Source organism: Anastrepha obliqua, chromosome 4 (assembly GCF_027943255.1).
Source record: "Anastrepha obliqua isolate idAnaObli1 chromosome 4, idAnaObli1_1.0, whole genome shotgun sequence".
NCBI lineage: Eukaryota > Metazoa > Arthropoda > Insecta > Diptera > Tephritidae > Anastrepha > Anastrepha obliqua.
Genome location: NC_072895.1, coordinates 34,209,981 through 34,281,766, shown reverse-complemented (window position 1 = coordinate 34,281,766; position 71,786 = coordinate 34,209,981). Strand labels below are relative to the sequence as shown.

Genomic DNA, 71,786 nt, shown 5'->3' with positions numbered 1-71,786 from the left:
CAGTTCAAGGGCAATAGGCCTTTCAATTCAGGAATTAAAATCTCAGCTCCAGCGGAAATTCTTATGCAGGCTGACAGTGAGACTAAATATCTCTACTTTGCCTACCGTAGTGTTGATTATGCCAATTAATATGATTTCTTCTCGTATACACCCCATTGCAAAATTATAAACCCGTTACGATTTTTTTCTTAATATATTGCGCATGGGAATAAGTTTCCGTACTTTCTTAGCCAAAGTTACGAATTATTTAAACTATGATATTATGCGAAGTAAGTGCCATTGGAAGCTATAACTTTACTCAATCTTTCAGGCAGCATACGGATTCCTCTCACGAAAAATTCGAGTTCTTTTGACTTGATCCATTCATTGAGCCAGTTTGGGATGCTCTCGTAAGAAGTGAACCGCTATCCAATAAGGGCGGACTGCATTGATCGGAACAGATGGTAATCCGAAGGTGCAATGTCTGGGGAATACGGCGGATGAGGCGAGATTTCTCCAATTCAGTCCCTCTAAATATATCTGGACCGATTTAGCAACGTGTGGTCTGGAGTTGTCATGCAGAAAAATCAGTTTGTCACGTCTACTGTCTAATTCCGGTCGCTTTTCTTTGAGAGCTCGATTCAAATGCATTAGCTGCAGTCGGTAACGATCGCCAGTGATGGTTTCAAATGGTTTAAGGGGACAGATACCTGTAAAATTTCGAAAAAAAAAATTTTTTTTTTTTCATAAAATGTTAATATAATCCTTTAAGAATATGTCAAAAAATTTTTAGAACGTAAATTTAAGTACATGGTGAGCCAAATAAGACCTACTAATGTTAAGCACAAATACCTATTTTATTTTTTGTAGGTTATAACTGAATTGTTGGAAATTTATTATGGAACCGCCAACAACGACCACCAACAACGACTGCAATACGCTATTCGCTTTAAACAATTAGCCACACAAATTGATTTTTTAAATAATGTTTTGATGTCGGATGAAGCGCATTTCCATTTAAATGGTTATGCCAACAAGCAAAACTGTAGATTGTGGGGCTCTGAAAATCCAAGGGCAAAACACCAACATCAGTTACACCCATCCAAATGTACTGTTTGGTGCGGTGTTATGGCCACTAGAGTTATCGGTGCATATTTCTTCGAAAATGAGAATGAAACGCCGGAATCGATTTCAGGATCTTCTTACAGAACATTGATTGAAAACTTTTTGCGGCCAATGGCGGAGCAGTATCCTAATTTGTGGTTTCAACAAGATGGAGCAACTGCGCATACTGCTAGTAGTAGTAGTAGTAGCATTAGTAGGTATTATTTGGCCCACCCTGTATTTCTTATATTATAGATCCTCAACCGTGACGACTCTATTCTTTGTGTTCGAGCGCGGGGAGAGGTATAGTTGCGTTGTATTCAAACTTTAGACGCGTTTTTCTCAGAACTATATTTTTCGAATTGGCGTATGCGATAACTCGAAAAGTTATTGACCGATCTCTCTGAAATTTTGCACACATCTTTTTTATGATATTACTTTCTATGTGAATTTACAAGTTTTCGAAGCAAAAACCTAAAATTAATTTTTTTTAAGCATTTTATTCCGCGAATTTTTTTCCCATTTTTTTTTCAATTCATATAGAAATTATGACATTAATAAGCAAAAACATTTTTGGTTTTCTGTATTCATGTCACTGATGCCGATGCTACAATGCCCTCCGATTGAGAAGCCCCGCTGCAACCTTCCTGGAAGAATTGAGTGTACATCCGCCATTTTAAATGATTAAAATAAAAAAATATATATATATTATTTTAATGTATAAATAAACTGTATGCCAATTTTGAAAAAAAATATATTGACTTCTTCATTTTAAATAATTTGAATGAAAATCAGAAAATATGGTCGTTTACAGATATCTGCCCCTTAAGAAGTTCATAATAGATGACACCCTTCTGATCCCACCAGATGCACAACATATCCTTTGAAACATGAATATTTTTTTCTCTGTCGATGGACCTGATTCACCTGGCAGGCTCCAACATTTTCGACGTTTGCGGTTAGCATAATAGATTCATTTTTCATCGCCAGTGACGATGCGATGCAGAACACCTTTTCTCTTCTGCCATTCAAGACTCATCTCACACGTCAACACACAACGTCTCTCCATATCCCTCTCCTACAATTGATGTGGCACCCAGTTACCTGCTTTATGGACCATTTCCATTGCGTGAAGACGTTTATCGACAGTTGATCTATCCACATCCAACTCTTTAAACATATCATCATGCGTTCGACTTGCGTCTTCATCAAATAATTTTTATAGTTCTCTTCGAATTTTTTTGCGATCTTTACCACTCACGTTCCGTAGTGGTACGGAGGGTCTGGCCAATTGGGGTGCCATTGAGGGACGGCTGTCAGAAATGATCGTCGAATACCTCATGGCAAACCGAGGATGAGTACCTCTTTTCGACTCTGGAGACATCATCCGTGGCTGTAGGGTGATGAAGTGTACCGATGAGTTCTCCAGGGGTTTTCTGGAGAAGTGCGCTGCTGAGGTAAGCAATGCCTGGGAGGGGCTCTCACTTAGGCTCATCCCAACTTCGGAGATCCCAAAAAGACCCAGAGCCCGCACTTGGCTACCGAAGGTCAATCTAGAGGGGCCGAAGACCCTCCAAAGCCTCAAGCTTCAAAACCCTGAGGTTCCTATGGACAACTGGTCTATGATCAAGTTGGAGGAACCTCAGAAAAACAGCTCCACGGCACTGCTGCTAATTTCTGAAGAGTCCCTGAAGGAACTCGAGGAAATGAAGCATAAACTGCGTTTTGGCCTCAGGACGGTCAAACTTAAGATCTTCTCCGCGTCTGGGGCTCCGGATGGCGAACTGGACGGAATAGCAAATCAGCTCGGCGAGCTTTAGCCGTCTGCGACGGACGAGGTACCCGAAGCCCAGAGCTCCATCAAATCCTCGGACTCGGCCATAAAACAGGCTTAGGTGAGCATCCTTTAACAAAAAAATGTTAAGGGTAGCTCAAATTAACCTTTGCCACTCTAGTTTAGCCACCGATAACGTCTGTGTCATCCTCAGATAGGAAGACATAGATATCTGCCTGATCCAAACCCCTGGGTTCGGCAGTCTAAGATCATGGGCCTCCAGAGCAGACACTATGATATCTTCTATGTCCAGTCAGAAGGTAAGCCTAGGGCTTGTATCCTCGTTAGGAATACTATTAATGCCTTTCTGACTTCTCATTTTAGCTCACCAGACGTGACAGTAGTCCGTGTAGAAGCATCTATTGGCGCTGCTTTTATTTGGTTTCTGCATACATGGCCCACGAATTTGCAGCACCGCCTGAAGAAGTGGGGAATTTGGTGGACTCACCTTCATTTAATAAAGAGACCATCCGGAAAATTATATTACCCCACGTGTCATTGTCGACACGAGTCGATAGGTAGGGCTATTCGATGTTTCCCTGAAATCTATCTCTAAATCTCTTGAGTGTGCAGGTAACATTTCTCGTATCTGGATTCCAGGACATAGGAACATAGAGGAAAATAAAATTTCTGATGAGCTTGCCAGGAAGGGAACTGAATTGGCCTCAGGGACCTCCTACCCGGTCACCGGCACCCCCCTGACAGTAGTTAAAGGGGAACTGCACAAATTATTTCTCAGAAAAGCGCAGAAAAGATGGAGCTCCATTTCTTCATGTGCTATTTCGAAAACCCTTTGGCCCCAGTGCAATATACGAAGGACTCAGAAAGTCCTTTGGACTCCTCGCCATTCAATTTCCACACTCGTAGCTGTGTTTGCCGGTCATTGAATGATCGGCACATACCCGGAAAAGCTAGGTTTATTATTTAATTGCCATTGCAGAAGCTGTGTGAACCTTTCAGAGAAGGAGACTGTTGAGCTCTTTCTCTGTAAATGTCCGGATTTGGCAGCTAAACGACCCATCCTAACCTAAAACCCATCAATCTTCTCTATTATATCAACAGCTCTGGCTGGCTGTAAATATCTGCCTGTTGGAGGTCTCATAATGGTATCAGTGGTTCAGTGCTACTTAGGAGTGCCAGACTGGCACTTAAACCATTTCACCTACCTACCTACCTACATATGCATACATTTATTTTTCCTCAGGCGCGTCAAACCCCAGAATCGTCAAGATCTTTTGATTTGCCCATGCCCATTTGTTCATTTGGTGTTTTTGTTCCCATAGATTTTGCACTTAATTGAGAACTGCCCTTATGTGAAATTTTATGCGTTCCGGCAAAAATTGGGGTCTTCTTTGCTTTTTAATATTTTCCATTTTATCTACAAATTTATTTACACGCATTCCTTCAACGTCTTCATAGATGATTTTTGATAAGAAATGAATAGCTTTTTTAAATAAATAGATAAATGCATGCAACCAGCTTTCATTGACATTCTCCGGTGTCACAATTCACAAAGAAGCTTCGATTCACAATGGCTTTTAGTATAGCGCCATCTCGTGGAAAAGTGAAGCAATATAAAAAAATAGTTGTATACGGCGTTTGGCGACACCTACAAGTCAAGGTTTATGTTGCAGTATTGGGTGTACTAACGAACTTAAGTTAGGGCGACATCTGACACCTCTGCCCTTAAAATTTATTTATTCATTATGCCGCCAGAGCAGAGACAGCGATAATAAATACAGAAAATATGATCGAAAAAATTGTATGCATTCGCTTATCATTCCCAAAATGAGAAAATGGTAGAAAATTTAATGGATGAAATCTGTGGTGAGAAATGTGTGGTGTTTACAATTTTTGTGTGGTACAAAACGCGGTGTGGTGTTATTGTAGCAGTTTATCAAGCCCTGCCAGTGCGGTGTGGTCACCCGTCGTCATCATCTATGGGCCTCTTCTTTTCGCCAAGCGTTAGCAAGTGGTGAATAGGTGAAACAACTGGTATAAATGAACATATGTTGGCAGCGCGGGAATAAAGCTGCCTTAACACGTTGGCTGCCACGTCGCACGTTTTCATGCGACACCTAAATGTTACCCTGAGGCCACGTCACACATTTTTGTACATTTTAATATGGAATTTTACATAGAATTTGGATTCTCTGGCCTGTGGTGAACATTTTGGTGTATTTCCAATGGCCGTTGTGTATTTTTAATGGTATTTTTTTGGATAATAAAAAAGTTGTAAATTAAAATTTGTCTTTTTATTAATTTTTTTTTTAATTAATTCATTTATGAACAAAGCAAATATAAAAATATATATGTATGTAAATTCAAATGGAAGTAGAAAAACAATAAACTTAAATTAAAAATTCAATTTTTTAATGGAGATCAGTGCAAAAATTAATTTTTCTGGCGGGAATATTTAGGAAAACATTCTACACATAGTTGCGGTTTAGTGGGCAGTAGGTGGTAGTCCTTTTCAAGCTCTTTCTGCCTGTTACTCTATCAGCAGATTTTTTTGACATGGCATAACACAGTACACAAGCACGCCTTATTGTTTTTCCGTTGTCGTCCTTTCTTTTTTCTATAAAATGTTTTCCTTTTGTTATGCGTTCTGGAGACATGAAGTCCAACAAAGCATTTGAAGTCTTCTGCTGGAACTTGGTTATTTTATTTTACGACAGACATTCCTAGTAACAGTTCAAAAGCCACTTTGCGGTACCACTTAACACCTCTTCTGAGAGTGGTGGCGTAGGCGGTCTTTTGATCGGATATATCAACACCTAATTTGGCTTTGTTGTACTCAATAACAGCAAGAGGTTTTTCAAAAGCTCGTTGCCTTCGCTTCCTGGTGGAATACTAAGTAAAATAAACCAAAAATATCAAATACAACTCAAAAACTACAAAAAATTACTGTCGCACATTTTCGTGCGACGTGGCCCCACAACATGTTTTATGATCTCCCAGGCCATTATAACTGCAAAATTAGCGACCAAAATAAAGTCGCGAGTAGTCAATACTTATTTTTAGGCACTAAGAAACAAAAAAGAACATAAATAAGTTGTTGGCCTCAGGTGACCAAAATTGTTAAATGACACTGCTACTGAACGATCAAAATTCTAAAAAGGCTTTGGCAGCCAACGTGTTAAATTGCATGTGTTTGTAAGGCAGTGAGTTATACCAGTTTACTAGCGAATCTTACTCGATAAGCTTCTTGTTGCTTTCACATGCAATTTTTCGAGCATAGAGATAGCGAGCAGCGTTCCCACTACGTAACCGGAACGACCCGGATTTATACCCGGCCAAGGACTGTCACTTCAGCAGAATTCCTCGTATATGCACGAGGAATGTTTATACTGCTACAACAACAACAACAACAGAGCGAGCGGCGAAATACGAATAGAAGAGGCCTATAACCATAACTGCTAGTGGCGAATCTTAGGTCACATAGCTGCCCTTGCTTGGGACCCACTTGTACAAAATATTCAAAATTCGTCCGTTGTGATACCATACAGGAAAAAGGCGAAAGGAAGGAAGAAGGAGCCTTGGGATTAGGTGACGAAGACCATGCACTTACTTTCGTAAATAGCCGCATCAAGTTACTAACGAACTTCACCAGATGTATGATATTTCAACCCGCTATATCCGCAGGTGTAGCGAAAAAGTGAGAACCCAGATGTCTCCTGTCCCACTAAGGATTGAGGAGCGGAAGAAACGATGGTTTTACCATAATTCGTATTCAGTATATTCGAACGCTTTTTAAAATGTAAAATGTAAAAAGGTTTTCAATGTTAAGAAGAGTTGAGAAATATTACACCAAAATTATTTCTATGAAGAAAAACCTTTCACAACAGTATTAACAGCTGATTGCCAATTTTGCAGGTAATCCGCCATATGTGAACGGGTAGATTAATTTTATGGATTTATTGGTAATTAATGTACCAACTGAGCAAAAGTACAACATTTTCTACACTTTACAAAAAGTGAGGGTGGACGTTGTTAGTTGATTTCAATTCATTTTAATTTATCTGTGTACACAAATGCGACAGAATAGTTGTGTGAAAACTTTATTTGTTACAAAAAATGGAAGTAAATCGTTCAATTTTATCATATCAATATATAAAAGAAAATAAAAATAAATAATTGGAGCTTAAACTTTTGTTAGGTGTTTGGCCAAGCTCCACCTCCTGTTTATGGTGAGCGTTTTGATGTTGTTCCACAAATGGAGGGACCAACAGTTTTAATCATCTATATTTTATTATGTTAAATACCTATTAATATATAATTTGCGGGTTGAATTTTTCTTATTTTCTTTTAATATGAAATTTCCCAAAAAACAACATTTTCGACACCTGCGCTTCTTTGCTTTTTATCGAGGTCAAAAAGGTGCCGAAGCAGCTCAGAACATTTGCGACGTTTATGGAGTCTACAGCACGGAAATGGTTTGCAAAGTTAAAAAATGACGACTTTGACGTCGCAGCGGAAGACCTTCTAAATTCGATGAAGAATGTCTCAAATCACTTTTGAAGAAGGGGAGGAACGGTCGCCAAGCCAGTCGTGAATTGGGCGGAAAAAATGAACTGCGGTCATATAACGATTCTTAATTAATTTTATTCAATGGGATTTCCCGAAAAATTGGGAGCCTAGGTGCTTCACGAGCTCAACGAAAAGAACAAAGAATATCCTATTCAAATTGCTCCTCAACATCTCGCCCGCTATCGAGCAACACGCGGTAATAAACACTGCTTTTTGTACCGAATCATCACGGGAGATGAGAAGTGGCGCCCATACATCAATATGAAGCAAAGAAAGGAGTGGATGGCTCCAGGAGATACGCCAAAGCCGAGAGTCAAGCCGGATCTTCATCCAAAGAAAATCATGATATGTGTTTGGTGGGACTGGGAGGGCATGGTGCACTGAGAAATGCAAAATAATGGCACCGTCAACAAGAAGCTCTACATTGTCCAGCTACACCGCATGAATGAAGTTATTGGACTGAAAATATCTGATCAACATAGTCAAACCATACTCCTTCACGACAACGCCAAGCCCCATGTTGTACAACTCGTCAAAGCCGCACTACAAGAGCTCGAATGAGAGGTCTTTCCGCATCCGCCGTATTCCCCGGACCTTGCACTGACCGATTACCATCTTTCCCGCTCCCTGTCAAACCATATGAAGGGCGTTATCGATAAAACAGAGGTCCTTAAAAACTGGGTGAACAACTTCTTTGACACCCGACCAGGCGATCTTTGGCGGGTATCAACAAATTGGTCGAAAGGTGGGAAGAGGCGAATATATAATTGATTAATTTAATGATACAATTATTGTTTTTTTTTTTTAAATAAAAGTCTTTGGTAAAAACTGTACGAGCTTATTCCCCAACCTAATATTTTTTTCTACTTTTACTAACTCTGACCGACTGAAAGAATTATAAGTAACCAAAGCATGAATTGCGAGCAAGAAATCCGTTACACCAGTTCAGATCTCCCTGCAGGGCACTTACCTTCATACTAAATGCATTATGTATGTATGTATATGTATGTATATGCACGTGCATATGTAGCCTCAACCAATTTCATTGTCAAGCTCCGCTCATATTTCTTACCCTGCAGCCATTGTCATTGTTTCATATTTTTATCTTCTATTTAAAATCATTGCCCACTTGACCAGGTTGTCATTGCTATTGGACTCAAGTAGCGAAAATAACGATTTTTAGCCATATTTGTGTTGCATTGCGAATAATACACGAAAAGGCAGATGCATGCGTGCTCAATTTCTTTCAGTGCCTTTACAGTTGCTTCTCGCTGTTCGCATTCAGTTTCGTCCCGAACGACTTAGTTAACGTTACAATTTCCTAAAATACATACAAAAATTATTATTTACCGAAAAAGTAAATAAAGCAAAATTAAAATGACTCTACAACTGCAAATCGAGAAACTGAAGGGGCTTGACAACTACAAAGCTTGGTCTATGACAGTTCGAGCCTATCTTGAATCCGAGGATTTATGGACGGTCGTTGAAAATGGACCTGAAAACAATGAGGAGGTATGTTGGGAATAATTCGCTTTCTTGGAAAATATTAATTTTCTTCTTCTACGCAGTCCCTGCTTAAAGACAAACGGGCGAAGTTTATCATTTTGTGCTTAATCGAGACAAAGCTTTGTCAATTTATGGTCAGCATACGCACAGCCCGCGACCTATGGACCTATTTACGATCACAGCATTCCCTGCGCTAAAACTACGAAATTTCCAACTTGAACTCAAATTAATAATCATTAATTTAATTATAGTTACTGAGTGATTTGTTATTAAAGTATTTCCACATGTATTGGAAAATGTGATTGAATGCGTATATAAAAGCAAAGATGCACATTCTTGTGTACAAATGTCCATCACGTGAAGGTTTAGTTACTTCCACTAATATTTTAATTCAATCAAAGCATTAAAATAAAACAACAAAATGATATTAAAATAAAAATAAATAGGTTAGGGCACACTTGGGCTAAGAAATCGAATTCATCCTTTGGCATGAAAGAAGAGAGAGGAGGGGGTGGCGTAATAATAAAAAATGAATAACAAAAAACAAATAACAAATATCAAAAAATATATAAAAAAAATGAATAATTAAATAATAAAAATTAAAAAAATAACAAAAAAAAAAAACAATGGGTTGATATGGGTTCAATTCATCTTTTGTGATGAAAGGAGAGAGAGGAAAGGGGTGGCGAAATAATAAAAAATGAATAACAAAAAATAAATAACAAAAAAATATATAAAAAGAATAAAAAATAATAATTTAAAAAAATTAACAAAAACAAAACAACAATGGGTTTAATTCATCCTTTGTGATGAAAGGAGAGAGAGGACGGGGTGGGGGGAATAATAAAAAAATTAATAAAAAAAAAATATAATAAATAACAAAACAAAAAAATAACGAAACAAAAATACCAAAAAAAAAAAATAATAACAAAAGAAAAATATTTAAAAAAATAACAAAAAAAAACCAATGGATTAAACTCATCCTTTGAGATGAAAGGAGAGAGTGGAGGAGGCTGGCGGAATAATAAAAAAATTAATAACAAAAAAAACAATTATAAAAAAATATAAAAAATAACAAAAAAACAATGGGTTGATATGGGATGAATTCATCCTTTGTGATGAAAGGAGAGAGAGGAGGGGGTGGCGAAATAATAAAAAATTATTAAAAAAAAATATAATAAATAACAAAACAAAAAAATAACGAAACAAAAATACCAAAAAAAAAAAATAATAACAAAAGAAAAATATTTAAAAAAATAACAAAAAAAACCAATGGATTAAACTCATCCTTTGAGATGAAAGGAGAGAGTGGAGGAGGCTAGCGGAATAATAAAAAAATTAATAACAAAAAAAAATATAAAAAATAACAAAAAAACAATGGGTTGATATGGGATGAATTCATCCTTTGTGATGAAAGGAGAGAGAGGAGGGGGTAGCGGAATAATAAAAAATGAGTAACAAAAAATGAATAATAAAAAAATATAAAAATAACAAAAAATAAATAAATAACAAAAATTAAAAAACAAATAACAAAAAAAAAATTAATAAATTAAAAAAAATAAAAATATTTAAAAAAATAACAAAAAAAAATTAACTAAAAAACAATGGGTTGATATGGGTTGAATTCAACCTTTGCGATGAAAGGAGAGAGAGAAGGGGGTGGCGAAATAATAAAAAATTAATAACAAAAAAATATAAAAAGAATAAATAAATAACAGAAAAACTATTAAAAAAAATTACAAAAAATTATAAAAAAATCAATGCGTTCAATTATCTTTTGTGATGAAAGGAGAGAGAGGAGAGGGTGGCGGAATAATAAAAAAAAGAATAACAAAAAATAAATAACAAAAACAAAATATAAAAAAATAAAAGTAAAATATGTAAATAAATAAGTAAATATATTATATGTATACATATATATATTTATATTATATAATTGGCGCGTACACCCTTCTTGGGTGTTTAGCCGAGCTCCTCCTCCTATTTGTGGTGTGCGCCTTGATGTTGTTCCACAAATAAGTAAATAACAAAAATTAAAAACAAATTGCAAAAAAAAAATAATCCGTTAATATGGGTTGCACTAAGGCGCATTGGATAAGTATTAGCAGTAGAGCAAAAACAACAAAAACAATATATGTACAATATTTTGTTTTTGTATATTGGTCTCTTTAATATAAAAATCTCTATAAACAAACAGTGACAGTTTAAAGTTATTTAAAAAAATGCCAATTTAGAGAGGAGAAAAACAGAAAAACGTCAGATCAGCTCTACTGATATTGCCTGTTCAATGGACTTTGGATTGCACCATTGAGTAGGTTTAGGTTTAGGTTTAGGTTTACCAGGTTGCTTGTTTAAGACAAGACACTTGCGCCTGAGTACATATAATTTATAATGCCTTGTATTTTCACAAATTAGCTCTTAAAAGTTCTAAAGAGGGATCAGATTGGAGGTACTTTTTCCAATATGGTTTTTTTTGACAGATCACGCGAAATAATTTTTTCAGTATTCATTGACATTTCATCATTATCTATTTATGATTTCATCATGAAAAGTCTTACGCCTCAACAACGTTTACAAATCGTACAATTATTGTATTACGAAAATCGACGCTCTGTGAGAACTGTTCATCGCGCGCTCGGATCCGATACCTCTAAATAAATCACCCTTTACAAACTTAAAAAATATTTTTGCAAACAATTGTGCATATATTTAAATAACTTTGTCTTTTTACAATATTCGCTCGAAATTTTGATTGATAAAATTAATTTTCTATAAAAATATAGTTCATTCTATAATAAAATAGCGTGTACAGCAAACTTCTAAACTTTGTACAAAATTTCAAAAAATTTAATATAAAAATGTTTAAACTTTTTAACAGAATTTTTGGAAAATATCTGGATATGAAGTCTTAAAACCCATTCAATTCTAGTATAACAAGCGTAAGTTTGAAGTCACTCAAAACGGACAACATCGAAAAAAGGCTTCCGAACATTGGCTTTATATGGAAGAAAATTCTCAACATCTCAGGCAAAAAAATTGTCAAAATCAATACGATTATTGAGCGACTTTTTTATATTTGGAACGGTTACATCGAATGTTTTTCTTTGCATGATGCAAGCCAAGTGCATGAAGAAGAGAACATTCAGAGCTTTGTGCAGGTTTATGTATGTGGCTGTATGTGCATACATACATATGTGCCATACTCTTATTGGTTGTGTATATTTATGAATACACGTTTGTGCTTTTTCCTGAATGGTAAGAACGAATTTTCCTCCTCAGATAGTGTTTTAATTTAATTGAAGGGACTGTGAATAACATTGTAATAAATGTCTAACAAATTACATATACCGTTTGCATATTCTGTAGGAATTTTTCATTTACAATTACAATAATTTTTTTATTGAATAAATAATTTTATAAAAAAATAAACATTTACATACTAAGAATTCGCCACGTTTTACATGCTTGGTGTGCAGAATCCAATAAATGTGGAAAAACGAAAACTATCAAGAAGCTTGCGAGAATGTCAAAGAATTTGCCTTGGCCTTTGTTTCCAATACGCAGAGGATTAAACAGGACAATGGCGCAGACAAATTTTAAAAATCAACACTCTAAATGAACAAAAAAAAAACGACAGAAGCCCCAAAAAAATAATAACGGATGAGGGCAAAGTTCTCTTTTAGTTTTTTTGGCAAAACTTTCCTTTACTACCACGATATATTTGAATGGGGGGCGGAGAGGGGTGGGGCGTGGCACCACCCACCACGCCCATTAGAAAGAGCAAGGTCACACCATTATAACTGTGAAAGTCCCAACCTCCTAGTGTCCCTATGGAACCCCCAGGAGAAGTTTAAAAATTAGGTTTTTTCCGACCGCATTTGCAGTTTGTACTGAAATACAGTTGAAGAGAAGAGTATACAGCAGTCGTCAACCCAGCAAGCATTTAAATTAGGTTTTATATTTCATAGCACTTATTAAAACGTGGTTTTATCATAAAAGTTATGAGGGCCGATGGCGAAAATTTAGGTCAAAAATTGTCCGATTTTACATTATTTCACTATTTATAAAAATTTTTTTTTTTTGTAAAAATATTTGTTTTTGTGATATACCTACATGTATATTTGAAATCAAAAAAGCGCCGCAGGCGAAAATTTGGATTAAAAATCGCGCGATTTTTATTCCAAATTTTCAGTATTTGTAAAAATATTTGTTTTTGTAATATATATGTATATTTGAAATGAAAAAAGCGCCGCAGCCCTTTTGATTGACTGGGTTTTTTGTATTTCGCTTTGTTCTTCTCTCTCTCATCGTTCGTTTGACAGTTCGCTCCTCAAATTTATTCTGCACGGTATTACAAACGGTTAGAAGAACATTTGTAATAATAGAATTTTAATAGAATTTGGACTATTATTTAGTAAAAATAGCTTTAAATCGAATCTTAATGTAATAAAGGATGTTTATAAGTGATTTTGTTACTTTTCTGTGTTTGTATTTAAGCGAAATAAGCGTCTGTAATAGGGCATTTTTTCAAGCTTATGCAAAAAAGACGTATTTTTAACGTTAAATATTGCTATTAATTCTTAATGTCCACGGCAAATGGAAAAAAGCAAATCAGCTGGATTACTGATACAAGCTTTAGTATATTCGCCTTGGTCATAATGCAATAACTAAAGGTGTTGTACATTGTGACACCGCCATTTGTTATGCCCTTAACTCAATATTCCATTTTGGAACTGCACGGCAATTGAAAAGCTTGAACGACTTATTAGGTGGCTTGATAAAAAAACACTCGATTTTTGAAAACAAGTTTTCTATGTTATTGGTGAAATTGCTTGCTTCGCTCATTTTTAATAAAATTGTAAGAAACCTCGGACTCGTTTTAAGCAACGTACCCTTAAAGGAATAAAAACCAAAGAATAACTCTTGGCTAGCGTAGTCTGAAAGGCTTTGGTATGTTTTTATCAGCACATCGTAAAGCTCAACGCAAACAAGTTGGATCTACTAGTATGGCCCACTATTACACAAGTATACTTATATATAATTCATTGAATTGATATATGCAGGTCCTAATAAAATTTTCACCCATGGAAATTTTGTGTAAACGCACTTTAAAATTCCACTATTTAACATTAAATAAATATTTATTGTGAAAATCTAATGCAAATGATTATTTATAAAGAAACTGTTTTATATACAAAAGACAAAAACGGCTTCTTAAGTTTTTCCTTTTAAAATATTTTCTTAAATATTTTACTTTGACGATGGAGAAATTTGTGGAAATGTTTTTTCAGAAATAAAAAGAATTTAACATAAACGCACTACTCGTATATACATATGCAACAATTATTTTTAGTTCCTTTTATTTATTTTCATTATTAATTTCTGTAGAACTTTTCTTTGTCCATATGCGCTGAATTTTTAATACTTTTTTTAATCGCTGTGAAATAAAAGTAGTTTTTCAGAGCGGAAATTTGCCTTTCGGAAAGTGGTCAAGATGGCCGATTTGGAGTGAGAAATTGCCAACATACAATACCTTTAATATTTGCTTCAACAAACCGCCAAAGTGACGAAATTGGTGTGAACACCTCTATTTGGTTTTTGCAATTTGGTATTTTGAATCAGTGCAGGGGAGTGCACTGCGAGCCAGATTTGTCAATTTTTCGTAGTTTAGTTTAGTTTTGCACCATTCGAGAGAGTTTTCATCGAGAGATGCTCGTTTTTCTCTAAGATAGATCTTCAGTTTAGATTAAATTAAACATATTTCAATATCTCCGTATTCTATTTCTGAGGAATTCCTGCTTGGAATATACCCATTAGTTTACACAAAACAATCACAGCAGTTGATGTTAAAGTGATCATATAATTTGATGCTAATCATTCATATGAGCGAGTGCGAATGCGTATATTCGTAACAACCCTAATTTGAACTCTAAGACAAGGTGAGTTCACTGTTGCCGCTGATTTGTTTCTTTTTTGAGAAGTTTTGGTTGGAATGTCGAAGTGTCCTGCTTCATTTTTGTTGTCTTATTTATTTGTTTGCATTCTCATTGAAATTTTGAGAACCCAGCAACAAAATAACAAATACAAAATACATGCAATTTTGTTATCCCAGCGAACTCACTTCCTATGAATTCGCCTTGCGTCGGGGTAATTCGATCTTTGTGAAAACTTTAGAAAAGAATTCACAAAAATCGTTTGTGAATACACGAACATTCTAATTCAGCCAATGCATATCGCACGGGTAGTAGCCGTAGAGCAAATGCTTTGAATTTTTAATCGGTTTACTTGGTTTCTAAATTGTTAAGTTTTATTTAAATTACTTTTACTTCTGTTATTGCCCTACATATTCTGAAATTAAGAAAGTTTCAGCAACCCTGGCCACTTCAGCCTATTGTGATTGAGAGAGAAAAACCAAAGAAGCAAGAATTCACAGTAATGTGAGAAGAAGAAGAAATGTTTGGCGCTCGACGTTTTGTTAGCTTTGATTGTTGTTTTAAAAAATAAGTAAACTAGATTTTAATTAAAAAAGTATAGGAAAGAGACACACAATTTTCAATGTTCTCGCCTAGTAAGCGGTTAGAGGTGCCCAAAGACTATGAGTTTCCTTTCAATCCCTACGATATACAGCAACAGCTGATGGACGCAGTATACGATACCTTGACGCAAAAAAGGATTGGTATCTTTGAAAGTCCAACGGGAACTGGGAAGTCCTTAACGTTAACCTGTTCTGTACTTCGATGGATTGAAGATCGTGAGGTACTTTTGTAAGTTATCACTTTTTATGAAGTCTCAAAGATTTTTGTGTTCTATAGCGTTTGGAACGCAATGAATTGGCAGAACGCATTTCGAGTATGGAACTAGAAGTTAAAAGTATAAGTAAAAGTGTTGAAGTGGCACAGGACTGGATTACTGTTAGTTATGCAGCGGCAGAGAAAAAGAAAGAGCTTGATGAATTGCACCGGGTACAAGATTTGATAAAGCTCCATGACGAGCAGTTGAAAGAAATGCACGAGCGGCAAGTGGAAATACACAAAGTGCGTCGAAAAAATATCACTAAGAAACTGGATGTGAAAGTGGACACAATCCTCGATGATAAGGTGCTGGGCACTTTAGATTGGACGGAGAAGGCTGGAGAAGCCTTAGTACAAGAACCGGAAATGGAAAAAGAAGAGGAGAAATTTCGTCCAATACAGGTAAGTGAAGTAATTAATTGAGGCAAAGTTAATTTAAATACACCTAATCAAGTAAAGGGTGATTTTTTAAGAACTATAGGAAAGTTTTTTAAAAAAACACACGTAAAATTCAGAAAAATGCCTGCATTTTTATTCAAATCGATAGTACAGTTCATATAATTTAATGTTTGAAAATTATTTCATGCAAATATTGACCGCGACTGCGCATCAAATGGTCCATCCGCTTAGTCAAATTTTGGCACACTCTTTCCAATGTTTCGGCCGGTATCTCACACATAAAAGCTTTAATGTTGTCGTCCAATGCGTTAATTGAAGCAGCCTTGTCTGAATAGATTTGATCTTTAACATAGCCCCACAAAAAATAATCTAAAGGCATTATATCGCACGATCTTGGTGGCCAATTGACGGGTCCCGAACGTGAAATAAAATGTTCAACGAACTCGCTTCTCAACAACTCCATTGTTACGCGTGCTGTGTGGCATGTGGTACTCTCTTCCTGAAACCACATGTCATGCAAGCCAAGCTCTTGCATTTGGGCAAAAAAACGTTGGATATCATTTCACGGTACCGCTGTTGTTGTTGTAGCAGCATAAACATTCCCCATACTTATGTACATACTGGGAATGCTGCTGGAGTGACAGTCCTTGGCCGGATATAAATCCGGGTCGTTTCGGTAACGTAGAACCGACTGTCGTGGTACCGCTCACCATTGACAGTTACATACGTTACGATTCGCAGCATCTTTGAAGAAGTACGGTCCAATGATACCTCCAGCCCATAAACCGCACCAAACTGTGACCTTTTCTTGATACATTGGTAGCTCTTGCAATTCTTCTGGCTGATCTTCACTCCAAAATCGACAATTCTGCTTATTTACGTACCCATTGATCCAAAAATGAGCTTCGTCGCTGAACACAATTTTTCGATAAAAAAGTGGGTCTTAAACTTTCTTAACAGAACACGCATTTTTATAATAAAATTCAATGATTTGCAAGCATTGTTCGTTTGTAAGACGATTCATGGTTAAATTATAGACCAAACTGAAGTTGTTTGACAGTGAAACAAAACACGAAACGTGCGTCAGCTGTTTAAACCAACTACTAAAAAAGATAATAGCTAAAAAATCACCCGTTACATTAAGGTGCAAAAAAAGCAGCATCTTAGCCTATGCGGAAGCTAAGCTCAGAAAAGGGTATGGTTTGGCTAAATTTGGCCTTTAGAACGGTTTTATGCACATTTGGTGCCACCTCAGAAAATCAATTAAACTATTGAAAAGTTGCCGAAATCAATAGTAAGCAAAACTACGTATGTGTTGCTCTGATTACTGACAAGTACAGGGTGGCTGATGAAAGCCGCTACCAAAAAAAATTGAATAACTTTTTTTCTTTTTAAGTTATCTGTTCCATTTTTGTTTTAATTTGCAGATTGATCTTTAAAATTTATTAAAATGGATAACTGGGACACGCAAACAAGAATTTGGATAGTCCGCCGCTATCACGCACTGGAGTCCGTAGTTTTGGTACAGAGAGAGTACAGGCGGATGTTTGGCGGCGATCCCCCGAGCAGATGGGTCATAATGAGACTGGTGAATAATTTTGCTGAGCAAGAAACAGTCGCAAGAAGGCCTTATCATCGAAACCCACCAGTTCGGACGGAGGAAATGATCGCTGCTGTAGCTGCAGCTATACAAAGCAATCCAAGGGTTTCAACAAGAAGCTTATCTGCTCAACTTGGTGTCAGCCGACAGTCTTTGCAAACAATAATGCACAAAGATTTAGACTTATTTCCCTACAAAATTCAAATGGTTAACAAACTGAATGCATCAGACTTTCCGATTCGCTTGGAATTTTGCCAGAAGATCCTGCAAATGGTGGAAGAAGACCAAAACATGTTAAACTGCCTTTTCATGTCTGATGAGGCCCATTTCGATTTAAACGGCAATGTGAACAAACAAAATTGTCGAATATGGAGTACTTCTAACCCACAGATACTCCACGAGACGGAATTGCATCCTCTTCGCGTGACAGTGTGGTGTGCGGTTTCTTCACGCTGTATTGTCGGGCCTTATTTTTTTGAAGAAAATGGTCACACCGTTACGGTTACTGGAGACCGTTATTTGAAAATGCTGAAAGAATTTTTCTATCCAGAGCTACGCCGAAAGAGAATTCCTTTCATCTCTGTGTGGTTTCAACAAGATGGGGCAACGTCTCACATAGACCAGACTGTTATGACAGAGTTGCGACGAAAATTTCCCAATAAACTGATTTCAAAAAACTCCGAATTTCGTTGGCCCCCCAGGTCGCCTGACCTTACTGCACCTGACTTTTTCTTGTGGGGTTTATGTAAACAAGAAGTTTATAAAACAAAGCCAACAAATTTGGATGAACTAAAACAATCCATTCGGGCAACAATTGCGGCTATTCCTGTCGCAACTCTCAAAGCAGCAATGAACAACTTTTTACTAAGATGCCGCACTTGTGTCAACGAGCATGGGGGGGCATTTAAATTCAATTATTTTTAAAACTAGTTAAGCTACATTTAATAAAATTTAATAACCTTCAACTTGAAAAAAAAAAAAATGAATTCCATACACTAAAAAAAAAGTTATTTGAGTTTCTTAATGTAGCAAAATTCATCAGCCACCCTGTACAAGAAAAAATATAGCCTCGAAGTTAGAGATTTTAATCAAGAGTTTCAAACCTGCTTTTTTGTTGTATGAATTATAAATATTTAATCGCAATAATATTTGTAACATTGAAATTCGTATATTTAGTTGTAAGTTAATTTCATTAAATTATTTGATGTTAGCGAAATTAAAATTTTAATCCATCTTATTAAGGTATTTTTCTGCAGTCGCACACATTCCCAGCTGGCACAGGTTGTCAGAGAAGTGAAACGCACTCCTTATGGAAAACGAATACGTTGCGTCTCATTAGCATCGAGACAGCAGTTATGCATAAATCCACAAGTACGGAAACTGACCAGTGTGAGCCTCATGAATGAACGCTGCCTAGATATGGCGCCTAAAAATAAAGACGCTGAAGGAAAGTCAGACTCCAAATGTTGTGTATTTCGCAATGCAAATTTGATGCAACATCTTAGTGAAGCTGCCCTGTTCAATGTAATGGACATCGAAGAATTGGTTGGCGAGGGTGAAACTTTGAATGCTTGTCCCTATTATGCTGCCAGAGAAGCTGCCAAATCAGCACAACTTGTGATGCTTACATATCAAATGCTTCTGCACAGACGCACGCGTCTCCAGACGGGCATTGATTTACGGGGTGCTATTGTTATAGTAGACGAGGCCCACAATCTGTTGGATACTATTGCTCATCTACATAGTTGTGAGCTAACTTTGCAACAACTATTATTGGTACAAGAACAAATCAGTGCATATAAAATGCGTTATTCAAAACGATTCAGTAGCAGCAGCTTACTCAATATCAACCAATTGATATTCGTAGTGAAACGGCTTGTGAAACTACTACAAAAAAATGACCGCGAAACCGCCAAGCAACCCACATCCACATCTAAAGTTCTTAGAACTTATGAACTTACTGCAGAGGGAGAGTTTTACAATATTGATTTATATGTTTTGCTGCAATTTTGCGAACAATCCCGTTTAGCACAAAAATTGCAAGGCTTCGCCGAAAATGCTGAACAGCGTTCGAATACAAAAGTTGATGGTAATTCAGATGGTTCTGCTACGAAGCGGCTTCTTAAGCAAATCCAGACTTCGCAAATAAATAATTTAAAAACTCGGGTTGCTCCTGAGAGCACGGATGGTGTAAATGCGTTAAAAATGCAGAAGAATGCCGATAGTATACCGTCCATCAGCGCTCCCTTCCGTTCGCTATTGGCTTTTATCGAGTCGCTAACTGATAATGCTGAGGATGGGCGTGTCATTTTACGCATCGATGCAACAGGTGACACCGCGAGTAGCCTGTATAAGTATATTTTGCTGAATCCTGGTGCCCACTTTGTGGATGTTATTCGGGATGCGCGAGCCGTAAGTATTTCGCATGGAAATAAGTTGGGGTTCCTATATTTATTATAGACTTCCTTATATAGATAATTGTGGCGGGCGGTACAATGCAGCCAACCAGAGAATTGACCGAGCAATTATTTCGTGCCTGCCCAAATCGTGTACGGGAGCACTTCTACAGCCATGTCGTTCCACCGGACGCAGTATTGCCACTCGTAGTTGCACAAGGGCCAACAGGCCGACGTCTTTGTTTTAATTATTCAGAGCGAGGCACTGCAGATATGGTAAGAGACAAGGAAACAAAATTGTAAACCAATAACGCTTTTAGGCTGTTGAAAGGTTGTTTCCATATTTTATTAATTATTTCATTAACTTTTACATACGCCTGCCTATTACAGCTGCTTGAACGTCATATATAAAAATATTAGTTTGAGGAAAAAGAAATCCATTATTTTTGCGCAAATGGTTTAAAACTGTTTTATGGTCGATCTTTAGCTTCTAGGCGATGCTACTACTACTAACAGCAAAATAATTTGTTTAATGTCAAATGTCACCTTGACAACGAACATAAACTTTAAATTGTTGTATTTTGCGAGATATCGATCAATACGACCATTTACCGGGTCGTTCCCACGACAGTCGGTTCTACGTAACCGGAACGACCCGGATTTATATCCGGCCAAGGACTGACACTTCACTAGCATACCCCATATATGCATGGGGAATGTTTATGCTGCTACAACAACAACAACAGCAACCATTTACCGGGAAAATATGGGATTTCTCTTTCCCTAAATTAGTATATCCATAGTAAATATAATTTTGTAACAGTTTCGAGCTTGAATTTCTAGACGTCGCAAGGCAGATTATTGTCTTGCTCGGAAATGCATGGGTGCTTAACAGTGGCTCCTTCTATAGGGTTTTTCAGTAAGAGCGCTTCAACTTGTGAACGTTTTTGAATAAAACACAAACGGTTTGACTTTTTTAACTAATTTTTTTTTTATTATCGAGTTTGAACATATACATTTAAGTATGAAGTTCGATTTCTTTTGCATGACCACCGCGTGCACGTTTTACGAAGTCCAATCGTTGAACCCAATTTTCGACCACTCTTTTGCATAAATCGGCCGAAATTCAAGCAATTTCGCGTTCAATATTGGCTCTGAGCTCACAAATCGTCGCCGGCTTGTTACTGTAGACCAATGACTTCACATAACCCCAAAACGGGACGGCTTGTTAAATGGACCGTAAAATGGCCGTAATGCTCTTAAAGTAGCAGCAACAGAACGATTATTTTCATAAAAAATTTGCACGATTTACAATCTTTGCTCAAGTGTGTAGCGTTCCATGATGAAATGTATACTAATGAAGTTTACAAATGACAAGCGAAAAATAAAAAATATTGCGTCGTTCGCCCTCCCTATCGGAAAAAAGTTGAAGCGCACCTATTGAATAACCCTATATTTCTTAAATATTGCAGAGGAAAATTAACAATTTGCAAAACTTAGTTGTAAGTCAGCATACCATTGTTGTTGCGCTTATAGGCTAAGAGAGTTATAGGTCAAAAGTGTCCCATAATTTGTGTGTATTAACTTCGGAATATGCCATTTTGACAGGCTTAGGTTATAGCAATACTTATGAAAGCTTAAACTGGTTGTTAGCTTTTACAGCGTACCGGTGCCCAAGGTGCTTCGGTTTTCAATGGGTGGACGCTAGGTGAGACAGGCAAGGCCACTTTGTAAGAATAATTCAGATTTATATTTTAGTCCACGGACGATAACTGCTGTAGCACTCTTCCAAATTGTGTTCTTGTTGTTATTTTGTTGTTGTTATTGTAGCAGTAACTTTGCCCTGTCAGTGTGGTGTAATCACCAGTCGTCTTCGTCTAGCTCATCTAATGGTAGGCCTAAGAAACTAGCAGTTTCGACAGGTTGGGTCCCGAGGGAGAGGGATGTTAGGTGAGTGGGTTTGATGAGGCATGTGAAAAGGTGGTTAGTGTCGTGCGTGGTGCCTTCACATGCCGGACATATATTTAGTATGTCGGGGTTGATTCTGGAAAAGTAGGAGTTTAACCTGCTATAGCAAAGTTACTGCCAAGGTTACATGGGACTCTCGGGGAAGTTGGAGCTCTTCGTCTGCGATGGGTGGTGGTTGGACTCCGATGACGGTATTCGGCGGTGGGAGCTGAAGAAGGTGGTAAGGGTCTCCCGATGAATGTCGTTGATTGTCTGTCTGTACACTGTCCGATCCAGTAGCTGTCGGTCTATTTTGTCCGACCTTATTGTTGTTATAACCGCCGGTTGTTGTGTTATCGGTCATTGGCTGTTAGGTAGGCACTCTTCTAGGCTAGGAGTATTTTCTCATGAAGAGGAAGAGACAGTACAACACTTTCTCTGCAATTGCCCAGCCTTAGCTAGGAGTAGAGAAAGGTTGTTAGGAAAATACTTTTTTGACTCTCTTACAGAACTATCCGGTATTTGGGATAAAACCTGTCTTACGCTTTATAAGAGCATCTAAATGGTTTCATGGTGAATAAACACTGAGATTCCCGTGTTACACAGTAGCACAACGGACCTACTTAGTCTTGCCATAAGTTCTGTGACAAATTTTACAATGCATGGTTGGTTGGTTGGTCGGTTAAAATAGTGATTCACCCAAAATCTAATTAGCGCTTTCGCACATTGTCTCCACAATGCATACGGCGAAAACAAATTTGCAGAAAAAAATTCCGTTATTTTTGCTTTTATTCGTATGCATAGTCTACTCATAAATTATACTCAGTTTCATGGCAATTTCACCTGTTAGCAAAGAAGTGGGAAGCTAAGAAAAATCGCATCGCTGTGATTGCATTAGAAAAGTGTGGTGAAAGTGCAAATGAGATTTACGAATTGCTGGAAAAAATTTAATATTTCAAGGTTGTTTGTTTACCGCACGATCAGTCGTTTTTTCCAAATCTCTGAAGTGACAGACAGAAAAAGGAGTAGTCGTCGTCGTGTGGTTCGAACCGATGCAGCCATAAAAGCCGTTCCAAAAAAACTTTGCAGAAATCCCCTTAGAAAGCAGAAAATCATGTCCAGGTAAATGAATGTACCGACGAGATCCATGTCAAGACTAATTAGAGATGATCTCCACATGAAAACCTTTCCTCGGTTAACTGGTCATTTTTTGACAACGCGCTTGAAGAAAATTAGACTCGACAGATGCAAGCAGCTTCTTCGGTGGCACGCGGCATGAAAATATTCTTTACGTAGATGAGAAAATCTTCACTGTTGAAGAAATTTTAAATAAGCAAAACGAGGAAATCTATACTAAAACTTCTAAAGGCGTAAAAAATATTGTTCCAAAGGTTCAGCGTGGCCACCATCCAGCCTCCGTAATAGTTTGGTGGGAAGTGTCTTGTAAAAGCTTATATCTCTTAATTTCTGCGAAAAAGGGGTTAAGACCGGGGCAAGAGTGTACCAGGAGGATGTCTTAGAAGGCGTGTTGAAGCAGTTGAGCAGTACTTCCGTCAATGGAGAGCGTTGGATCTTCCAGCAAGATTCCGCTCCAATCCATAAGGCTAACACCACACAGCAGTGGCTAAAAATCAATATTCCTGGGCTTTTAGCCGCAGAAGATTGGCCGTCTGGAAGTCCATATCTGAATCCATTGGACTACAGTTTGTGGTCGGAATTGGCCCGTCGAAGACTTCACAGAAATTTGAAAAGTCTCAAACAATCTTTTTTTCGAGCAGTGACATCAATATCCATGGAAACCGTGCGTAATGCAATAGCTGAATGGCCGAATCGTTTGAGGGCCTGTGTAAAAGCAAATGGTGACCATTTCGGATGAAAATTAAAATTTTTTTTAATATTTATATTATTAAATAAAGCTATCTATAACGGACAAATAGGAGGAGGAGCTCGGCCAAACACCTAACAGAAGTGTACGCGCCAATTATTTATTTATATAACGGACTTAACTTGTAACAGAACTTATGGCAGGACTAAGTATAATAAAAACCATATAAAACGGTTATTTCAAACTTTGTGCAAAATTATGAAAATTGTGAAAATTCACCAAAAGTTCTAACTTTTTAATCTGAATTTACAATGAATTCGCGAAACAGTACGCACATCTTGTGATGATGCTCATTTTCGTTAAATAGGACTCTGATCTGGTATCGCTACGGACCAAAATGGTCTCTGCGTGGCTTCGGCCAGCCAGTATAATTTAACCTAACCTTAATAAAAATTTTTAGAATAATTTTTGGTATCCAATCTTAGAGCCCATTAACTTTTACTATAACAAAGTGCAAGTGGCTACAAAATACCGTTAATTTTTCATAATTTTCATTTTTTTTTTTGCTAACAGTTTCACGCATTTTCTTCCAAAAGGAGGAAAATTGCTGGACACTAAATAAACAAAGACAAAACAGCCAAAGCTTTTCAAATTGTCGCACACCTATTTTATTTCCCCATGAGTGCCTGTTATAATTCTAAAAATTTTGCCTTTCATGTTACAATGTTTTGCAGCTCGCGGAATTGGCAATGATTGTCCAGAACGTTTGCAGCGTCGTGCCAGCTGGAGTGGTCTGCTTTTTGCCATCTTACGAATATCTGGATCTGGTGTATAACCATTTACAAAGTAGCGGTATATTGGCGCGTATATCTCTGAAGAAGCGGGTATTCTCTGAGTCACGCACAGGAGCCGCAGCAGGCCCCTCAGTAGAGAGACTTTTGAGTGATTACAGCGCTGCCATAGAAGCGAACGGCAGTGGTGGAGCACTACTTTTCAGCGTAGTGGGGGGAAAACTGAGCGAAGGACTCAACTTTGCAGACGATTTAGGAAGGTGCATCATTGTTGTTGGCATGCCTTATCCCAATCGACAATCGGTTGAGTTGCAAGAGCGCATGCGGTACTTGGATGAAACGCTCGGCATGGGTGCTGGCAATGAATATTACGAAAATTTGTGTCTGAAAGCTGTCAATCAATGCATTGGGCGCTCTGTGCGGCACATTAATGATTATGCTTGCGTGCTACTCGTGGATGAGCGCTATTGCAAGGAAGGTATACGAGCCAAGTTGCCAGAGTGGATAACGCGTAGTTTGCAAATTCCCAAAACATTTGGCGCCGTGCAGGTGGCCACTGCTAGATTTTTTAAATGCATTAAAACAAGAAAATGACTTTCGTATGACGTTCAGTATTTTGCAAAGTATTTATAACAACAAATTTGTTTTTGTTTGTCGGTATTTGTTTACAATTTATGTAATGTAATGTATTTTATAAGAGTATTTTAGTGGTAAAGTTTCGAATTTTTGTTGCGTTTATATTTATATTTAGTTGCAGTTTATTTATAACTATGAGAATTTCATTTGATAAGTTTTTTCGAATTTATTTCTATCTATTTTATACGCAATTTTTAGCTAGACCATTGAAATCTCAGCACCGTAGGAAAAATCTGCGAAAATACTCGTGAATATTGTTTTGTAAAATCTTAGTTTTTTGTTTATTTAGTTTCTAATTATTTTATAAAAATTATAAGAAATGTGCATCTTTAATAAGTTATTTTATTCTTAATATTTTATGTTTCTTTGCGAATAAAAAATGTTTTTATACTCATTAAACTCGCAGCATGTTTTCAAAGCGAGTAAACTAATGATAGGGCTTATCATGCAATGCATCGTAGACGGTTTTTCGTAGAAACTAAGAAATTGTAATCATATAATTCGATTAGCTCCGAACGTACATTCGAAATTCGTACAGTAGCATTCACCGAATACACTCGTAACGTCAAATCTTAGAGTTTCGTACAATTTTTCTACGATGACGTTAGACTAACGGACAAAAATTAGAACGAGTAATAAAAAGAGGATTTAAAAGGATTTAAGTTCTATATTAACTAAACTATAAAAAAAGAAATTTTTAAGTATTTGTGCTTTTATGTGACTTCCACAGGTGTAAAGTTGTACTCGTGTTGTTGGCCACTTTGCCACTTTGTTAGAGCTAATAAAGGAGAAATCAATTATGGCATTGATAGTGTAGTCGCCCTTCCGGTTGTAGTAGAGGAATTTTTCTTTAGTGGGGAAATAATTTATATGTGCGTCTCATACACACACAGAATGATGCCAGGAAATCTATATTTTTGATAGAATTCCATCTTGCTTTGCCGTTTTTCATCGGCACTCATGTCGAGATTTACCTACTGAGGACACAATCGTGTTTGTAGTGACGCCAATACGCCTTTTGGCACACAGCTAAATGTCAACTGCCATTGTCAACCATTGGCGCGTCGAAATCTTTGCCAACTGCGTGCTGATAGCCTCCCTCCGCAAGAAAACCGTAAAACAGAGGATAGTCGGAGAACTGGGAGTTTTGGACGACGATCTCGCTGAGATTGCGCCATCTTCAATAAAACTCAAAACGTATGTAAATGCAGCTTTATTTAACCGGTAATTTTTGATAAACCTGTTTTAAACCGTATTTAAGTTAACTTTTTCTTGAACAAAAAGGCAGGCACTTACGTTGACTCGTCCACATCGAGAAGGTTGCTTGCATCTCTCAATATTTTTCGCTCAATTCTGAGACGCCGTTTGTTTCTCTCACTTTCCTTCTCCATTAACACAAACGCATGTGTCAACGAATACATTTTAATTTGAAAATCAGCTAACTTGACAAAAAACTTAAAGATAATTTGCTAAATTGTCCTGTTTACATCGTAGTGAGCTGTTGTTGAAATATCAAAATTTGACATTTGAGTTTGGCAGCACTTTTTTCGTGTTCACATGGAACCCACGACTACAATTTTTTCGTATTCGTAGTAGACATTCGTATTCGATGGTTTTCTACGAAGGATTCTATGATAGGGCTGAATTTAAAGTTGTTAAAACGGGTCACTGCACCATTGACACCCTGGCCATTAGATTGGGTGTACCTTGCAATGACTTCTGTAAGACTTGTGGAGATGAAGAAGAAATTGAGTCGGTCCAACACCACCTCTGTGAATGTCCAGCATTTCAGAGAGGCCGTGCGTTTATTTCTTTGAAGACCTGGGAAATTTGCAAAATGTCTCACAGGAGTACTATTTACCTACATAAAAAGATCTAAGTGGTTAAAGCAACTTAGGGGATGGAAATCAAATGCAGGTATCACAATGGGCCGTAGGGCCACCGAGTTTCTTGTCTTAGCATGGCAACCTGGCTAACCGAACCTAAAGTAATATAGGGTTATTCAATAGGTGCGCTTCAACTTTTTTCCGATAGGGAGGGCGAACGACGCAATATTTTTTTATTTTTCGCTTGTCATTTGTAAACTTCATTAGTATACATTTCATCATGGAACGCTACACACTTGAGCAACGATTGCAAATCGTGCAAATTTTTTATGAAAATAATCGTTCTGTTGCTGCTACTTTAAGAGCATTACGGCCATTTTACGGTCCATTTAACAAGCCGTCCCGTTTTGGGGTTATGTGAAATCATTGGTCTACAGTAACAAGCCGGCGACGATTTGTGAGCTCAGAGCCAATATTGAACGCGAAATTGCTGGAATTTCGGCCGATTTATGCAAAAGAATGGTCGAAAATTGGGTTCAACGATTGGACTTCGTAAAACGTGCACGCGGTGGTCATGCAAAAGAAATCGAATTTCATACTTAAATGTATATGTTCAAACTCGATAAAAAAAAAAATTAGTTAAAAAAGTCAAGCCGTTTGTGTTTTATTCAAAAAAGTTCAAAAGTTGAAGCGCTCTTACTGAAAAACCCTATATAAGAAGTATATTTATTGTGGTTGGAGAGAAAGTTCCGTCGTATTTTAAATAGGCAGGTAATTTTTCTTGTAAATAAAAAAATATCTGGCTAGTGAGTCATTGGGATTTTGTTTTGTTTTTTACCTGCCGTATAATGTAAAAGGAGTGATGATAAACGGTTCACTAGACGGAGCTAGTTCACTGGGGCGGCCGCCTTTGGTCGGCGAAAACCCGAGTCATTCCGATAACGTAGAACCGGCTGCCATGAGAATGTTCATGGGATTGTCCATGGGAGTCGTTTCTTACCGTTCATCATTTACTTGCGATATTTAAAGTGAAAAACATGCCAGTAGATAAAGCGCATTTACGTCACTGTATTTTGTGTGAATTCCTAAAAGGAAGCAACGTATCGGTTGCATGTAAAAATGTATGTGCAGTATTTGGAAAATATATTGTAAATGTTCATGCTTGATAAAAATGGACTTTATACGCGTTTTTTTTTTCAAATGGTGTTTTCAAAGTCGGTGACCAACATTACTCGAAAACGGCTCAACCGATTAGTCTCAAATTTTAACACGAGCTTCTTAAATTATTTTTTAGTAATTAATCGAAGATTTCTTCTTACCGATAAATATGACAATTTAAGACTGAAATTTTGGTCAGAAATCGATTTGTTTTTGAGAAACCGCCCTTTTTCAAAAAACTTATTGTAATTTTGCTTATTCCTTCGATTAAGTACTGGATTTAACATTACTTTAAGGAAATCTGTTTGGTTTTTTAACTTTAGAGGATCAAGTTCAGAGATATAGTGGTGACCGCAAAATGTATTTTTTGAGAGGAGGTCCCGGAGATCAGCTGTAGCTGCTTTCCAAATAAATATTTTTACTAATACTAAGTCTTAAAATACATTTAAAAGATAGAATAATATTTGCAGAAATTTTTAGATCAATAAGTTTAATAGTTTTCTCAGAAAAAATTGTGGAAAATTCGCTTTTTTCGGCCTTCTAACTGTATATAACCTCTAATGCAAGACAGTATACATACTGTAAGGGTGACACAACTGAAAAACTGAATGCGTTAGGATGGGAAGTCTTTAGTCACCCATCGTATTCACCTGATATGTTGTTGTTGTAGCAGCATAAACATTCCCCATGCTTGTTCGAGAAATGCTTCAGTCCTTGGCTGGATATAAATCCGGGTCGTTCCGGTTACGTAGAACCGACTGTCGTGTGACACCTGACATTGCACCAGCTGATTATTACTTGTTCAGATCTCTGCAAAATTAGATAACGGGAAAAAATGCAAGTCTTTTGAAAGTTGCTGACTATTTTAAGGGGACAAATACTTGTAAAATTCCAACAAAAAAAATTTTGGTTTTTTGTATTCAGGTCACTGATGCCGATGCTACAATGCCCGCCGATTGAGAATAAAATAAAAAAAAATTTAATATTATTTTTATGTATAAATAAACTGTACGCCAATTTTGAAAAAAATATATTGACTTCTTCATTTTAAATAATTTTAATGAAAATCAGGGAAAATATGACCGTTTACAGGTATCTGTCACCTCAACTCCAAGGACAAGAACTACAAAACAGGTATTCACAGCTTACTTGAAAGATGGCACCAAGTTGTAAAAAATAACGGATATAGCAATAATAGCAAATAATTGATTAATATTAAACACATAATTTGATAGATGAATTCAAATATTTTCTTTAAAATGTGACAGAACTTTTCCTCCAACCGAATAACAAACAATTCACAATTTTTGTGATTTTGCCTGAGAAAATTGCATTTATTATGTTTTTAATTTAATGAGATTTTATGCAAATTTATTTACTGTCTCATTTGTCGTTATGTCGAGTGGTGAATTACTGAGGCGCTGTCACAACGCATCTTGCCGAACAAGCCCCATTCGATTCGATTCCGAATACGATGTACTCGTAGTAGAAATGGTTTCTCATTTAAATCTTTTCAGTCTCTGATTGGCGGTGTTACAGTGAAAACGCGCGCGGGATTTTCCGTCTGTTCGTTAAGCGTAGAGCGAGCGCAGCAAATCGCAGTGACTTTTATTGGAACGTTGTGGCAGACGTAATGAAAATTAAATTATATAAAAGTTGTGCAGATGAATGCCTTTAAAGGTGTAAAAAGGGCGAAAGAGAAAATTACCAAATTGCACAAATTCTTAGCTAAAAGTCGCCAATAAAATTTAGCAAAAAAGAAAGAAATCAACTTGATAAATGTACAGTTATATATAAATACCGTTTCTGCAATTAATTCAGGATTTTTATAAATGTGAGGCTAACTTGGCAAAAGGCGAATGTCTTTAGAAGCGCCTAAAAGAAGCAACAATTAATTTCACTTTTCACAAATGCATTGCCGTACATACGTATGCGTGTGTGTGTATATAACAGAAGATGGGTTGTAATTCAGTAAGTGGGTGGCTGGCTGCCAGGAACTCGTAATTCTTATTAAGGCAGTGAAGAGTAGCTGTGTGTGTGCGTGTGTGTGTGTGCGGTTCGCCTAGTTTCAGTCTCTGCTGTGTTGTTAGGTTATTGATTTTCTTAAGTCACTGTTATACATACACAAACAAACATTCTGGAGCATGTACATATGCACATACTTCCATATATGTATGTGTGTGCGCATGTATATAAAATGTGTGCCACAAAAAGAGTGCCACAAATGTCAGTAAAAAAAGAATATTGAAAATATGCTAACTGCCATCTTACTAATATTCATAAAATCTTGTTAAACTGATTTAACCCAGCAGGTTTACGCAATTACGTACCACCAATGTTACACGGTTGCCATTGTTTCTTCTTGCTTTGGTTGAAGTGATTTGAAATATTTTCTACTTTTCATTAACTGCGAGTTGGCATGTGCACATATCCGTGTACATATGCTCTAACGTGTGCTTGTGTGTGTGTTGCAGACGGCTAAGTAGTATACATCAATAATTGGAACAAGGAACGCATCCATCTCGCAATAAACAAACCTGCCATTCATGATCCAGAGCTTCGAGTCGTTGTGGACCTTACTCGTATGTATGTATGTAAATGACTCTGTCTTCAATGCAACTGTGCCCACAGGCATGATAAAGTCCGTACTGCTGCAAGGGAGAACGACTCTTAATTTTGGTAAGTGACTTATGAATGCTTAAATATGTAAATATTAATGCTCTTTTAATTTTCTTCGATTGATTAGTATCCTAAAGTATCCCCATTAAGGGGTTATATACCTTGTGGTCCGGTGAAATTAGCGAAAGTTGGGTTTTTTTTAAAGATATGTAGCAATAATTTTATTGTATAAAAGTTTTTATTATTGGATATTACAATGTTTAAAGAAAAAAAAAGGCTTTGTTTGTGTAAAAATATTTAAAAATGGCGGAGTTATGGCGTTTTCCCCCAACGACCCTTTTTTTGGAAGAGGCTTGCGGTGGACGCGATTCAAGTCCACCAAGTCAACTGAAATCAAAAAATCGAAAAGATTTCATTAGTATAGGGTTATATCTTCTTAATGAACGATCAATATATTAAATATTTTGATTTTTGTGAAAATAGGAACATGTTTTTAAAAAACTCCACTTCTACAGTCCTAAAATTGGCATTAAAAAATTCATATCTGCAAAATAAAAATTTATACATAAAAAGTTGATCGTTCACTAAGAGGCGACATCAATTACGAACAATTTAAAAAAAAATTATAAAAATCGGTTGAATACTTTTTTTGCAATCGCGTCCACCGCAAAAGCATTTTTGGAAAAACACGTTTTTGAGATAATCGCGTTTAAAGTTTCAAGCGCCGCATGAGGCCGTACGCTCAGGACGTGACGACGCACAATTTAAAACGCTGTAACTTTCGATCTATTGCTCAGATCTCTATGAAATTTTTGGAAAATGTTCTCAAGGGATTGTACTTTACGATAAAGAAATAAAATTTATTTTGATTTTTTCGAAAAACACAAGGTATATAACCCCTTAAGTAACTTCTACTAATAAACATCAAAAAATGTTTTATTTAGGATTATTATTGAAATGCGTAACTAAACACAGGGTCCGGCACTCGAAGGGTAGCCAATTAAAAAGCCCATCAATTTAGTTTGCAAAACTACTTTTATTCAATTCAAAGTAAAAAATGTGTGAAAATAATGCAAAATTAAGAATCAATTTAATTTTGCTCGATATGACCACCTTTTGCCTTGACTATGGCCTTGAGACCGTCCAGAAACGAATCGCAAGCTGCCCGAATGTGACTTGCAGGTATTTTGGCTCACTCGCGGACATGGCTCAGCGCCTCGAGACTGGTGAATCTTTCTAGTTCGGACTTTGCTCTCAAAAATGGCCCAAAGAGAATAATCCATCGGATTCGCGTCTGGTGAATTTGATGGCCATTGTGTGGACGTTATGAAGTTCGGAACGTTGTTTTTCAGTCATTCTTGGCTCACTCGAGCTTTGTGAGAAGGTGCCGAATCCTGTTGAAACGGCCATGGTCTGCCACCAAAATGTTTGTCTGCCCGCGGCTTCAAAGCAACCTCCAGAATACTTTCCCGATAATATTTCGCATTTACCTTGACCCCAGGCTCAATGAAAACGGTTGGAGAGCGCCCATCTGCGGTTACAGCGACCCAAACCATTACCTTTGGCAAGTGCTGTCTCCTGGTGACCAATCGATGACTCAAATTCTCGTATGAACGGTCGGTCAAATAAACCCTATTGTTTTGGGAATTTACGAATTGCTCAATTTGAAAAATTTTCTCGTCAGAAAACACAATGTTCGGAAATTCTCCGCTTTCGGCCAAGCGAAGCAACTACTTCGCTCTCTCAAGTCTGACTTGTTGCTGCTTTGGTGTGAGATCAATCGCTGGTGTCTTGTAAGGCTTGACTTTGAGATAAATTTTTAGTATGCAGCGGATGCTACGGTCAGATATTTTCACTTCTTTCGCCATTTGATTGGCACTTGGGCGGAGATTTCGCTCAAGTCGTTTCTTCACTTTTTGAACCATTTTACGTGACGTTGCAGTCTTTTGATGATCACTTCCATGACATTTCGCGATGCTACCAGTATCATTGTAACGAGTAATTGTGCGATAAACAAAAACTTTATTTACTTTTAGGTGCTCGAGCTCACGAACCACCGCTGGTTCTGATTTTCCAGCCAAATATAATGCAATCTTACTATTACGTTTGAAATCCATTACTGGTTTTCTCTTTTCTCATTTACTCTCGGCAAAATGCTTCCGCGCGCTTGTAAACAATACTCTGGACTGTCATTTAGCCAACTAACAGACAAATGACGAGTGTAATATTAATAAAGTTTTCGCACAAAAATAATGTTGTAATTGATAGCTGAGCATGTTGTTGTTGTGGAACAGCATAAAATATGCTCGACATTAAAGAAATAGAGGTCTAAGTGTGTCATATTGGCAGCCACCAGACCTACCTACCAACCTTAGAAACATCACCAATGCATTCACGAGTTAACAACAACTTGAAGTTGGCTTAACAATGTCTTTTCTAAGATCTTGAATGAGGCAGATCAATATATTCTCCTGAGAAATTTAAAATCTCCCGGATTATTAAAATATTTATAAAAGTTTCGTTATTCTTCTGGATTGGCGCGATAACCGCTTACGCGATTTTGGCCGAATTTAACAAAGCGCCCCAGTCATTTTTTTCTCGTGCTTACCGGCGCCAGTTGGACACATCAAATGAAGCTAAATCCTCCTCGAACTGATCTTACCAACACAGAGAAGGCCTTCTTTTTCCTCTGCTACCAGCAGCTGGTACCACATCGAATACTTTCAGAGCCGGAGGTTATGTATCCATTCGGGCGACATGACCCAACCAACGTAGCCGCTGGATCTTTATTCGCTGAGCTATGTCTATGTCGTCGTAAAGCTCATACAGCTCAACGTTCCATCGCCTGCGATATTCGCCGTTGCCAACGTGCAAAGATCTAAAAATCTTGCACAGAATCTTTCACTCGAACACTCTAAGGGACGCATCATCGAATATTGTCATCGTCCACGCTTCTGCGCCATACTTTAGGACGGGCATGATGAGAGCCTTATAAAGTGTTAGTTTTTTTTATCGAGAGAGGACTTTACTACTCAATTGCCTCTTTAGTCCAAGGTAGCACTTGTTGGCAAGAGAGATTCTCCATTGGATTTCAAGGCTAACATTATTATCGGTGTTAATGCTGGTTCCGAAATAAACGAAGTCTCTTATTGCTTCAAAATTATAACTGTCAACAGTGATGTGGACGCCGACTGTTTGTTTTTGACAGGAGCTTCTTAGTCTGGTCCTCGTTCAGCACCAGACTCATTTGCTTTGCTTTATTCAGTTTGGAAAAAGCAATTTGTACGCTCTTATACAAAATTGTGTATGAACGATTAAGTTCTGGGGCTCGCACGATATTTTACAGCAGCAAGTTAAAGAAGTCACACGACTGCGAGTCACCCTGTCGAAACTTCATTTAGTATCAAACGGCATGGAGAGGTGCTTCAAAATTTTTACGGCGCTGCTGTTATTGAGCAACGTCATCTTGCATAGCCGTATTTGTTGTACGGCGATACCAAATTCAGACGTCGCGGCATATAGGTAACTCCTCTTCGTACTGTCGAAGGCAGCTTCAAAGTCGACGAAAAGATTGTGTGTGTCGATTCTTCTTTCATGGGTCCCTTCCAAGACTTGGCGTATTGTTAATATCTGGTGGATGGCGGACTTTCCAGATCTAAAGCCACACTAATAAGGTCCAATCAGTTGGTTGATGGTTGGCTTTAGCCTTTCGCACAATACGCTCGCTATGACCTTATAGGCGATAATTGGCACAGATTGCAGGATCACCCTTCTTGTGGTCATCCGCCCATATTTTGAATGGGAGTTGATGCACACAACTTTCCAGCGCCATTTTTGAATAATTCAGCCGGCAATCCGTCGGCTCCCTTGGCTTTGTTGTTCTTTATCCGCGTTATGTCTATTCTCACCTCGTCATGGTGGGGTAGCGGAACGACAGTGCCGTCATCAACGATTGGGGTATCGGGATCTTCACTTTCCCTGAGATAAGCGCAGCTGCCACTATTTAACAGGTTCGAGAAGTGTTTCCTCCATAATTTAAGTATGGTATGCTCTTATGGTATGCTCTGGATGTCAGTCATCAGATCGCCTTCTTTCTTCTTACCGGAAAACGCTCTGTAAGCCGCCGAACTTTCTGCAACTGTCTAGTTCCCAAGTGTCAAATTAAAGTGCAAAACCATTTGCAAAAATTATAAATATTATGATAGGGTGTTTAATTTTGCGCTCATAAACTACTGCTCACGTAATTAAGGCACTGCATCTTCTTAGACTAGCCGCAATATTATTTTCTAAAATTTTTTATTAAAATGTAGTTCATTGTATAACAAAAATTCTAAAAATCTAAGTTCGAAACTTTGTATAAAATTTACAAAACTTTCTTTTCTTTGAACTTTTTAATCAGATTTTTAGAAAACTTCTGGGTATGCACTGTCGTATAATAAAATATATGTTAAAGTCGCTGAAAAATCGTGTTGATTTTAGAATTGTTTTTTTCTTTTTATACATGTTTAGCATTTTCTTCTATCGGGTATTTTTTTAGCTGCCTGAGAACTATCGATATCGGTAACTATGTTTTGACAGCTGAGAATGGCAGACTAAAATTTTTTGACATTTCTGTTCAGTAAGGTTTGGCGGCCTCCGTAGCCGAATGGGTTGGTGCGTGACTACCATTCGGAATTCACAGAGAGAACGTAGCCTCGAATCTCGGTGAAACACCAAAATTAAGAAAAACATTTTTCTAATAGCGGTCGCCCCTCGGCAGGCAATGGCAAACCTCCGAGTGTATTTCTGCCATGAAAAAGCTCCTCAGAAAAATATCTGCCGTTCGGAGTCGGCTTGAAACATCAACACGCATACCACAAGTAGGAGGAGGAGCTCGGCCAAACACCCAAAAAGGGTGTACGCGCCAATTATATATTATATATGTATGTATATATATATATATATAAGGTTTGGCAAGTCATCATGAATCAACTAAGGCCAAACCAGCGCTTCCAAAGTGTGGAAATTTACTTCGAAAAAGAAAATAAATAATAATTCTGTTCGCGAAGTTCATTGGCGGAAACCGGGGCGTTCTTAAAACCTTCTGTAAGCCCCAGAGTCCGTTGTGCCACTCCTGGAAATGAGGAAGTAGCTACCGTTACGATGAATGGCGAGAGCTAAAGAGCCACACAGGCTGAAATTTTATTACCAAAAATTAATCAGCTAAACATAAACGACCTTTGGTTTCAACATTATGTCGCGTCTTGCCATACAGCGCGCTTAATAATACATTCCTTGCAATATTCAAGCCCCCATTGACGCCATACGGCCAGATTTAATAGCAAAAGTGCTCAAAAATGGACCCTGAAAGTCATAGATGCGGCGAACATATGTCGGATATCATTTTCAAAAAATAAATGCCATAAAATTATTACCAGACTATAATACAACAAAATTCATCCCAACAATATTTCTGTTTCGTATTATCATTTTAAGTTCATAAGCTATTAAAAAACAGAAGTGTGCGCGCCATTTATTTTTTTTTTCTTTGTTTTTATATAAAAGACTTCCGCACATACATATCGCTCATTTGCTGCAACGTCGTCATAACTCAAAAATTGTGATTTTACAGGAGACGCATTTTCAGTTTTTAAATTGTTTTATATATATTAAAATTGTATATGAAAAGAAGATTATGCCCAAATTTGCTGAAATAGCATCTGGTTAAGACGTATATGTAAATTAAAGGTTGAAATGTATAATGGACTTTTTTCTGTAGTTTCAAAAGTACTCCGAGTTTTTCTTATAACGTTGTTGCTGCAAAAATAGGTTTTATGGTCTGACATAATTAAAATTGTGACGTTACTGCAAATAACAAAAAGTTTTATAGTTGAAAACCTATTGCAAATTCTGACTTGTGACTGTATTATATTTGCACCTTACTAAACATTATAAGAGAAAAAAAATATGGATATTAAATAAAATTTATTGCATTCATTGCATATTTTATTGTAACATAAAAATTAACATATTACTTCAGGTACAAAAATAAAGAATCATTCACGTAAAAAATAATATTCATTTTAAATTAAAAAATAAATTGAATAAGGATTACAATTGCTCGTAAAAAGATCTATAATACTTAGGAATGTGATTTTTCTGTATCAATTCTAGCAGATCTTTTTTTTTGCGGTCCGCTATCTGAGGTTTTGTATAAAATGCTCTTGTCATTGTAATAAATTCGTTTTCGTGGACTCGTTAAAATCATCGGAGCTTCGACACCGGTTGTGTTAGCCTCAGAACTGTCTGATGTTGAATTTGGTTCGCAGTGACTGTTACTCTTACTGACAATATCGGGTGGAATTTATGTGGTATCACATACGGAATCGTCATCATCCTCAGAAAATGAGCTCGAGCTTAATGAATCTGATTTCATTTCAACATAATTCACTGTTGATGTACTTTTTATCTGGCATTCTTTACCCTTTCCATCTTGTTTTTTTAAAGCCACTCCCACCATTTTGGCGGATCAAGAAATAGTTTCCATTATTTTTTGACTGAAAATGACAACAATACTGACATAAATTGAAATGATTCACAGCAAATAATTTATACTTAAAAAATATTTAGTGCAAGAATGTCATAACAGTGAATAGTTCTTTAATACACTATTGCTTCACTAATACATCTTATTTGTAATAGTGTTTCAAGACAAAATAGTACTGAAATAAAAATTATTATTTTCTGCAAAAACGTCATAACACTCAAAAACACTACAGAAATTCACTCAAATTTTCACATGCACAACGTCATATCTTAAAATAATGCAATATACACGATAGGGAAAGAGATATAAAAGTGAACTTACCTTTTATTTATATTGTCACAAAACGAAATATGACACTTTTCTAGAGAACTTCACGATGTTAACCACATAAAAGCCGACGCACAACTGAGATAATACGTTGTTGCAAATACGACGCAATAGGATATGTAATTAGAGCGAAAGGCATCTATCGCGATGCTGCGTGAAATGTTAAAACTTCGGATATAATACTTTGTCAGTTGATCAAACATATTATTTCCGATATATTAGTGATGTTAACTAAAATTTTGCGATTTTTGAGTTATGACGACGTTGCAGCAAATGAGCGATATGTACATATGCTTTAAGGTAATTTTTTGAAATTTTTAAAGTATATGTGAGTTTTGTACAAAGTTTGGAAGTTTGATTTATAAGGTTTTTTTAACGCAAAGACTACATTTTTATTAAAAAAAAAAAATTGTTGTGTCAAAAATATGTGAATATTTTAAAAAGTTGGTGTGACTTAATTATGTGAGCACAAGTGTATATAAAACATCTGCTTGCGAAATGCATATGACAGATATTTTTATTGTATTTCTCGTTTAGTCTGAAAAGTGCTTTATCGTATTCTCCTCTAGTCCTATAAATTTCTGTTTGCAACATTTCTGGCTAGGTAAAAGTTCTGTTCTGTGTTTAACGGGCCGTGCCACCCTAATGTCAACATATTCTATGCATAAACCTACTATATATGCATGTTTAGGGCTTCCCAATAGGGGCGGTTCGAAAAATAAAAGTATAAAGCAAACGCTGCGTGAGGTATTAACGAAATTATTTTTGAATTTGAAAGAACTGAAATTCGACAACGTTCAAACATTCGTCGGTGCTTTGATGCTACGGTGTTACGCACTCTTGAGTTCTAATTTTCAATAACCTTTGCATAAATCCGACGATATTTAAGCATTGACCGATATTATATTGACTTTGAGGGCATCGATCGGTTGCATTTTATTGGCATAGATTAGCGACTTCAGAAGACCCCGTACGAAAAAGACTAGCGGCGTTAAATTGCACAATCTCGGTGGCCAATTCACGACAGCTCTCCCAAAGCGTGCATACTTTTTTTGTTTGTGTGTGAGGTAGGGTTCAAAATGCCTTCGCACTTACAGTGACCGTCGTCTACTGCGTTGAGTGGTGCGGACACTAAAACAATCCCTTCTTCCTCTTCTGGGGAGACTCCCTTCCCGGAGCTACTTTCTGCATTACATCGGAAGGGTCTAGAATGACATCCATAAAGAACCAATTCTATTCACCCTCTGGATCCACCGTATTTGTAGCCAGCTTTATATCATACTATAGGCTCGTCTTGTTATGTCTCTGGCTGTGAGGCTTCGCTTTGTTCCACTGTATCGAGGTCTATTTTTTTCCGTAGTACGTTTTCGATATATCTCTTTCCGCGTTTCAGCTGTCCTCGCGTTCGAGTATTTTGGTGATTAAGTTGCTCAGCGCAATGTTGCCAATCTGTTTCCTCATATCATATCTTTCCATGAGCCATCTGTCACAACTAAAAAACGCGTCATCGCTCGGCGCTTTCCAGTATATGCCATTGGGATCGCTTAACTTGTTCTTGCATTATACATAGGTATCTCCGGAAATATCCGTGGTCCGAGAGGTACTGGGTTAAGGACTAATTCACTTCCCCGAAGTTTCTTTGGACCCATTTGCTTATTGTTAGCATGAGTTTCGCCGTCCATCTGCCACTCGGTTCAGTGTCCCGTCGGCTTTGCCACCACTGCATGGTTTGACATCTCCATTCCGCGGCGCTAATTGTGGCCTATTTTTTCTTGGAAATCCACGCATACATTCGTTTCCGGGTCATGAGATCAACAGGTATCTTCCCGCTGATTACATAAACTGCCGCGCCTAAGACAGTGCCGTAAGCTGAAGCATCTCTGAGTGCCGCTGTTCGTTGTACTGTCTCCAGTGCTTTTCGTTTGGTTTTGCAGTCTAGCGCAACTCCCCATACCTCGCTGCCGTACAAGAGTTCTTTTGTTCTGTGTTGGTCCATTGATGTTTGTCATTAGTCTGCTTAGCATTCGCGTCACCTTCGCTGATTTGGTAACTGCTTGCCGTAAGTGGGCCGAGAACGTAAGCTTGCAATCAAGTTGAATGCCTAAGTATTTCAATGCTTTTTGAGTCACTAGGGACGTGCTGCCTTTTTGCATGCTGACCTCGAGTGGCATGTGAGCTCTTATCATCAGGATGACTGCGGTCTTTCGTTCGGCGAGTTCTAGGTCATGGTCCTCAAGCCATATTTGGGTCCTTAACATGACTAGGTTCAACTTCCGCCTGACACCTATATCGTGCGCGTATCCCACGAGAAATGTGTATTCTGGCATTTCTATGCGCAAGATCTCGTCGTAGTTCAGATTCCAGTAATCGGGGCCGATAATAGATCCTGGACTGCGCCAAAAGTTACCACTGCATAATAAAATCTAATCGTATGCACGTAATTCGCAACTGCCTGGATGATTTGGCATCAGTGACTGAAGAATGAGAGAACCCTATTAGAGCACCCTATAGAAAAATTATTCATGCAATTCATTTGTGGCATTATTATTAGCTATCCGCTTAGAAAATAGTCGCCACAGAAGAATATTTTTATTGCATTGTACGCTGCTGATAGCACAGGTTACGATATGTGGAATTATTTGATTTAATTTAGCTAAATTCGTGCGGAATGGACTAACGTGTGGATTTAAATTTACAACGTCTGTGTGGAAAATGCACAAATGAGCGAGTATACTTGCATGTGTATGTGTGCGATTTCGCACTGATTTTGCCGCTGATTGATGTTTTATTCATTCACCCATGTATTGGTTTGTTTGGTTGATCACATCTCCTCCGTTTCAACTTTTAGGTGTACAATAGAAGTGAATAGATTTGCTGCTGGCTGTTGGTTCGACGGACGTCAAATCAGAATCAGCATAGGAGTACGGGTGCGTACGAGATCGAGTGGATAGCAAAGTGCTAAACAGTGACAGTGTGAAATGGCAATGAAGACGTCGGGCAAAATGTATTTGGTTAATAGTAGCCTCGTCTATGGCGTGACAATTGTACTCCTGGCGCTTGCTTATGGAGCGCAGCAAGTTGACGCTCAGAATCCGCCGCAGCAACAGGTGTGTCCGGAGCAAAATGACATCGCGCCCTGCATATGTACCTTGAAGAAAAATGGATTGGATATTTTGTGTGAAACGACAGACTTGGCGCATATAACCAAATCGATGGGCACCCTGAAAGGACAGAGTCCCATCATTTTCTATTTGAAATTACGCCACAACAACCTGCCCAAACTGCAAGGTTTTGTTTTCCTCGCTCTGGACATTCGTCACTTGACAATCCACAACAGTAGTTTGGCAGCCATAGAAGAGAATGCGCTCAGCTCTTTGGGTATGTTGTTGGTTTTTTTTTGTGTTTTGTTTTTGTACTCAATTTTAGATTCAGTTTCAATCTAATGCTTAAAATTATCTTTGTTACAGGTAATGGACTTACACAGTTGGATGTGTCGCTTAATCAAATGAAAACGGTGCCATCAGCCGCTTTAAAGCATCTCTTCCATTTGCTGATCCTGAATTTGAATCATAACAAAATTAGCGTCATTCACGATAATGCTTTTGATGGCTTGGATACTTTGGAAATACTTACCTTATACGAGAACAAAATTACTACGATTGACCCGGAGGCGTTTAGAGGAGTCGAGAAGTAAGCTGATTGTAGTTATATCTAAGTACATACACTTTATCCTACAAGGGTATAATCGTATTATTTATTCAATCTTCATATCGTCGGTTTGTTTATATGCGGTCACACGCTGCAGTGAGATTCTGTAGTTCGTAATTAGTGCGGCTCTAGAGTGAGTTTTGAATCATGACTGGCAATAATATTGATGTAAAATGTTCGGCCGCCGCAGCTGAATGGTTTGGTGCGTGACCACCAAACGGAAGTGCATACGTTCGAATCTTCGTGCATTAAACAGCAAAATGTTAGAAAAAGTTTTTTCTATTAGAAGTCGCCCCTCGGTAGGCAATGGCAAACCTTCGAGTGCCATGAAAAAACTCCTCACGTTCCGAGCTGGTTTAAAACTGTAGGCCTCTCCATTTGTGGAACAGCATCAAGACGCACGCCACAAATAGGAGGAGGAGCTCGACCAAAAACCTTAACAGAAGTGCACGCGTTAATTATATTTTTTTTTTTCATATTAGGGAATGAAATTTTTTTTTCGACTTCGTTCCTAGCAAATTCGTATTGTACATTGAATTCTAAGAAAAAAACGTTCACTAGCGCCCCCTAAATTTAAATCGAAGCTATATTTAATTAATACGAAAATTGAGCGCCAGCAAATGAGCAATGAAGATAGAACGTATCAGGTCAGTCCATAAGTTCGTGCGTTTTTTAAAGGTGGTTTTAAAATTAATAAAAAAGATGGTTAAAGTATTTATTAATCAATAATATATTTTCCTTCATTATTTACAATACCTTCCCAACGTTTAGGCAAATTTTTAATTCCCTACTCAAAAAATTGTTTGTCCTTGGAGCCAAAATACGCCTCGATATCCCTTTTTATAGCTTCTTTTGAGGAGTAGTTCTTGTTACTCATATGGAATTGAAGTCCACGGGAAAGGTGATAATCACAAGGTGCAATATCCGGAGAGTATGATGGATGCGCCATTAGCTCCCATTCGAGCTCGTTCAGCTTGCCTAATGTTTGCCTTGCGGTATGAGGTCTTGCGTTGTCGTGGTGAAACAAAACTTTGCGTCAATTCACTAAAGATGGTCGATTTTTTTTTAATTGCCTCATTCAGGTTTGATAGCTGATGGGAATAATAATCGTATAAAAGTGAAATTATGGGTAAAATACGCACGAACTTATGAACTGAGCTGATAGAAAAAATACGCCTCCTGTTGAAAGTAAAAATATCTAAAACCTACAAGAAGTAGTCGTGCCTACAACAGGCGAGCAATCAGTGGCGCCTTTCATGTTACATTTTTTTATGGTGCCAGCAAGTCCTGCGAGTGTGCAGCTCTCGCAACTATGGGCAGACTCGTACGCCTAGGAGTTATGACTCTAAATCCATGAGTGATATGGAACAAAAAGCTTGAGGACAAATTCATCAAAACCTCCAATTTTAGGCTTGCAGCCAGCACAATAGACCACATCAGAGGTCGCGGTGCACTGTGTCCAAAAATTATAATAATAATAATAAGGGGTTTTTTAATAAGAGGTGTTATTTTGGTATTCAAAGAAAAATGCTATTTTTTAATATAAATGATCGGATGTTTTTTTCATTATAAAGAGGAAGGTATGCCGTTAATAGTGGAAAATAACATCAGGCAAATGACCACCACGACCACGCTTACAGGACAATATCCTTTTCATGAAATTTTCCATAATCGAATTGCAAAGTGGCTGCCCTATGTCCCCTATAGCCTCACGAATTCCTTCTTTGAGATCTTGAATCGACCCTGGGTTGTTGGCGTAGACCTTCTCTTTCACATGGCCCCAAAGAAAAAAGTCACAAGGTGTTAAATCACAAGATCTCGATGGCCAACTGTGATCACCTCTTCGAGAGATACCATGATCCGCAAACTTTTCCCGTAAAATATCAATGGTTTCGTTGCTTGTGTGACACGTAGCGCCGTCTTGTTGAAAATAAACGTTGTCCAGATCAATACCATTCACTTCCGGCCATAAAAAATCGTTAGTTGTTAGCGGGCTATTCAAAATAAGACCTGCTATTGGAAAACCCTTTATAATTAGTACATCACCATTTTACGCTATTTTTGGGAGTTTGGCCTAACTTCTGCTCTTATTTGTGGTGTGCGTGCTTTTCCACAAATGGAGAGACCTACAGTGTTAAGTCAACTCCGAAAGGCAGATGGTTTTTTGTGAGGAGCTTTTTCATGTCAGAAACACAATCGAAGATTTGCCATTGCCTGCCGCGGGCGATCACTATTTGAAAAAAAAAAATTCTATTATCTGGTGTTTCATGACCAGAGATTCTACCAAATAGCACAAAGTTTCAAACTTTGTAAAGAAAATTTCAAAACTTTCAAAATTCCATCAAAACTTTTAACTTTTTAGCCAAACTTTTCAGCATTTTTCTGGGTATGCAGTTTTTATAGCCCATTAAATTTTAATATTTTTATACAAAGTGCAAGTTTCACGTGACTGTAAAATATCGTTGATTTTTGGCAATTTTTTGTTGACGGTGCTAGGCTTTTTCTTTCATATAAAAAAATTCGAGCATTTAATTTCTGTGTTTATAATTTTGCAACGGGATGTAAATGAGGAGAAATCGTAACAAATTTATTATGCTATAGACAACTGCACCATTCTTATGTAAACTCAAATAGTGATCTCATAGACGGTGGAATACCCTGGCGTTTTGTTGATTTTCATCTCGCCATTTAAATAATAGTTCAAAAAAAAAAAAACTAAAAATGTAGATAAATACCTATAAGCATATTTTATAATTAGGAGCACAAGCTTCCAAGACCCTCAGCTCATAGGGAAATATTTTTTTTTGGCCTCATATATATTCACAACCTGTGCCCTTTCAACTCGATATTTTTTCATTTACTCATTACATTTATTTTAATTTCTTAGAAAACTTAAACGCTTAAATCTTGGCGGCAACGATCTCATGACAATTCCACAAAAAGCTCTCTCTATACTGGACGCTCTGAAAAAATTGGAAATTCAAGAAAATAAAATCAGCAGCATACACGAGGGCGATTTCGCAGGTGACAAAACGTTTGATTTTACTATTAAATATAATAATAATTTATTGGAAAATTTATAGGAATGGAAAGCTTGGACTCATTGATTTTGGCACACAACATGATCACCACCGTTCCTGCCAACGTATTTTCCCAACTTAGTCTTTTGAACTCATTGGAACTGGAAGGAAATAAAATAAGAACAATTGACAAAGACGCTTTCAAGGGATTGGAAGGTAGGACCATGGCAGCGTTTGATATTTTCAAACTAAATATTTTGCTTAGTTTGTTGTTATTAATTAATATTTTAATATTGCTGCTCTAGCAATTTCGTATATGAAAATATGTTCGGGAATTGAGAATTCTAGGTTAGGTCAGGTAAAGGAACTATCTCATTCTTATACCAACTGGTCTCTCTGCGGAATTTATAAATCTAGTTAGTTTAGCTAATTTTATATATGCAACAGGCGGCCGCCGTAGCCGAATGGGTTGATGCGTGACTACCATTCGGAATTCAGAGAGAACAGAACGTAGGTTCGAATCTCGCTAAAACACCAAAAATTAAGAGCAACGTTTTTTGTAATAGCGGTCGCCCCTCGGCAGCCAATGGCAAACCTCCGAATGTATTTCTACCACGAAAAAGCTACTCAAAAAATTTCTGCCGTTCGGAGTCGGCTTGAAACTGTAGGTCCCTAAATTTGTAGATCAACATCACGACGCACGCCACAAATAGGAGGATTAGCTCGGCCAAACACCCAAAAAGGATGCTATATATATATAACATCCGCAATGCGTTCAAATAAAGCGGTTCCGAGCAAATTCAACTTTCTTCTATACAGAGCCCGACAGCCGCATAGAAGGTGTTCAACTGTCCCTTTCTTTTCTACATTCTGACAGTCTCTGCAAAAGTCAAAATATGATACCCCAAATCTGCTGGCATGGCTTTCTATAAGACAGTGCCCAGATAGAACTCCTACGAATATTCTAAAGCCTTTCCTATTAAATTTAAGTGACCCATATTCCTTTCTAGCCACGTGTGCCTAATAATGCTATAGATATGTAACTGTCTCCAGCCATTGTTGGCAATACTTAGGATACATCTATCTATTTGCAGCTTACATTTTGCCAAGGGCATAGACATATCAACTTTGTCTTGAGTAATTTGGAGCGTAGAGCCCAGTCTAGCCAAGTCATCCGCCTTGCAGTTACCCTCAATTCTACTGAGGCCGGCGCCCAGAGCAGAGTTATAGAGAAAAACTGTGTGAGTATTCTTAATTGCGTATAACACTCTGCCACCCTTTCGAAGAGTGTTCTCATGATCGAAGCGATTTCAGAGCTGCCTGACTATCGGAATATACCTATGTCGATATTTCTGACTGTAATTGCGTCTTATTTAGCGCTAAAAGATCTTCTTTAACCGCCAAAACTTCAGCTTGAAATACACTGCAATATACATTTTTGAAGACCTCTCTAGATGGAAATTTTATGGTGTAAGGCCTGTCAAAGAGTAAATCCACCGAGTTGTAAAAGTCAGTGGTAACCGGAATGCAAGGAAACAGCCCGAGGGCATTCGCGTCCCCTTGTTATTCGTTTTAAGCATAGATGAACCTCTCAATCTTAGGGCCGCTTTAACGGCTGATTGCATGGCATTTAACGCTGATGTTATTGTTGATTTCAAAGCCACGCTAATACAAATCTGCTCTTTGAATGCTTTATAACTGCTTCATCGATTTTTTTTTTCTCCAGTGTTGATCACCAGACCAGGACTCCGTGGGTCCTGATTGGTCTTACAATAGGTCTATTAAGCCAGTGAACTATCTCGGGCGATAGAGCCCCCTTTAAACCTATTGTTCTTTTTCAAGAGTAGAACGCTGTAGCAGCCTTCTTTACTCTATCCTGAACAATCAACTTCCAAAAAAGTGTCTTACTTAGGATTAAGCTAACCGACTGACAGAACCTTGCCGCTCAATGTCGGTAGAAATGTTATAGTTTCTTGCGAACAATACTAGTTCGCTTTTAGTCGCATTAAGGCTCAAACCACATGTTTGAACCCAAGTATCTCCGACTTTTAGTTGACTTTAGACTACAGAGAGTATCTGGAAACTGAGAATTCTAAGTCATCAAAAATTTATTTCAGAGAATCTTCAATATCTGCGCTTGGGGGACAACAATATTCAATCCATTCCCAGTGAAGCTTTACGTCCACTGCATCGTTTGCGTCATTTAGATTTAAGGAATAACAACATAAGTTTTATACAAGAAGATGCTTTCGCCGGCTATGGAGACTCACTTGCATTCCTCGATTTTCAGAAGAATGAGTATGAGCTCGAACTGATTAACTATTGTAAGCTGTTTTACGAACATCAAAAATTCTTATTTTTTTCAGCATAAAAGTTTTGCCGAGTATGATTTTTGAAAATCTCAACTCTCTGGAGACACTTAATATCCAAAACAACAAACTATCGCGCATACCGCAAGATATTATGGAGCCAATCACTGACACGTTACGCATTATCGATATAACAGGTAAATTCACAATACGTAGCTACTCGCTAATAATAATAATAATAATCATCATCATCGTCGTCATTATTGGCTGGACAACTCTGGTCGGGTCTTCGCCTGCTGCAGAATATGCCTCCAATAGTCTCGGTTTCATGTATGCGTCCAGCATGCCCGAAATCCCCAAACACCTGCGTCTTCATCTACACCGTCCATCCATCTGAGCGGCGGACGACCCCTTCTTCTATCTCTGTGGCACTGTGCAAAGAGTATTTTTGGGGTGGGCAATCGGTAAGCGACCTGTCCAACTCAGTCTGTTTACTATTATGTGGTTATTACAGCCGCCAGCACGTACGGTTTTTCGAGTTCATGATTGTAGCGCTTTCGCCATTCGCCTTTATCGCATATCGCGCCAAAGATTTTTCGCAGAACTCTCCCTTCAAAGATCAGCAACTTCTGCTTAACCGCATCTCTGAGTGACCAGGTTTCGTTACCGTATAGCAAGGTTGTAATAGTAATTGAACGGTACAGAGAAATCTTCGTTTTCTTGCCTAGAAGGCGGATCTTTAGGTGATTGCACAAAGAGAAATAGCAGCGATTCACCATAAAGATTCTGTGAGTAATCGCTGCAGAAATTTTGTTGTGATGGTCAATGGTTACTCCTAGGCACTAAAATTCCTTCATTACTTCAAAATTATAATCGCCGAATTTGAGTATTTGACCCACATTGTGTCCAACATAGTCCGAAGAAGTTGAACAAAGCGCTTTAGCTTTGGCTTTGCTTATTTCTAAGCCCATATTTTTTGCTGTTCTTTCTATACTTTCGAATGCTTCTTTTAAATTAGGCAGCGATGAAGCAATAATGTCTTTCAGTTTACATCATACAGTCGATTTACATCAAACAGTTCCTTTTGTACTCACGCCTGAATCCCTGATAACCGTGATTTCAAGGGCATTATTAAAGAGGACACATTAGAGTCCATCCCTTTGCCTGAGTCCGTTCAGTGTGACTGATCATTTTGAACTCTTACGACGTTATTTATATTGTGCATAGTCGTCCGCTGGTCGTCGTAGCCGAATGGTCTGGTGTGTGACTACCATTCGTGATTGCGTACGTTCGAATCTCGGTGCATGCTATACCAAAATGATAGTATTTTTCTAATATGGGTCACCCCTCGGCAAGCAATATCAAACCTCCGAAAGCATTTCTGCCAAGGAAAGGTTCCTCATAAAAAACCATTTGCCGTTCGGACTCGGCTTAAACTTGTAAAACTGTCTCTCCATTTGTTAAACAACATCAGCCCCCACGCCACAAATAAGAGGAGGAGCTCGGCCAAACAGCTACCAGAATTTTACGCGCCAATTTTTTTATAGTCGTCCGCGTCAAGCGAATACCGAACTTTTGTTCACTTTCAACTGCTTTGAAATCTATTAAAAAGATGCTACGACGTCATGTCGTATTCACGAGACTTTTCCAATATCTGCCTTAGTACGAAAACTTGGTTAATTTGATTTTCCTTTTTGAAATCTGGCCTGTTAGCTACCAATCGTTTAGCATGCGGTTTTTTTTTTTGGTATTATTAAACTTTATTTTTTATTCTGTCTATATTTTTAATTCACAGAAGACATCAAGGCGAATCAATTTAAGGTGGTATCTGTAAACCAGCAGATTTATTTTTTTTTCTCCGTGTCCATGTGACGAATTCATTCTTTGTTTTCTGCTTTGCCTACACTTTTCTTTGACAATCAAACGCACAAAATATTGTTGTTGGTCTAGTGCCACCACCTTTAATGAATGTGCCTTTGAAGACATTTTACAAATATTTGATGACATTCAAAAGTGACTTTGATTTTAGTATTAAAGGTATATTTCCTGGGAAGTATCCTTTCTAGTATATAAATTCAATATTTTATAGGTAGCTCTTAGACAAGCTGTTCTTCTTTTCAATCTTAAAAAGACATGAGAGTAGAAGCCAGTTCATTTGGCTGCGATTGGAGTTGATTTCGGTATTTTCTGGTTAAATTTTGTATTTCCTCTTTTATTAAAGGGATGTTTAAGTTTCGATGAATTTGGGCATTTGTCATGTACTACGAAGCGATGAGTAGGGTGCGTAGGGTTTTGGACTGAAAATGCTGCAGGATTTCCAAGTTTAAGTTTGCTGGTGTGCCCCACAGTTGGATTCCATAAGTGCAGACTAGTTTTATCACAGATTTGTAAAGGATAAGCTTGTTGCGTATTGAGAGAGTGAATTCATGGTTTAATAGCCAATTTTGTTTCCTTGTTCACTCCTCTCGGCCTCGATAATAGTCTTCCATCGTACACGGTTCTATGTTGTTGTTTTTGCACCGTGCTATGAGATGTCGGCATCTGCTAGTTCGCGCAACATCGACCTTCTCTATGGGTTTTTTAGTCGACCGCGACGTCTGCTCCCTTGCGGTTTCCTGTCCAGAGCCATTCTCGCGATGCTATCTGGTGGTTTTCTCAATGTGTGACCTATTCATCGCAACTTTCTGCATTGAATTTGCCTAAGGATGGGTTCCTCGTTCGTTAATCTCCACAGTGCGTCGTTACTGATGGTGTTTGGCCAGAATATTCTGCAGATGATGCGAAGGCATTTGTTTGCGACAGATTGTAGCCTCTGTGTGATGGTGTGAGAGACCAGCTGTGTTTCGCTTCCGTACAACAATGCGGACTTCACGAATGAGCTGAATATTCGTAGTTTAGTGCGCCTGGAGATTTGCGAACTCCCCTATACTGTATGCATTCACCCGAATGCCGCCCAAATGAATGCCTAGATATTTAGCAGCATCACATTGCGGGATTGAGATACGGTGTAAGGTAGGATTTGTGGGCAGGCGGTTGGTTCCCTTTGTGGTAAAGGTTACGTGTTTCGGTCACTTTCAACCGCCAGCTCTGGAGCTATTTGGAGATTTTATTTATGCTTATTTGGAGCCTAGAAGAGGCTTCTGCGGGATCCGCTGCTGTCATCATAATAGCAGTATCATCGTCAAAAGCACCGGTTAGTTCACCATTTGGGGATCGTTATAAGCCGATAATTTCATAGTACAACGTGTCACCATTTTCATGTAGAGGGCAAATTATTCCAGTTTCCCACATCTTTGGCATGCGTTCTTCGCTAATAATAATTATGAACTTCTCTGTTTTATGTAGATAATCCTTTGATATGTTCGTGCGAGCTTACTTGGTTCCCGAAGCTCTTGCAGGATCTAAAGAATCGAGATGACGAAATGGCGCAGAAGAAGAAGCCCACTTGCCACATGCCTATCGAAAATCGACAATACTACGTACAAGCAATGCCATTGGAGAAGATGCACTGTGTGGGCACAAGCGCTGGCGCGTCGATCTACATGAATATGCTGTTGCATGTGCCGCATTTGCGTCTGCTCACCAGCGTGGCGCTTAGCATATTTGCGACAGTGGTTCGATTTTAAAAAGCAACGCAGCAGCACACAAATGAGCAGTGGTTTCAGTACATCCACTGGCTCTGAAATTCATTTGTAAAAAAATGTGTTCAGTTAAAAAAGAGCGATTTTCTTGGGATTTGGAAAAAGTTGATGCGAATATTGAGCGAATCGAATGGGATGGAGAGAGGAAGTGTGTACGCATCCCTTCATATTGCAGGCAAAGGCGAAGGAGGTGCATACGCACATGCAAACACTGGGATATTTCCCCGTAACGGTACAACTGCTGAAGAGTGTCAGCCATAGATACGCGCGCAATATATAACTGTCTAGAATTTATTGTTCAAAATCCAACACACACACACATACATATCATGAAGAGATGCCATTCTTACGCACATACACATACATATCAATATCTTTATATGGAATAAGTACCTACTAAGTTTTTGTGAGCATTTTTAGTAAAGCTAAGAGAATTGTATTGAGGTTAAGTATATATGGTACATACATACATGCATTCATATATACATATATATATTTATATATTATATATGTATTGTGTATTAAAAGTGTAACTTTTTTAATAATATTTTTTGCTGAAAGTTAGAGTGAAAATCTTTGCAGCTAAACAGCTATGAAACTAATACATGCATACATACATATTTATTGAAATTACCTATATACATACGTCTATATGTACTCCTATTCGAATGTTTACTAGAAAATATTTGCTAAATGTTTGTTGAAATTCTTATTTATCTTATTTTTCATATACAAATACACATATACATGCATACGTATATATATGTATGTAATAGTCTAATGTAAAAGGGAATCTACTAACGAAAATTCAATGTCACCGTTGTGAGCTACAATCATTTTTGGGTTTGTGTATATGTAGATATTCAGATAAAAAAACAAAAGTATAAACAAAACAAAAATCTAAAAAATATTCACGGCGTACTAAAATTAGCAACGCTTACTAAAATTTTCCACTTTTAACTCACTGCTTCTTACAAACTAAAACTAAATATGTACCTACATACATACATACGTTTGATAATTGTATAAAAAAAAAAAACAAAAAAATATATATTACATATCAGACCGATTTATCGCAGTTTTCAAATACACACACACACACTTACAAATGTCACAAGAACTGATTATGGAATAAGTAGTTTGTACTCATTACTCATAAAGTGAGCATAGGATTGAAAAAAATCACGGTTTTGATTGATTAATATAAAAAAAAAATTGTTGGAGAAAATCATGTCTGCCTAAAACGTTTTTGTTAATTTAAAAAACAGAAAAAAAACATTCTTAAGCAAGTGAAGTAGAATTGAGGGAATAGTGAGCTACTGAACGAATAGTTTTCATTGAAAAGCAGTACTAAATTTGCAACAGAAAATGACTCTAATTCGATATAATATTTTCCTATTTTCTTATATTTTTTTATTCATTGTTTTTTTTTTCCTATATATTTTTATATTTTTTTTATTTAATTTTTTTTTTATTTTTTTGTTAATCTTTTTTTCTATTAAAAAAAAAAAAAGAAAATTTAAAGCATTTCATTTTTTAATTTTTCTTGCTTACGTGTTTTATTCTTGAAATAAAAAATTAATGAAATAAAAAACAAAAAAAATAATATAAAAAAAAATTTATTTTTTTTTTCAAGAATAAAATACGTAAGCATATTTATTAAAAAACAAACATTCAAAATCAAGCGAAGTAGAATTGGGTGAATAGTTAGCTACTGAACGAATAGTTTTCACTGAAAAGCAGTACAAATTTGCACCAAAAAGTGACTCTAATTCGATCTAATATTTTTCAACTTTTTTATTTTCTCATATTTTTTTATTTATTTATTTTTTTTTACATATTTTTTTATTTAGTTTTATTATTTTTTTTGTTTTCTATTTAAAACAATTAAATTTTTATTAATTTTTTTTAACATTTTTCACCGAAAAGTGACTAATTCGATCTAATATTTTCCAATTTTTTAATTTTCTTATATTTTTTATTTACTTTTTTTTTTGTTACATATTTTTATATATTTTTTTATTTAGTTTTTTTTTTTTTGCTATTTAAAAAAAATTTAATTTTTTTTATTTTTTACATTTTATTTTTTTTTTATTTATTTTACAGTACGTTTTTATTTAAAGCACGTAAGCATATTGACGTTATTGTTAATTTATTAACAAAAAAACATTCCCAAGCGAAGTAGAATTGGGTGAATAGCTAGCTACTGATCGAATAGTTTTCACTGAAAAGCAGTACTAAATTTGCACCAAAAAGTGACTGTAATACGATCTAATATTTTCCAATTTTTTAATTTTCTTATATTTTTTATTTATTTATTATTTTTTTTTTTTTGTTAATATATAAAAATATTTTTTTATTTAGTTTTATTTTTTTTTTTTCTATTTAAAAAAATTTAATTTTTATAAATTTTTTTTTGTAACATTTTTCACCGAAAAGTGACTAATTCGATCTAATATTTTATAATTTTTTAATTTTCTTATATTTTTTATTTATTGTTTTTGTTTTTTTTTTTTTGTTTTGTTACATATTTTATATATATTTTTTATTTAGTGGCTCTAATTCGATCTAAACTTTCCTTCTTATTCTTATATATATTTTTTTATTAATTTTTTTTTATATCTTTTTATATACATACATATTTTTTTTTTAATTTATGAAACATTTTTTTTATATTATTTTTTTAATTTTTTTCGTTTTTTTTACTATAACAAAACGCTTTTATTCCAAATCTTAAACACTACTAAATTAAATACCAAATAGTTGTGATGCTTTCTGAGCTATGCACATACGCAGGAGCTTCGCATTCCATACATAACCAAAACTGATTCCCGCTAAGCTGTACTAAATCAGCTACCAAACCGAGTGACTAGATGCATACCCATGCATACATATGCATCTAGATACAAACGTATACATATCAGCATGTGCCATGCATGTGCAAAGAGGAGATTAAGAGCAAAGAGCACACATTTTTTATAAATACTTACCAGTTCAATGTATTTAATTAGGATGAAATAAAAATTATGTTGACCATTTGAGATTCTATTGGTATAGCAGAAGAGTGTATTCACATACATATATACCTACATACACACATATACATATATGTACATACAAACGAATGCTCGTCATATGTACAAGTAAAACTTAAGACAAAATATTTTGTAGCATTTAAGTTTTTTACGCATAAGTAAAATGTATTCAAAGGAATGAGTAATAGCATGGAATCTTTGACAAACGGAAATATGCAAATATTTTCACAATGGGTCAGTACTCAAAGGTTGTATGTTTGTACTCAGAAACTGGAATTGCATTACGTGAATTAAATGTACACACATTTACATGAATAGGAATTGTGGCGCATTAAGAATTTCATTGATTTGTGAATTAGATTAACAAAAGTTTATTAAAAAATTTGTAATGCATTTTATATTTGTCTTACATGTCTATCTGCATAAGTATGTATTTAATTATTAGGTTTCTTTGGAGGTGTTGTGAATTCGCTTCATTTTACACCAACGAGCAGCTTTATCGAAAAGGGTCAGATTTCGGCAGCTCTTGGTCTGAAAATGTTACTGAAACATTGTTCCTTTTCCGTTCCTTTACAAAATACATTTTTTTCTAGTGGAAATATTAGTAAAAAAAATAATTGTATTAAGTTAAACAAGAATAAAGAACAGCCAGGTTAGTCTAAAAAAAACAATAACGCGCATTTTTATTTACTGTAAACAGAACCCCCCGGCAGGCAATGGCAAACCTCCGAGTGTATTTTTGCCATGAAAAAGCTCCTCATAAAAAAATATCTGCCGTTCGGAGTTGGCTTGGGACTGTAGGTCTCTCCATTTGTGCAACAACATCAAGACGCGCGCCACAAATAGGAGGAGGAGCTCGATCAAATACCCAAAAATGATGTAAGCACCATTATATTTATATACAGTGTGTTTTTTTTAGAGGTTAGGTTTTCAAGTTGGCACTACTTTTTTCGTAGATGGTCTTTTTGACAGCTGTCACTTGATTTATGCTCAGTTTGGTTTACCATTTCATAATGAATAGACTTACACCTGAACAACGTTTGCAAATCGTGCAAATTTATTACGAAAATAATGGTTCGGTTCGCGCGACGCATCGAAGAAAATTTTGTTCAGCGATGAAGCTCACTTTTGGTTGAATGGGTATGTCAATAAGCAAAATTGTCGCATTTGGAGTGAACATCCTCAAAAAGTCACCGTTACATCCTCAAAAAGTCACTGTTTCGTGTGCTCTATGGGCAGAGGGAATTATTGGTCCATATTTCTTTAAAAATGAAGCCGGCCATAATGTTACAGTCAATGGAGAGCGCTATAGAGCCATGATTAATGACTTTTTCGTGCCTGAATTGGACGATGTTGATGTGGACGACCTTTGGTTCCAACAAGACGGCGCTACATGCCATACAGCCAACGCAACAATCGATTTATTGAAGGAAACTTTTGGTGAGCGCATTATCTCGCGCCGTGGACCTGTGGCGTGGCCTCCAAGATCGTGCGATATAACACCGCTGGACTATTTCTTGTGGGGCTATGTGAAGTCGCTTGTCTACGCAGATAAGCCCGAGACGATTGACGTCTTGGAAGAGAATATTCGGCGCGTTATTGCTGACATACGGCCCCAATTGCTGCAAAAAGTGGTCGAAAATTGGGCCTCTCGGCTGGAATTTATTCGAACCAGCCGCGGCGGCTACTTGCCCGAAATCATTTTTAAAACATAATGGCAAACCCTTATCTTTATAATAAAGCTAAATTCTTGGCCATAACATTAAATTATATACGTTTTATTTCATCTTGAAAACCTAACCTCTAAAAAAAACACCCTATATAAACAAAACTGTGTAAAACAGCATGAAACCAAAATGTATGCAGCTAACAAATTTTAAAACTAAAAACAAAACTTAAATTTCCGTAATACAAAAAGAGGTCGCTGGAGCTTAACAAAATAACAAACTTGCTTAACGTTAAAGTCGATTACAATATAATTTACCATTCGTGTAGGTGACTGCCGTAGCCGATTGGTTGGTGCGCGACTACCATTCGGAAGAGTACAGATTCGGAACATCGGGCACCGAACACCAACTGATAGAAAAAAAACGTTTCTAATAGCGGTTGCCCTTCGGCAGGCGATAGCAAACCCCCGAGTGTATTTCTGCTATGAAAAGGCTTCTCTTAAAAGAACAAACATCTACCGTTCGGAGGCGGCGCAGAACCGAAGGCCCCTTCATTTGTGGAAAAACATCAAGACGCATGTCACTATTAGAAAAAAGTTACAAGGTATTAAATCACAAGATCTCGGTGGCCAATTGTGATCACCTCTTCGAGAGATAACACGGTCCGGAAACTTTTCCCGTAAAAGATCAATGGTTTTGTTGCTTGTGTGGCACGTAGCGCCGTCTTGTTGAAAATAAACGTTGTCCAGATCAATACCATCCAACTCCGGCCATAAAAAAACGATAATCATCTCTCGATAGCGCAACCCTATTCAAAATAACACCTGTTATTAGAAAACCCTTTACATATTTCCGAATCTGGCCTCGAATCCATTACGCCAACTAGAATTTGCATTAAAGCCATTTCCATTTCCATACAGTTTTTCATGCAGTTGTTTGACTTTTTTTCATAAGATTACCAGATATTCGAATGTGTCGGCTTCTTTGCGTGATGAACCAGTTATGTAGCTCAGTTTTCATATCAGCAAACTCAGAGATTTCCAGCGCACGTTAGAAGCTTTATTTTACCATTTTTAATGCGCGATATGATCGATTTGGTCACCCATATTGATCTGAATTCGTATTTTGTTTTAAGTGGTGAAAACTTTTGAACTTTCATAGTCAACTATCAAAAGAATTTGTGTATTGTTATCACTAATAGGCCCACCATAAGGGTCCGAGCGTCCCTTGCAGCAACGAATTGGATTGATTCAAAATAGGTAATGTGCATTTGAGTCGAAGACGGCGCATATGGTCATGTACAGGGTCCGGCACTCGTAGTATAACCAACTTCAGACCGCTCACGCAGCTGAAGCACAGGCATCAGCTGCCTGTTAGTTGGCTAAATGACAGTCCAGAGTATTATTTACAAGCGCGCGGAAGCATTTTGCCGAAAGTAAACGCGAAAAAAGAAAATCAGTAATGGATTTCAAACGTAATAGTGTAATTGCATTATCGTTGGCTAGAAAATCACAACCAGCTATTGTTTGTGAGCTCGAGCACCTTAAAGTAAATAAAGTTTATCGCACAATTACTCGTTACAAAGACACTGGTAGCATCGCGAAACATCATGGAGGTGGTCATCAAAAGACTGCAACGTCACGTGAAATGGTTTAAAAAGGGGCGAAGGAAGAATGGCGAAAGAACTACAAATATCTAATCATAGCATCCGCCGCATACTGAAAAATTTTCTCAAAGTCAAGCCTTACAAGATCCAAAATACAAAAGGTGTATGGTCTCACACCAAAGCAGCAACAAGTCAGACTTGAGAGAGCGAAGGAGTTGCTTCGCTTGGCCGAAAGCGGTAAATTTCCGAACATTGTGTTTTCTGATGAGAAAATTTTTCAAATTGAGCAATTCGTAAACTCCCAAAACGATAGGGTTTATTTGACCGACCGTTCATACGAGAATTTGAGTCATCTATTCGCCACCAAGAGGCAGCATCCACCACAGGTAATGGTTTGGGCCGCTGTAACCGCAAATGGGCGCTTTCCAATCTTTTTCATTGTGCCTGGCGTCAAGGTAAATGCGAAATATTATCGGGAAAGTATTCTGGAGGTTGCTTTGAAGCCGTGGGCAGATAAACATTTCGTTGGCAGACCATGGATATTTCAACAGGACTCGGCCCCATCTCACAAACCTCGAGTGAAACAAGAATGGCTGAAAAACAACGGTCCGAACTTCGTAACGTAGACACAATAGCTCTCAGTTTCACCAGACGCAAATCCGATGGATTATTCTCTTTGGGCCATTGTGGTGAGGAAGTTCCGAACTAAAAGATTCACCAGTCACGAGGCGCTGAAAAAGCCATTGTCCGCGAGTAGGCCAAAATACCTGCAAGTCACATTCGGGCTGCCTGCGATTTGTTTTTGGACCGTCTCAAAGCCATAGTCAAGGCAAAAGGTGGTCATATCGCGCAAAAGTGAGTTGATTCTTAATTTTGTATTATTTTCACAGATTTTTTACTTTGAATTGAATAAAAGTAGTTTTGTAATAAATTTCACAAACAACAAAAAACCTCTTTATACACAACGAAATATGGTGTTTGCTTTCACGAAAAGAACATCTGCTGGTTTTTTGTTTATACATATGTGGCAATACTTTCACTGTGGCACCACGGCACGTTTTACACGTCACGTCAGTCAAATGTGTTGCCCGAACGGACCCATTGTGACAGCCCTTTAACTTCGTACAACCGTTTCAGCGTAATGGACTTTACCGAATCACTTTACACTGGACGATGCATTCTGGCTTAACTGCAATTACACAGAAATTCCAAAGTTTCAGTACTTATCAGATTGAAGGTTACTTCTACTCCAACCAGTAATTCTCCAATCTACTCCAAGTCTACTGGATGTATGTATGATACTATGTAGCTACAAGTGTGCCTTATCTTTATTGATAATAATAAATTTCTTTCACCTTTTAGCCCATTTATATATTAAAAAAAAAATTTACATATTTTCGATTTCATATAATCTCATCGATCGCCTTGAAATAAAGTGTTTTCGGCACCAGAAAACCGTTGAAAGGACTTGCAATCGGCACTGTATAGGCACCCATATTTGGAAAGCCTATCAAGTCTCCACACGTTAGATTTGGCAAGTATGCATTCTCGGTAATCTGTATTGAGAAAAGGTGACGAAAAAAGAATATCCATACAACAACGTTTAAGGCGCAATTTGATATGCGTGTCATTACCTTGTCTAAAGCATCGCAAGTGGGGCCCCATATCAAAGTCTTGAATTTTTTCAAACTCTCATTCTCCTCCTGCAAAACGAAAATAAAATTGTATATTTAGAAAAAATATTCATATAACGAACACATTTATTTAACTAAGAAATGTTGTGCTGTAACTTCCTGGTGGTCATACAGAACGCAATTGAACGATCCATATACTCCGTCGTTTACGTAGTACATTTTCAAATCCGTTTTCTTGTCTGTGCGGACATCGCGTTTGGCGTGGATTTTACAGATCAGAGTGTACGCTGAGGCGACGAAGAAACGACCAGGCTCAGCTATTATTTCAATATTATCTTCGGGGAAATATTTCTGTAGTGACTCGTTGACAATATCGGCTATCTAAAAAACAACGATTAATTTTTTATTAGATTTCCTATGGGAGCTTAGAATTCTATATTTAGTGCCCACAGTTGCAAATTTGTCGTCGTCTGCTCCTGGAAATCCACCGCCAATGTCCAAAATTTTCATGTCAAATCCAATCATTTCACCAAATTTAAATAAATTCTTGGCCGTAGCAATGGCTCTATTATAGGCCGGAAAGTCGCTGCAGCCGGAGCCAACGTGAAAACTTGTGCCTGTTACCTACATATGGAGTATAGATACAGCATTTTTTTTATTAGAAGTAAATACATTTACTGTTTCAGTTTGTAGCATTGCTTACGGAGAGATTTAGACTTTTAGCCAAGAGCATCAAGGCCGCAGCGTCAGCCTCAGCATTACAACCGAATTTATCGCCTAGTGGGCACTGGGCAGCCTTTGCCTCGCAGCGGAAACGTATCACCAAGCTTGAATGAAGATATTACTTATATACATTCATAGGGACAAGTATTAGCAGGTTATCAGCTATATACCGATATGTGGTATATAATACAAGAGGATCTAATATATGTTTGTGTGTTCCCTATGAGCTCCGAAGCGGCTGAACCGATTTTGATGAGATTTCGGGGTATTATTGTCAGAGGTATGTGCAGGTATAAAAATGTCCATGGAAACCCCCCGCCAGATGACGCTGGAGTCAAGATATTTGTAAAATCGCATTTATGGTCTGATTTAATACGGGATTTGAGTCGGGTGCTTAAGCAATAATATTTTTGCAGCAATTTTTGCTGTATATACATATATACGAGGAGTGCTCAAAAAGTATTTCGAATGTTATGTTTTTTCAAAAATTATTTATTTATTTAATAATATCTATTTTGTCCCCTTCAAAGTAATCCCTATGAGATATTATGCACTTGTGCCAATCTTCGAAGCACTTCACAAAAATCATTTTTTTATCTTGTTCAGCTCCTCCTTCGATGCCGTCTTTATCTCGACAATCGTAGCCTAGTAACGTCCTTTCATGGTCCTCTTCAGTTTCGGGAACAAGAAAAAGTCACAGGGGGCCAGATTTGGGGAATACGATAGCTGTGGCATCGTTAGTGTGTTGTTTTTGGTTAAAAAGTCGCGCACAAGCAACGATATGTGAGCAGGGGGTTAACGTGATGCAAGGGCCAATTTTTGTTCTTCTACAAATCCGGGCGTTCTGACGGATTGCTTCGCGCAAATTGCGCATAACTTGCAGGTAAGATTCCTTATTGACCGTTTTACCCTGTGGCAAGAACTCATGATGCACAACGCCCCTGCAATCGGAAAAAACGGTAAGCACAACTTTTACAATCGACCGAACTTGGCGCGCTCTTTTCGGTCTTGGTTCGTGCGGCAGCTTCCATTGAGATGATTAAGCTTCGGGTTCCACGCCATAACCATAAACCCACGATTCGTCACCAGATATGACCCACTGGAGCAAATTTGGGTCGTCGCGGACAGAGTCCAACATCTCATTAGCAGTGTTCATGCGATGCTGCTTTTGGTCGAAATTGAGCAGTTTTCGTACGAATTTTGCGGCGACGCGTCTGATGCCCAAACCATTGAAAAAAATCAAATGGCACGAGCCAATCGATATGCCTAGTTCCTCAGCAACTTCTCTAACGGTGTTTCGACGATTAGCCAATACCATTTTCTTCACTTCATCAATTTTTTCGTCTGTTGTTAAAGTGCTCAGGCGTCCGGAACGCTTTTCGTCGTCCACATCTTCTCAGCCTTCTGAGAACATTTTGTACCACCGATAAACGTTGCTTTGTACCAAGTACTCGTAGCTTCTCCGTATGACACAGTCAACATTCGGAATGCATCCGCGCACTTAATTTCGTTTTTAACACAAAATTCAACATACAGGTTCTTTGATCCATCTTTTTGAATAGGTAAAAATTAGAAGACGAGCCAAAACACGTGCAAGCAAAGCAGCTGTCAATAATTAACTGCACATTCAAAATGGCCGAACTCGTCGGCATGAGTGAGAGACTTGAGTACCAACATATCGCCACAAAAAAAATACGTAACCTGCGAAAGTTCAAAATTCGCGATACTTTTTGAATACACCTCGTATTAGAAAAAAATATATTTAAAAAAATATTTACGTTCCTGAATTGACCCACTACCGCTGCGATCGAGATTTAGTCCATATAAAGGAAAACTTCGCATAATAGAAAACTTCACATGGTTCGTGAAAAAAAATTTTGTATCACTTCTTTCCTTATACACATCTGTCTTATATGCAAAATGTAAGTATTAATCGATTGATACTGCTGTGAGTTCGTTAAATATCCTATGCACTTTTTGAACTCCTTGGATTTAACATAAATGCCCCGACCCCTTATGCTTTCACGTATTATCACTTAATTTAAAAAAGAGGATTTCTCAGCACTTTGTTATACTAAAATTCAATAAGCTTTAAAACTGCATAGCAAGAATTTTTGTAGAAATTCTAATTAAAAACCATGGGATTGTGATTAAAATTTTGTAGAATTTTCCTAATTTTTGTATACGGTTTGGAACTGGGATTTATATGCGGCCGCCCCATATTTCGCGCAATTATGTCCATTTCAATACATTAGAAAAGTTCTGCGATTCGACGACCCAACCGATCGCAGACGGAATCGGTTGGTAGGGAGAGACAAATTTGCTGCTATTAGGAAGTGATAGGGCAAATATTGTAGATTGAGCTGCTTTCTCTTTACTATAATCCATCTCCGTGGGCTACAGTTGACGAGCAATTACTTGGCTTCCATGGTAGTTGCTCATTCAGGCAAAGCATGCCAAGTAAACCGAAAAATATGGTTCGAAATTTTGAGTTTGTACTTCTCTTGAGTCTTCATATGTTTTGAAAAACTCAACCGTATTTGGGAAAAGAAGCCGAAGCTGCGCCTCAACGGAACCAAAGTGAACGCGTGATTTTAGATTTAGTTGAAGGTCTTAAAGGCCACAACGTTACCATGGACAACTTTTGTGCATCATACGAAGTGGGAAAGAAATTAAAAATTAAAAAATTAATTAAAGCCAACAAAATGCTTTGCTGGATTCAGTTGGAAACGAAAAACAAACTGCTGGCCATTGTGTATTTTTCCTAATATTATCGATATTTCTGCGTTAAATGCCTTCATAATTTATATACTATATATAATGATTCAAACTATCAAACTTCAAGAGGCAAACAAGGTAGGTAGGTAGGTTAGATGGCAAGGGCACCACAAGTACACTTCAAGTAGCACTTAAGTGCCGTTTTGATACCATAATGTGGACCACTACCTGCGAAAAAACAAATTTAGGGAGGAGAAAACCATCTATAACCATCCAGTGCTGTTGATGTAGTGGAGGAGAGAAAAGGGATTCATCCCCAAAGAGCACACTAAAGAATCTCAAGAGTCTAGCCGCCATAGCCGGGCAGAGGCAAACAAAGTCGTAAGAAATTTCTTCATGTCCTTGGTGGCAGTCTATCCAAAGATTACAAGGGTACCTCGTAGTACCTTTTCACTTTTGCTTCAAAGAACGCTATGTGACCCGCCAAATTCAACAATGAGCGAGGTGCGAAGCGAAGAACTTGATTCATCACCATCCAAACATGAGAGATTGGAACCGCCGCAACCAAAAGCAGATGGCAGATGTACAAGGTAAAGTCCAAAATAAACAAGACTTAGCTAAAATAGAAACGACTGCAGCTTTGTTCTGATAACTTCGAGTTTATTTAGTCCCATGGGAGGACTCGAAAGAGTGTTTCAGGTCATTGACCGGAATGTACTTCAGGTTGTGCTTACAAGCCTTTTGGATGGCCTCTACGGACGCGAAACGTTTTCCTTTCATGGCCAATACAATTTTCCAAATAGGTAAAAGTCACACGGAGCCATATCAGGCGAATACGGTGAGTGATTGATGGTTAAAATTCGATTTCTAGTCAAAAAATTGCGTGATCAGTAAACAAAACCTTTCTTTGGGTGCTTAGGTGGTTTATAAGTTTTAAAACAAACACAGCTTTTCTACCAAAATACAGCATTTACAATTTTTAAAACTTTATTTTGAATATTAACTTACTTTGATTCGGGGAAGTGCTTAAAAATTTTGTAGATTTCATACTCCGTATCCACTGTACTTGTCATAACTTGCTTCTCTTTCGCATATTGGAGATGAGACGCTGGCTTGCAAGGATTTGCAAATATTATGTGCTCCGGACTGGCGCCCGCTTCGAGTGCCTAGAAAAATTACATCGACAATGAGGCTGGCATTTGTTTGATGGACGTGCATGCAGTTTTTTTTTTCTTTTACTCACTAATTTTATTTCATTTTTGGAGGCGCAATCAAATCCGGTGCCCAAGTCAGCCAACTCTTTGACAATTAATGCATCGTCGTTGCATTTTACGGCTGAAATAAATATGTGTATGTATTTTAAAATAATTAAACAATTTAATGTAAGCACATAAGTCAATTGTGAATTAAATAAATTCACATGTATAAGTACAAATATATATTAAAACAATCGCTACTTACAGCGTGGTGCGACTCAGAGACATAGGAAGCTGGACAACAAGATCGTACGGTCACAGCAAGGTCCTTCTACAGGGAACCTCGCTGCTCAAAAACAAACCAGTACTTTACGGTACATTTTCCACCGAGAGCCCAATGGGGCAAAGGGAAGGTGATAGGAAGACACGATATTGAAATCTACACTGACGGGTCTAAGATGAGCTGTGATGTGGGAGCTGACTTCTATTCGGAGCCGCTCAACCAATCTCAGTCAATTCGACTTCCTGACTATGCCAGCGTGTTCCAGGCAGAACTATTGTCGATCAGAGAAGCATGTAAATCACTAAAGCTCTACATGGAAGTTGGTGCAAGGGTAGCTATGAGACAGTCAAGCAAAAAAGCCAAAGGACGGACGAATTACCTGTTAGCATGCTCTCGACCAAACATTTCACACATCACTGCGACCCTTACTCAGCTCATTGCAAGGTAGGGGATCATGCAGCAGGACTCAACCTCCCTTTCAATCCCATATGCAGAAGCTGTCAAGCGGAAAGGGTGAAGGAAAGTCTTTTCCAGTACTTATGTGAATGTCCAGGGCTAGCTAGGGCACTACTTCGCTTTTTCGGTAAGCCTTTCTTATAGCAAATTAATGAGATCTCAGACATCGAGATAAAGAATTTGCTGCTATACTTGGATCTCACAAAATGGATCTGACTTACAAAAACAAACAAGACATCATCACACGAGAAAAGTGGTTAGGATTATTTCAGTCTAAATACTTAAACACTTAAACAACAAAAACGAATATAAAGGGTCTTTCAAAATACCCTCCTAGATGTTGTTTTAAAACAAAATATGAAAAAATTCAGATAATTTCAGATTTCATTATTTTTATTCAAGAAACGGCTCTTAACAATTACATATATGTGAAAAGTTATATCATTTAAATGCCCCACAGGTAAAATTCAAACAGGGACCGGTTTCTAGTGGAAGGGGAAGGTCCAACGATCATTTTCCCCCACCAGCCGATTCGGTTGATCGCTTGGCAGACGCTCCGCGCGGGAAGGCTTATTACTTTTCAATCAAACCCTGTATGCTATAGACCAAGCAGTAAAAACAATAAGACTAATGGACTTACCTTCAGCAAGCCTTACCATTTTTGTCGATGGTCAAGCAGCGATAAAGGCACTAGCCCCAGCGTGGATCAATTCAAGATGTGTTAAATAATGTAGGAGAGGTCGCTATCGCTTGCCCAACAACACTACACCACACTTTGTTGGGTTCCCAGCCATTCTGGAGTACAGGGAAATGAAAGAGTGGATGAGTGTACTAGGAAAGACTCTGAGCTTGACCTTGAGCGAGTGGTGGAGGACATAAGCATTCCGCTAAACGAACTCTACACTGCAGCATAATTGCGGAAACCAATAGAAGGTGGTCTCTATCTATGCCTGGACTATCAACTGCAGGTTATCTAAGGCGCTTTGGGCAAAACTGAATCGTAAAAGGACAAAATGTCTGCTTGGATTCAACGGATCAACGACCAGCGTCTTCACAGGTGTTATAACGGGTCACCGCACTATTGGCAATTTAGCTAGTAGGCTGGGTGTACCTCACAATGACTTCTGCAGGAGTTGTGTAGAAGAAAAAGAAATTGAGTCCGCACAACACCTCCGCAGTGAATGTCCTGCACTTCAAAGAAATCGTGCCGAATATCTTGGCGATTATTTCTTTGAAGACCTGGGAAATTTGCTAATTACCTTCTTAAAATGGTCTACGTAGGTATCACAATGTGCATTAGGATTACCGAATGTCTTGTCACAGACAAGCAACCCGGGGCCTAACCTAACCCAGGGTCTTATCAACAGCGGATAAAAGATATATCCTAAGATTACACCCGGTGCGTAGACCCCTTTTTGGGGGTTTGGCCGAGCTCCTCCTCCTGTTTGCGGCGTGCGTCTTGATGTTGATCCACAAATGGAGGGACTCCGAACGGCAGATATTTTTTATGAGGCTCTTTCATGGCACAAATACACTCGGAGGTTTGCCATTGCCTGCCGAGGACTGACCGCTTTTAGAAAAAATGTTTTCTTAATTTTGGTATTTCACCGAGATTCGAACCTACGTCATGTTCTCTCTGAATTCCGAATGGTAGTCACGCACCAACCCATTCGGCTACGGCGGCCGCATATCCTAAGATTAATCTCAAATTATCCTACTTCAGTGTCTAAAATCCGGCTTTTAATTAACATATCTAAAAATCTACAGAGAAAGAAGCTCCACAAAAAATCTTCCACCCCACATTCAACGTAAGTCTCTACGATTGATGTTTTGTAAAGTTCGTACGTCGTGAAAAGAGTATTGGCTATGCACTTTCACGATCTTCATACAAAGCAGCTATTCTAGAATGCCATCACAGCCAGGAGGCGTAATGGCTTTGGGCGGCTATATCGCATTTTGGTACAATCGAGCTGGAGTTTCTGTCGGGATGACGGCATAATCTTGCAAGGGAACTCTTGAACGGGCTTTTCCAAAGTTTTCAAAATTGTTCTGTTGTTCAATACACACCACGCGAATTGATAAAAATTGGATACTCAGGAAAAAGGTGCACTCTTAGATGGGTTGCCACATTCTCCCGATCTTAATGTAATAGAAAATGTGTAGGGTTAGCTTTCTTGGAAATACTACGAATGAGGAAAATAATTCGAAGATAAAAAAGGTTAATAGCTGCCATGCAAGCAGGGTGGGCCGAAGTTTCCTTAAACTGTGTTAAAATCTCTTGACGATTCTATTCCTGCACGGTTTATCGAAGTGATAGCCAATCAAGAAGGTTGAAGACATTATTGAATTAGTTAATTTGAATGAAGAAGATACGATTTTCTTTTCACACCTTTTGAAGAAACGCCAACCAATGTTGAATCATAACACCGATGGATGTATTTTTGTTTTAACTTAGGAATTACATTACCAAAAACAGCCTAGAACTGGTAAGTGAGCAATTGGCAGTCAAGCTAGAAAATACTGCCAAGCCTATTCTGCTGAGCGGGAGTGTATGTATGTAAGTACACACATGCCTACATACATATATACCTAAATGCTAATACGCGTAGGCACTGCGCATTACTTTGAAATATTATTTGCTCACCGTAGTATGGTTTCACACGCGGCATATGCCTTTGCCAGGTTTTATATTTTTTAGCCAGCACCGAAAGGTCACAAATATTCAACGCTTCCTCCATCTCCTCAAAGTCGACCTCATTGACGATTTGCTTTAGGTTTAACTTTCCTTCGAAGGAATTTATTTTGCCAAAAGTGTACATTTTTGCTACGTTAAATCTTTACCACGCCAAATCCGAAATAAAACTGATTAGGTTTTGCTCATTGACAAAATTCAATACTGAGTTTCGTGTTCTTATCGCTCAGATCTTCTCATTTACATTTTCTGATCTACTCTACTAACGAAATAATCAGTAATCTTCAATAGTAAGATTCAGTATTCTGTAATCTTCAAGTAATTGAAGATGCCCGCACGGAATATTGTGACATTAGGATTATAGAATTTTTGCTTTACGAATATTATAAAATCGCCAAATGCTCCTTTCTTTGGATTAAAAATAATTGTATTTTTTTTCCTTGTCATATAAATAAGTAAATAAATAATAAATGTTATAAAAACTGCTAAAAAATAGTTTCACTCTTAACGCTGCCTCTAATAAATTTTGCAGTTCAATTCAAGTTGAAAGGAATGCACAAAAATAAATAAATAAATTATTCATATGCACTGCATTACCGACACTTTCCAATGCCTAGCGATTTTCATTATTACATACATAGGTAACAATTTAGACGGACTCGCACAAACCCTTAATCCCCTTAGGTGCTGTGTATGTATTTAGTTTCCTGCAGGGTGTTTGTGTACATGAATATACATGTACCTATATATGTATAATCCTGTATAATCCATAATCCATTTTGCTGTTATCAGTAAGGCGAGAGTGCAGAGCGACTTCTTTTCTTATTGTTGTATGTACAAATCTATATATAGGCATACATATAAACATTTTGAAACAATAGATCTGTTCAAGAAGCAAATAATTTGTAACAATTATTACAATAATAAGTTTTGGTGTTCGTGTATTCAACAAATCAGCAAAGTAGGGGAAGGTGAGAGAGCAATATGACATTTAATTTTGAGGGGAATTTGCAAGATTTTACTGGATTTGCTATTGAGAAAGCAGCTGATCGCAAAGTCAAAATAAAAACGAATTCAAATTTGCGAAGTGAGTCAAATTTTAAATTTAAATAAAACTGGTGATTCAAATGGAGAATGTAAGTAAAGATACTTAAGATAAAATTTATAAAGTTTATTTGACGTCATGTATTAAATAGGAATCGACCAATGATACAGAGAGAGGTATGCACTTCTGTACCACAGCCTCCAGTCACCGTTGCTGCAGTTTTCGAAATACAAAACAAAAGCATTGGAGGTATCGCTTGTGTTTTATACTTGTGCTTCTTGGTCGTTAACTAATTTGGAATTATATACTCGTACACATACATATGTACATAAATGCATAGACTGAAGCAAGAGAAATATGAAGCAAGCTGCGATTGACACAATACAATTGCTAATAGAATGCTCTTCAGCTGACAGCGATGATGAAATGGAACAAATTATTGTGGGCAAAATAAAATGATATGATGCTAAGCTCGTTATTTCGCGATTTATTTGGCTTATTTTTTTTTTTTAATTTAATAAGAAGTAGCTCAGTTGAAAGATTTTTAATTTTTGTGATTTTTCCCGCGAATAATTTAATCAAATGTTCGTAAAACTTGCAAATTGTTACTGGTTTTGCGTTCATGTAACTTTTTTTTTTTTAATATTTTTCTCTTTGAAAGCGAATTCTCGGAAATTAAGTTACTGGATGATGTTTACATGAACAAACCTAATACCTGTTGGACCAGTGGTCAAATAGTTCCCAGTAGTATTTTGTACTGAACATGTTTTCAACAAACAAGATACTTACAGACCATAAGAGAAATATACATACATATGTACATATGTAAGATAAATAAACCTCAATAAAATAGAACAAATACTAAACTTTATTGAGGTAGTTGGGCTCAGAGAAATTCTCTGAATCTATGAAGGGCGCATCATAGATCTTTGAGGTTGCAGTGCTAAATCCCCTCATAAAAATAATAATACATTTGTACCTACAAATATATTGTACATATTTATAAGACTATTATCAGGTCAGTCCATAAGTTCGTGCGTATTTTACCCATAATTTCACTTTTGTACGAATTTTGCATACAAAAAATTATTCGCGTAATATAAGGGAACTATTTATATTTTCTTTCAAAAAGTGATTTTATTCGCGGATAGAAGCAGGTGTTGTTAAAAAATAAAATGGAATCTTCGAACGCGTATAAGAGGCATATTTTGTATTTTTTTTTATAAAAGTAGTAAAAATGCAAAAACTGCTGCTGCAGAAATAAAGACTGTTCACGGAGAGGACACCGTGAGTGTAAGGACTGCACAAGAGTGGTTTTCAAAATTCCGAAGTGGTAACTGCGATGTGGAGGATGCCCCGCGCGCTGGTCGTCCTGAAGTCTTTAACTCCGACGACGCCTTGCTCGAACTCGTGGAAGCTGAGCCGAATTTGGCAGTCGATATGATAGCTCACAAGTTAAATTCGTCGCATGGAACAGTTCACAGGCACCAGGTTCAGTTGGGAAAGGTTTCAAAGCTGGGAAAATGGGTTCCGCATAGACTTTCCGTCGCCAACCTTCAGCAGAGAGTGAATGTGTGTTCTCAGCTGCTGTAACGGCTTGAAAATGAAAGTTTTTTGAACCGTATCGTTACTGGTGATGAAAAATGGGTTCTTTACAACAATCCTGTTCGCAAACGCCAATAGTTAGAAAAAGATGAAACACCAGAACCGACCCCTAGAGATGGCCTTCACCCCAAGAAGATTCTCCTGTCTATTTGGTGGGATATGACCGGTATTGTTTATTATGAACCTCTGGAACCAAGCCAGGCGATAACTGCTGATTATTATTCCCATCAGCTATCAAACCTGAAAGAGGCACTTAACAAAAATCGACCGTCTTTAGTGAATAGACGCAAAGTTTTGTTTTACCACGCCAACGCCAGACCTCATACCGCAAGGCAAAATTAGGCAAGCTAAACGAGCTCGGATGGGAGCTAATGCCGCATCCATCATACTCTCCGGATATTGCACCTTGTGATTATCACCTTTTCCGTGGACTTCAATCCCATATGAGTACGAAGAACTACTCCTCAAAAGAAGCTATAAAAAGGGATATCGAAGCGTATTTTAGCTCCAAAGACAAAAAATTTTTTGAGCAGAGAATTAAAAGTTTGCCTAAACGTTGGGAAGACATTGTAAATAATGAAGGAAAATATATTATTGATTAATAAATACTTTAAACATCTTTCGTATTAATTTTAAAACCACCTTTGAAAAACGCATGAACTTATAGACTGACCTGATATTTAAAACAATGTCTTCTATCTGGCTCCTATGCACCCCCAGGAGTTAGAGGAAACGATGATGACTAATGTCTTCTACACCTCAAATAGAAGAAAGGAACGACTTTATATTTTTTGATAAATTTCGAAGGCTTCCCGAGTTTTAAAATGTCAATATTGAAAAGCGTCTACAAATACACAGCTAGTGGTTATCGTACAAACTGTCCTCAAGAATTATAAATTTAGCACCATTTTTCTTATTTATTGTACAAAGTGGCGAAAAAATTAATCATTTTGTAGGGAAATTTTTAATATTTGCAAATGGCGTCCTACGTCAATCATATTTGACACTTGTAAACTAGTGGACAGCTGCAGTATACAAACAGACAAGCAATGGAGCGCAGGAAGGTCAAAATCAATATTTTCATCACTTAAAGTTTTTTTTTATTTAGTTCAAGGGTTATTCAAAAACAAAATTGACTGATTAATTTTGCGCCACCTGTAATTAATAATCGTAAAGCTGCGGTTTTATGCTGCTTGGAAATGCCAATAAAAATGCAGTTTGCTGTTGGTTGTCAATTTGGTTTGAGGGTGTAAGTCCACAACTGACTAATTTTTAAATCATTTGGCAATATTTGTTGCAGACATTTTCAGGTTCTTATGAACCATGAAGTATATTTTTATAAAAAAAATAATCATCATTATCATCCATCAGCATTACAACTCGCGGTGAGCTTAACCATCTACTTCCATTTAACTCGGTCAAGAGCTTCCAGCTTCCATTTCTTTACTTTTAATTTCTTCAAGTCTTCGGCGATGCTTTGTAGCCGTGTTAGTTGGGGCCTGCCTTTGCCTCTTACGATGATTGGATTGTAGTTTATTTGTAATTTTTTTCCTGCGGTCGCGATTCGTGCATACGCACTACGTGGAGAGCCCAGCGTAGTCGTTGCGCCTTAATACACTGTAGAACGTCTTCGTTCGTTGTTATATCGTTCTCGATACTCGCTGTTGTCATCTCAAATTTTCTCAAAATAATGCGTTTGAAGATCCGAAGTCTTTCTTTTCGGGCTTTTGGTAAGGACAAACTCTCAGCCCCGTATGTAAGCACTGGCTTTACCATTGTGTGATATTTGCTTACATTTTCTTGAGGGAAATTTCTATGTGAGCAATTTAATATTAGCATAACAGGCATCTCCTGGATGGTGACACTCATATCGTTGTTGTTGCTAATCAACATACCAAGACAGTTGACAGTTCAAGATTCTAAGCAACGATTGAGATATTGGGCAGTTTTCTTCTGTCCTCATCTTTGGAGATTTCCATGTACAGAGCCAGCTCGCTAATCCGAAGGTGTGTAATCCAAATTATTCAGTAATCCGAATTGAATTTATGACGCATTACGTGCTCTATAGTCCGCATTCGTTGCAAGCTCGTTTAACCGAATTTTTGTTTTTTTATTTTTGAGTCTGTTTTTTTACAAAACCATGAACGGAATTTTAAAACTAACGGTACATTATTGAAATACAGAGCCTTCAATGTACGTAAGTGTGTATTTATCTTGTTGCAAATAGTTTAGTTGTGGTATTAGTCGCGAAAACATCAATTTAAATATAATAACATGGCAAAAAAACGTGCACATAAAACATTGTCATTAGCTGATAAGCTTAAAATAATAGAAGAAGTAAATCGTGGACAATCAGGAAAAGTTTTAGCAAAGAAATTTGGTGTAGGAGCTTCAACAATTTGCGACATAAAAAGAAATGCTGAAAATATTAAAAGGTAAAAAACCTGTGTAAAAAATGTATTCTGTAAATATTACTGTACATATATATTTATTCTTTTATAAGAATTGCTGAGAATTCTGATGCCAAACTTTTAAAAGAGCGCAAGACACTCAAAGCGGGAGAGAATGAAGAATTAGAGATTAAGTTGTATGCTTGGTTTGAAGAGAAGCGGTCACGGCATCAAACCATTTTCGCAGAAATTTTACGACAAAAA

General features: G+C 37.4%; 5 protein-coding genes across 6 annotated transcripts; 3 read left to right on the top strand and 2 right to left on the bottom strand.

Moving 5' to 3' along the window:
• The first annotated feature begins 8,577 nt into the window (after positions 1-8,577).
• On the top strand, positions 8,578-9,309 carry LOC129245082 (uncharacterized). Its single transcript, XM_054883053.1, has 2 exons — positions 8,578-8,959; positions 9,016-9,309. The coding sequence occupies exons 1-2, from the start codon at positions 8,825-8,827 to the stop codon at positions 9,148-9,150; spliced, it is 270 nt and encodes an 89-aa protein (XP_054739028.1). The 5' UTR covers positions 8,578-8,824; the 3' UTR covers positions 9,151-9,309.
• A 6,098-nt stretch (positions 9,310-15,407) lies between these two features.
• On the top strand, positions 15,408-25,737 carry LOC129245618 (ATP-dependent DNA helicase DDX11). Of its 2 annotated transcripts, none has more exons than XM_054883892.1 (5): positions 15,408-15,709; positions 15,766-16,146; positions 18,986-20,155; positions 20,218-20,415; positions 24,646-25,737. In XM_054883892.1, exons 1-5 carry the CDS (start codon positions 15,509-15,511, stop codon positions 25,294-25,296), a joined length of 2,601 nt encoding a protein of 866 aa, XP_054739867.1. In that variant the 5' UTR covers positions 15,408-15,508; the 3' UTR covers positions 25,297-25,737. The 2 variants fall into 2 exon arrangements, with proteins under 2 accessions (XP_054739867.1, XP_054739868.1); XM_054883893.1 differs by having other exon boundaries at positions 15,603-15,704.
• A 609-nt stretch (positions 25,738-26,346) lies between these two features.
• On the bottom strand, positions 26,347-26,822 carry LOC129245607 (uncharacterized). The gene is made up of 2 exons (XM_054883876.1): positions 26,635-26,822; positions 26,347-26,578 (listed from the first exon to the last, which is right to left on the bottom strand). The coding sequence occupies exons 1-2, from the start codon at positions 26,757-26,759 to the stop codon at positions 26,368-26,370; spliced, it is 336 nt and encodes a 111-aa protein (XP_054739851.1). The 5' UTR covers positions 26,760-26,822; the 3' UTR covers positions 26,347-26,367.
• A 3,890-nt stretch (positions 26,823-30,712) lies between these two features.
• Positions 30,713-50,874, top strand: LOC129245071 (slit homolog 1 protein). The gene is made up of 8 exons (XM_054883041.1): positions 30,713-31,001; positions 40,643-41,172; positions 41,262-41,484; positions 44,390-44,526; positions 44,586-44,738; positions 46,640-46,820; positions 46,889-47,028; positions 50,177-50,874. Exons 2-8 carry the CDS (start codon positions 40,773-40,775, stop codon positions 50,455-50,457), a joined length of 1,515 nt encoding a protein of 504 aa, XP_054739016.1. The 5' UTR covers positions 30,713-31,001; positions 40,643-40,772; the 3' UTR covers positions 50,458-50,874.
• Positions 50,875-58,111: 7,237 nt separating this feature from the next.
• On the bottom strand, positions 58,112-66,639 carry LOC129244426 (ornithine decarboxylase 1-like). Its single transcript, XM_054882046.1, has 8 exons — positions 66,435-66,639; positions 63,099-63,190; positions 62,864-63,021; positions 59,118-59,241; positions 58,865-59,038; positions 58,550-58,795; positions 58,415-58,483; positions 58,112-58,336 (listed from the first exon to the last, which is right to left on the bottom strand). Exons 1-8 carry the CDS (start codon positions 66,607-66,609, stop codon positions 58,184-58,186), a joined length of 1,191 nt encoding a protein of 396 aa, XP_054738021.1. The 5' UTR covers positions 66,610-66,639; the 3' UTR covers positions 58,112-58,183.
• Between the last annotated feature and the right edge of the window lie 5,147 nt (positions 66,640-71,786).

Excerpts from the sequence above, each read along its gene's own strand:
- LOC129245607 (XM_054883876.1), bottom strand. The coding sequence starts at position 26,759 with ATGTATTCGTTGACACATGCGTTTGTGTTAATGGAGAAGGAAAGTGAG. Across the intron at positions 26,579-26,634 it reads CTCGATGTGGACGAGTCAAC|GTTTATCAAAAATTACCGGT; the intron begins GTAAGTGCCTGC and ends GGTTTAAAACAG.
- LOC129244426 (XM_054882046.1), bottom strand. The coding sequence starts at position 66,609 with ATGTACACTTTTGGCAAAATAAATTCCTTCGAAGGAAAGTTAAACCTA. Across the intron at positions 63,191-66,434 it reads GCGTGTGAAACCATACTACG|CCGTAAAATGCAACGACGAT; the intron begins GTGAGCAAATAA and ends TATTTATTTCAG. Across the intron at positions 59,039-59,117 it reads CTAAAAGTCTAAATCTCTCC|GTAACAGGCACAAGTTTTCA; the intron begins GTAAGCAATGCT and ends CTCCATATGTAG.
- LOC129245082 (XM_054883053.1), top strand. The coding sequence starts at position 8,825 with ATGACTCTACAACTGCAAATCGAGAAACTGAAGGGGCTTGACAACTAC. Across the intron at positions 8,960-9,015 it reads GACCTGAAAACAATGAGGAG|TCCCTGCTTAAAGACAAACG; the intron begins GTATGTTGGGAA and ends TCTTCTACGCAG.
- LOC129245618 (XM_054883892.1), top strand. The coding sequence starts at position 15,509 with ATGTTCTCGCCTAGTAAGCGGTTAGAGGTGCCCAAAGACTATGAGTTT. Across the intron at positions 15,710-15,765 it reads GATGGATTGAAGATCGTGAG|CGTTTGGAACGCAATGAATT; the intron begins GTACTTTTGTAA and ends TGTGTTCTATAG. Across the intron at positions 20,156-20,217 it reads TTATTCGGGATGCGCGAGCC|ATAATTGTGGCGGGCGGTAC; the intron begins GTAAGTATTTCG and ends TTCCTTATATAG.
- LOC129245071 (XM_054883041.1), top strand. The coding sequence starts at position 40,773 with ATGGCAATGAAGACGTCGGGCAAAATGTATTTGGTTAATAGTAGCCTC. Across the intron at positions 41,173-41,261 it reads GAATGCGCTCAGCTCTTTGG|GTAATGGACTTACACAGTTG; the intron begins GTATGTTGTTGG and ends TCTTTGTTACAG. Across the intron at positions 44,527-44,585 it reads ACACGAGGGCGATTTCGCAG|GAATGGAAAGCTTGGACTCA; the intron begins GTGACAAAACGT and ends GAAAATTTATAG.